Consider the following 50,746-nt stretch of genomic DNA (forward strand, 5'->3'; position numbering starts at 1 on the left):
GGCCATTTTCCAGCTACCAATGAGTTGAGCTGCAAGAGGAAGTGCTTCCTGGATCCCTCTTCCTGCTTAACTATTGTTCTAGATGCCCCACCTCCACCCCTCTTGCATACGCCACCAGTAGTGTGTGCAGAGGTGGTGACACTGCTGCCCTGCAGCCAAAAGCCTGTCACCTTCTGAATTTCAAGAGGTGAGAAGCTGCTAGCACCCATTTTGTGGCTTTTAGAACTGCACCAACAAGCCAGATGCTGTGCCTCGTACAAAGCTTGTGTATGTCCAAAAACTGAGCAAAATCCTAGTAGTGCCTCCTGCACTCGCTGTGCATGTGGGGCTGCCGCCCAAGAGGAGGAAGCACACAGGACCAGAAATGTTGCAATATTTCATACTGAAACTAGGAAGCAACTCTTGCCATTTCCTGTTACATATGTGTGTGTGACACGGGACCACTTTAGCCACCTGCTTGTTTTTCTATCAGCATCTTTCTGCAAAGGTGTCTACTTGTTTGGCCCAAAGAACCATTCTGAGATAGCACCGCTCACAAATAAGACCTCCATCTTTCTTAATTGTAGAAAGATATTTCTCACCATTATGTGACAAGCTGCAGCTGCATAGCTGGAGATACACGCTGCCCTCAAAACAAAGGGAAACAGCCATTCTCTCCCCACCCCATTGGTTTTAGGGTAGTATGTGCAATTGAAAACATGTAGCAGAGGCAATCTTTCTTATCCTACTGGAAGAGATATACCTGCAAAGCTCTTCCTTTATTTGATCAACTTACTAAAAGTACAGAAGCACTTTACAGTAACTCCCCTGTATCAGCATATTGGAGAAGTGCAAGATTTGAGATCTTAAATAAATGTTGAGTTTGCCTGTGAAGCCTTGCTCATAATTCTATTTCAACAGGTTAAGGCTTTTCTCACGTGGGAATAGAAATTCTTCTGTCTCTAACATCAGAAAAGTGGAAGCAAAACTGCCAAGAGGCATACCCGCCCCTATCGGTTTCCACAAAGACACCAGTACCACTCAAAAGGATAAAATACTTTTTTATTTATAGTCTTATAGTAAAGGGAAGCCTTAACTTGCAAGACAATTCTTGGGCAGTATGTACAACATACTTCAGTTCATGGAATAGACTCACACCTGGACAGAGACCAAGCTACACTTGTATACACTAAATTCAGAAAACGTCACAAACAAGAGTGGGAAGAAGACAAAAATATAAGGTCACACACACCGACACACACACACACACGCACGCATATGCACACTCATGCACATGTGCGTGCACATGCACACATACACACAGTGGCCTTTGCTCACTCACAGCCTGTGCCCATTTAAGTCGTTATGGGGTAACTGGCCCATTTGCCAGAGGGCAGGAGGTCCACGCTTTGATGCAGTTATTAGTACCAAGTAACAAAGCTTGTGGTGTGTATTTACATTATAAAAGCTGGCTCTAATTCTGAGAAATTCATTAAGAGGGAAGAACTGATCATGGTATGAATCTGTAGCTTCACGTCACCAATGTCCGCAGCAAGAGGAGGAATCTGATCAGATTGAGTTTCCATAGTAGGAAATAAATACCAATTAATCACTTGCCAAAGTACAAAAAGGAAATCCATCTCCCTGCTTCACCCTGAATCCTGCACCATCCCTTCAGGAAACTAGGGACATGCACTCACATGGATCTGCATGATTCCCTTCCCCCACCAGGATCGTTCAGGGGACATTTGGCTTTGTTGTCATAAATAAACATATTTTGATGAGACAGTGACTGGTACGGCTCTAGTGAAAGGATGGAGGGGTCATTGTCACCACAGAGTCCAGGCAACCATAGACTCATGAGTTCATCGAATGGCCTGGGCATTCCTGACACTAGAACTTGCAGCCATGAGGCAGGACAAGACAAAACTACATCCTGCTCCAAGCTATGGCCGGTGTCTTCCAGAAGGTAAGCTGCCAAGCCAAGGGGTTGGGTTAACTCAAAAGGGGCCACATAGGGGCAAGGAACAGGGGAAGCTGCAGTCCGAGAGCCTCTACTAAAGAAAAAAAAGGAAAGTCCTTAAGCAGCCAGCGAGTGTCTAATGGCAGCGGGAACAGGGGCCTCTTCTAGCTGGCCTCCATACGAAGCTTCTTCCGGCTCTGTGGCTCTTCCAGCTCAGACTCTGAACTGGAGTCGGAGCCTCCATCAAAGGCGGAGATGGTACTGCCCTTGGGATTGGTGTAGAGGCTGTTGTCTGAAGAGGAATAGTTGGCCTGCAGCTGAGCACTTGACCTTGCCTTCTCCAGGGCACGAACTAAAAGGCAAGAACAAGCATATGGAAATAGGCTGGGGAAAAGTGGGCGTTGCACATAACATGAACATGCTCTCATGTTGGTGATCTTAACACTTAGCTGACAGAATGTTATTGATTGGCATACTCTGCTTTTAAAAAACTAAATGTAGTTAAGGTAGTATAAACACAATTTTAAAAATCAAAATTAAAAAGAAAGATTCCCAAATAACTTTCAGTTCTGTAACTAAGATTGGTACCTCTAAAGATGTTAAGGCCCAAACTGGGGGAAGATTGAGAAAGTTTTGGAAATATACCATTTTTTTCCTAATGTCTGATTAAAAAAAACAGTCATAAGTTTGGGGAATATTATGTGAAATAAATTATATTTTTTCAGAAAGATTAGTGAAAGTATGTTAATTGCATTATGAGGAAATTCATTTGTGTTCTTCCTCTCTTTTCTGTTTGTATCATAGGACTGAACCCAACTAAGTTCTACTCAGAGTAAATCCACTGAAATTAATGGATCTAAGTTAGCCATGTATAGTAATTCCAGTTTTTGCCATACTGTTGACAGCTCAGCCCATGGCCCATATGTGTGTCCTAGTCAGGACATTCTGGCACTTTAAGTCATCAATGCACAAGAGAGAGCCTTCTGGTTACACACAGAATGTAGATCTCTCTGTCTTGGGAAGTTTGGTTCCATTTTTAAAATTATTCTGCTGCCCATCAAAAACATTCATTTTTTTAGCAAGCTTTCAACTTGCCTGCAAATTAGCAATGGCTGTTGGTTCACCGGCTCTTTAATTGTTTGTCTGTTGCTCTTTTACTCAACTGTTTCCATAACTGAATTTTGATTGTATATTTAGTTTTAGTTATGTAAGCTGCCTTGTGTTTCCATTTGGAACAGGAGGTGGAGTTAAAAAAAATCTAACAAATGCCTGCTGCACTCCGAAATGAACCAGTGTAGTTCAGTGCTAGACTATTAATCTTCCATCAATACACCTTTGCAATTAACTATTATTGGGTTGTTTTATGCCCCCTGTTTCCGGTGTCAGAAGCAGAGGTGCAGTGAAGTTGGACTTTAAGGTTTGATAAATCCTGTGTGTGTGTATGTGTGTGTGCGCACGCACACACCCACACACCCGGCACTGTGAAACTTGCTACTTATACTTCTGCCTAGTGGCAACCATTAGTCCTCCCTTGTGAGCAGCAACTTACCAGCTTTAAATATGTCGTAATTATTCAGCTTGAGAAAACTTTGTATGCTTCAAAACAGGAACATGCCACTCACTTACACTGTTCCATCAAACAATCCCACCATAATCACCATCCTGGCATAAACTGTACATCTTAGGCAAGGGAGAAAGACTACTCAGAGCAAACCCCAATCCTTGGGCTGTTTTGAATGACTGTATTCAATGGCTTCATTGCCAATGTGCAAAACTTTGGATCTTCTCACTCCAACCACAGCCTTACTTCATGGGTTCCTGATCACTGGACACCTTACAGCCGTCTCTCCCAACTTGGTTTCCTTCAGGCTTCTTGGACTAACTCCCATCAGCCCCAGCCAGCAAAGATATGACGGCTGGGAGTTGTAGACCAAGACATATTGAAGGCACCAGGTTGGGGGAGCTTCCCTGGCAGAGAAACACGGATAGCAGAGGGTTTTGTTGAGAGGTGGCACAGTATCCTTACCCATAAGATGGCATATGGAGTGCCCTAACGCAGCCTCACTCACCTTGCTGCTCCAGCAGGGCGTTCTGGCGCTTTAAGTCATCAATGTCCTGCTGGTGTGTGTGGTTTTTCCGACGCATGTACTGGATGTACTCTGTGGCTTTATCTAGGATTTGGGCCCGGGATGCCTGTTGCAATAGTAGGAAAAAACACACACCAGATAAAGTCCTAGTTCACGAAGGTAGCAAGTCTGATATTCCCTTCTGCAGGGAGGCTAGAAAACTGATTCCTCAACCCAGTCCATATTTGACTTAGGTTCAATCTTGAAGTCCATGTAATAATTGCAAAAAGTTCAGCACTAGAGAAAGCAACTTTGAGACTCAGAATATGTTAACTGTTTTCCAATCCCACTATACTGAGCTCCTGAATCAATTGTACTAATGACACCTGTTCCCAGTACTAAAGCAACAGCAGATGGAGCAATCAATGAAACTCCTACAGGGAGCTATAGACTTGGATCATTCCCCATGCCAGCAATTCCGCAAACAAATCCTTCTGCTCACAAGAACTCTTTCAGCAAAGTAGAGTCTTCCAACTGCTATTCAGTATCCACAGAACAATCTGCTGTTCTCCTCCATAGAGATAAAGCAACATGCAAATTATTCCCACATTATTGGCATTTGAGCATAATGTTCCCTGACCATCAAAACAGACACTCAGATCACTTAACAGCAAAATTCAACACTGTGCTACCAAATCTTTGCTCACATTGTGGGACCCCTTTTCCTCCATCCTCTGAATGGATCTAGAGGGTCCTCCCCCAGCCCCCAAAGATTTTGGGGCATGTAGGTGGAAGGAGAGGAACAGGAACGGGAAGGCCCATTGCATGAGCAAAAGTCCTCTCTACTCTTGTATGGACACCACTGGATACCATCCTAAAACAATAATGCAGTGCTCTGCTGCACCTATACTTCTCCTGGCTTACGTTTTCACTCAGCAACTGGGACTGCAAAATGCTGGCCATCTAACTCAGCAGCAGCCTGAAGCGATACAAGGCAATTGCTTACCTGCTCTCATAAGAACTCAGGTTCATAAAATGTTCTTGGAAAGTTTTTCAAAGCTGCTTGTAGACTATATATGCATGTATATTTTTAATGCAGTACTCATATTTATACTGAAGTTACTGATTAGAAGACTCAAGTGGGATGAGAAATAAGAAAAAGGGCTGCTGATGGCTTCAACTGCAGACTGGAAAGAAAAGGAAGGAAGGAGAACCTAGTCTGAAGGCATTTTTGAGGGAAGGCTCTCTCCATTACTGGATGCTGCTGGATCAGACAAACCTGCTCTATGGAAGGTCAAGGAGGCAGGCTGTACTGTCCAAAGGACTGGTTGGAACTGCTTTGTTTTGACGGGCTTCGATTTCCCCTTGTAAGCAGGACTAAAATTATATCATGTGCGCTTTATCTGAAGATGTTTTATGAAAGACATCATGGCTCTCATTAAAATATGTGAAGCTCAAACCTGAATAAGCAGCTATGACAGATTTTAGAGGGCCAGGGTCCCTTGCACAGAAAGTTGCATCTATTTTACGAGATTTGTATACTGCTTAATCGTAATAACCTCTAAGTGGTCTACAGATCTGGACAGCAATACTTGAGCTCGGTTACGTATTCAGTAGCTTCACACTGTTCCTAAATGGAAGCAGCAAGGCTGGCAAAGCACACCCCCATCACCTGTAAAAAACTGTTTATTAAAGAAAGAAAACACAAAGCAGGCCTATTTTAAAGCATCATTGTTAGCTAAACAGCTGCATAACACAAAAACAATGCTGATATGCAGTTAAGTTTTAGTTTCATTTTCAAATTTCAAACATTTAAAGAAGGAGGATATTTATGGTGGTGCAATAAGATGGCAGACAAGAGGCAATAATACACATATTTATATTTAATTTTTGAATAGTCACATTTGTATTTGCCAACAGATATTCCTGTTTTTAACATTTTCTTCTGGTTTTTATAACAGGAACACACAGCTCTAAGCTAAAGAATAATGCAATCACAGAGAAACAGAGTTAGGCAGGCATAAGCTCTGTGGTTGTTGTTTTTTTTATAAAAAGGTTTCGTTTCTGATGTGGTAACAATGCCAACATCCTTTCTCAGTTTTAAAAAGGATCTGTTCTAAAAGGTTGAAAGTATTCTACATTGCCATCGTGGCTGGACAGTGTTGTATGCCAAAACAAAAACCACTAGTTCTATACTGTCCACATAACTTTGTTGTCAATTTAGCTATAGTCTACTTTTCAGAATTAAACCTGGTACTTGCCACTGTCAAACTATTTCCCCTCTGGGACTTTCATCGTGTGAGTTCTGTGAACAACCCTGCTTATATGTAGATCTTGCCCAGCTTCACTATGTTCTCATCCTGCCACTAAATGTACTGTCCCTCTCTACCAGTGCTCCAGGAACATTTGGTCGTACATGAATGTATCATAAAATGTGCAGCATATATAGACCCACATCTATCATTTTCTTTCTTAATATTTCCTGACACTGTGTATAACCTGGCAAAAGTTATGTCCCACTGAGTTTGGTGGACAAGTTAAGTGTGTCCTTAACCCTCTCGTTAAAGTTAATGGGACTTGGAAATACCTTTTTTTACTGGAATTTGCCCATTTCTTCTTCTATTGATGGCTGCAGCATTTCTTCAGAATGCAATTAAGGTTGGGCAAGACAGTCTCTACAATTAGCAAATGAGAAACAGCAGCAAATATGTCACTTTTAGTAATTAATCCAAGTGACTCTACTTCCCCCAGCACCTGCATGCATCAACTTGGTACTTTATGGTTCATGGTCCCAGTATAATGAAACATTTCTTCATTGTCCAGCCTGCCCTACTAAGTTAATTTTGCTTGCAAAAAAGCCAGTCAGAAGATCTTGGTTTGACTTTCACTATGTGGCTCTGTCTCATCCCCTGTATTGCAGAGGTGGGGTTGGGTGGTGGGGGACATACCAACTGTTGTAAATATGAAATTTTGATAATGCATATGAAGTGTTTTAAACACTTGAAAGCAATATGTAAATGTTATTTATTATTATTGCTACACAGTACAAATTTTAATGCAATTTGCTTTTTAATTCTCAACATTGGGGGGGGGACACTGCATGTGCCATTTTCTCATTTCTTTCTAATGAACTCCAGTTGTCAACATGAAAAGCATATTCTGCTATTGGTGTTTATGAATTCTAACCTGGGAGACAATAAGCTCCCATTATTGTTTATTTGATTGCTCTTAGCGTTTTGGAGGCAATTTACCACAAGCTTATACAGCAGTGGCATATTTTCACTAAGTTCATAGCTGGTTTTCAGCTAACCTGGTTGCTGAATCTCCTGTTTGCTTCCAGATTGTCCATTAAACTTGAATTGCTTACATCTTCTACAGTAATCTGCTTTTTTGCTTTCTAAAAAATAAATGAATAGAAGTGTAATACAGATTTTCATCAAACTGCATTTCAGTGAAGTATCCTCCCACTGGAGTAAAGCGGGAATAAAGAAAGATTTAAACACAGACAGGCTACCCTTTCAGATCCCAGTCACAGAATATGGATTTGAGGGTTATTTATTTTAATGCAAAGTTTCAGAGCCTTGCCTTATTAGCAGCAAGAGCTTTTCTGCTCTTGAAAACAGAAGCTTGCCAAAAGCTAGGCTTCAGGTTCAACATAGTAGGCTGTCCTCAGCTAGAGATAGTCAACTCCTCTGCTCCTTCTTTGATCGGTGGTGGGACCTTTTTTAATTATATCTGTGTGTCAAGTTGAAACAGCAAAGGTGCAGACAGAAATCCATAATGTTAAACCCTGAACAGTTTATCAAAAGCAATGTAGGACCTCAAGCTAGACTTACTTTTAGAGGTTGGGTTAAGCTGGCAGGCAGACCATTAGCCCTTACTGAAATCTAACCAGGCCTTAAAATGATTATTTATGCCCAACTAGTTACACTAGACACCCACAGGGCTCCTTTGTTTCCCCCCTTCCCACACTGGAAATAGGCTTGAAAGAAGAATCCTACTGTGGTCAACAGTATAGGTTCCAACATATGTACAGTGTGAGAGATATTCCCTTCAACAGTTTATAGAATTTGCAAATAAACTCAAACCCCAAATGTTTAGTAGGCTTTGTACAAGAATGTGGATGTGCATTAGAAAATGCAGTCAGATGTTCATCAAATAAATTGTAACTAAAGTGTTTAAATGGTAAAATACCAGTGCTAGGGTTCAACAATAGGTTTACGTCATTTTTATGTATTAAACAGAAACTGGTGTTGACCCCATGCTGTCACTGCATCCCAGATACGCAGAACAATATAAGCATAATGGCTTTCAAATATTTTGAACTCCAATGGAGTTGACATCACCATAAAGAAACCCTGCCAATCAATCTCCCCAAACAGGGCATAAAATTCCAGGCGCTTTACTCAGAAGCTTGCACTAACCTCAAAGGAGAATTCAAAAAGCAGAAAAGCAGGCCACATATTTTAACTAACATTCATTTATTTATTATTTAGAAACATTTATAGGCCACCTTTATGAGTCAATGTCACAACAATTTAGGCTGTATACATGTCATACATTTGAAGCACATGACTTTGAATCCCCAAAGAATGCTGGCAACTGTAGTTTGTTAAGGGTGCTGGGAATTGTAACTCTGGGGGGGGGGGGGTGTAAACTGCAGTTCCCAGCAATTGGGCGGGGAACCCTGTACTTTAAATTTACAGTGTGTACATAGCCTTATAGAGTAACACATTAAATACAGAAATGTATCCAACATTAGTCATACTTAAGAGTAAACCCACTGAAATTCACGAACATGACCAATAGGGCTGAGAGATGTCTGATTAAGCATTGCTATACACCGTGGGTAGATAAACTAAGGCCCGGGGTCCGGATCTGGCCCAATCGCCTTCTAAATCCAGCCTGTGGATGGTCCGGGAATCAGCATGCTTTTACATGAGTAGAATGTGCCCTTTAATTTAAAATGCATCTCTGGGTTATTTGTGGGGCCTGACTGGTGTTTTTACATGAGTAGAATGCATGCTTTTATTTAAAATGCATCTCTGGGTTATTTGTGGGGCATAGGAATTAGTTCATTTCCCCCCAAAAAATATAGTCCGGCCCCCCACAAGGTCTGAGGGAAGGTCTGCTGAAAATGATTGCTGACCCCTGTGATACCCAGATATATCACAATGTCTGAAATAAGGATGGAACTATGTAGAAGCGAATGGGGTAGTGTCCTGGGAACTGCTACTAACGGATACATTTAGTTACCTTTAACATACTGTTGCAACTGTTATTTTATAGTACAAAGCAACAAGGGGCGGCAGACCTCATAAGAGAAGCAATGACAGGCTTCACAATTTCCCCCACATCACAATTTTTTACATAGCACGCACATGCATCGTGATTTGTGATATATCGCCAAGTCCAATATTATGAAACTTTTAACATAATGTGGACTTCCAACCAATTTTGGACAATGTATCGATAAATCGCCCAGCCCTAACAACCAATGTAGACCAATTAATTTCAGTGGGTCTCCTCCAAGTAAAAGTTAAGTTGGATACTACAGTAAAATAATAAAATACCATAAAAACAGACTATACCACAGCATTAATAAAAACCTGAGTTCTGGCAGCTTTGCCTACATGACCTGAGTACTAAGTGGGTGTGTCTTGACAATGTCTAGGACAGTGTCATCAGAGGTGACTGCACATAAAAAATGTTGCCTATCAAGCTCAGTACCTTGTACTGAGCTTCTGCAGAAAACCCTGTAGGTATTGTAACCACTGGTGATTAACAGAGCACAATTTCCTCATTCCTTTTTAGAACAGCCACTTTAGCACTAAGGAAAGCTAAAAGTTACCTGCTAGCGTTATTTATTCATTACCTGCAAGTATAGAGAAGGCAGGCAAGGAAGTCAACCTTCACACATTCTCTGCACACCTAGGGCTAATTCACACAAAAACTCTACTCATGGCTGTTTGCTCCTTCTCAAGACTGAAGGATACCAGTCTCAACTGTTTGCCACAAGCCTAAACTGAAATTCTACATGCCAATATTTCTAAGTGCAAATTGAGGGGCGGTCATGTGCTCATGGCAAATAACTGAAAACACCCCTACAACAAAAGCAAATTTTCAATGTGGGTAAAGCAAACACAGATGACTAATCACAAGCTGAGATCCAATGAAATGTTCCTATATCACCCTCATTAAGGAAGAGCTGGATGGATCAGGAAGAAGCGCCATCTCTCTTCAGGCCTGTGAAGCCACGTGGTAAAAGACTTTCCATTATTTAGAAATGCTTGATGGAAGGGTGAGTTACTTCTCACAACAATATTTCATCTTCATTTTACTGTTAGCTTTCTGAAGCAGCAGAAGCATTTCTATATGCAAACTCTTTGGGACCTTCGCAGAAGTACCTTCTAAGCTGTATTGGCACTGGCTCCTTCCTGCTCAGAAACTTAAGGCAAAATGGGACTGGGATGCAATTCCTTTGTGATTAACAGACAGAACCCAGGGGAAGATCATCACTTCTCTCAATAAACTCACCTTCTCTCCCTGAAGTGATGGCACAGAGTCCCGCAGGCTGTGGAAACTGTCCTTTATGTGGTCCCTACGTTTGCGCTCCAGTGCATTGTGGTGAGCACGTTTGTCAGCCTAAGACAGACAAAACAGAGAACAAGTATTAGAATCATCACTGTCCCACTGGGCCGCTGAACACCAGCCCCCTAGATTACTGTGCACAGAACAAAAAGGAATGCTCTTTTGAATCAAAACTCTGCTAAGAGAGGGAAAGAAACAAAGGGTCAGCAAAAGAAGCATTCAAGGCTGTTCAAGTCCAGAGCAAGCACACAAAACAAGTATGATTAGTAAAGAGGAGGGTGGGCTTTTGCCCTGCAGCAAGTTCCTTGATCAAACTCATCTGCACATGATTGTTCAGAAAGACTTTTGTGACGCCTCCTGGACTAGAGATTATCTGTCTCCAAAGAGAGCACTAAGATTTCAAAATATGCTCCATGATTTGCTAAGGGCGGGAGTCAGAAGACCGTTCCCAGTAACAAGAATTTCTGGGGACTGCACTACAGAGAGACTTCAAGTGCAATTGCCAAAGCACTGCAGGAAACATGGAATATCACCTTATCTGTTCATAGTAAAAAAGAAAAGATAGGACTACTTTGTTTCACTATAGCACCGCAGCTGAACATTTAAAATTCAATGCCATTCAAAATCCAAAGCTAGGTCCTTGATTGAAGAAACTGACTTCAACACCTGGATTATTTTTATGTAGGAGCTCCATGGTGATAGAATGCCATTCAAATTTCATAGTAGAAGCAGCCGAAGGATGTGAACACAGCTGCAACTCTATCAAAGACTGCTCAGAGGATTTATGGGAGAAAATATATTTCCAGAGTAGCACCACCATCTACTGACACATGCAAGATCAGCTACCCTAGTCCTCAACTCCCACCATGTACCTAGGACTCACTTATTACAACCCAGATCCAATAATTCCCAATAGCCATTCTCTACCATAAAATAGATCATTGTCATTAGGCCCTTTGAAGTGAACTGTTTGTCAAAAAAACACCCCCAAACCCCACCCTTCTTTCCTATCCCTCACCAGAATGGACACCACACCACTAATGGTCTATGCCATTTAAAGTCAAATATAGTGCAACAGAAGATACTGCTTTAAGTGTCACACCTGAATTTATCATTAAAATCTCACACGTTTAAGTCATTTTTTTCCTTCAGGAAAAAGACTCATTTCTGTTTAATTTAATCCCTCTCTAATTATGAAGACCGATCACAGAAAAATATGGTGTGTCGGGAAATGCAGTGTTTTCACAGTGTGCTTTTCGGATAGCTTTTTGAAGCAGCTTTAAAATACATTTAAATTATTTCTGAAGCACATCACATTTACACCATCTCTGGCTTCCTCTTCCTCTTTTCTGGACTGACTGATACCCTTTTGTTCTCATTGCCTTTTAAAGGCAATTCCGGTGGCACACTGAACTCAAACTATGATTAATGGAACCCCACCTTTCAAATGTCAAGGCAGTCTCCAGTCACACAGGTTTGGCAATGATCCCACACCCAGCTCCAGACGCAGAAATTGTCTGCCAGATGTAAACAGGCACTCTGGGTGTGGCTGGACCCCAAATCCAAAGCACAAAGAACTTATTTCTGTCTGTCACAGTTCCCTTTAGGTCACCTTGTTAGAGGAAGAGCTTGACTAACAAGGAGTGGTCCAATCTTTTCCTCTGACACAGGTCACTACAAGGTTCAGAACTTTGTGGTGGCAAAGTAGGAGACACACAGGTCACTTGGATCTGCCAGACAGTTACTACTTTAAAAAGGAAAGGAAAGGAAAAACAAGTTCGAGGGATACCGATGATATTTGTTGTCAGCCCATCTACAGTTATTAAGCTGTGTGCACCAAGAGTGCATGTGGCAAGCTAGCTATGGTGAAAAGGCAGACTAAATTCCAAGTTCACATACACTATCTTCAGAGATCTCAAGCCAAGAACTGGCCAGCAGCAAAATGCTTCAAGGTTAGCCAAAGAAGAAAGTGACTCAAATCATACCAACACGTAGAAAGAAAGAAAAATAATCATCCTGAAAAAGGACTAGGACCCAAACTCACTAGTGTCCTATGGTGTTACTTAAGGCCACGCCAGAAAAGAAAATGTGCAATTTAGTTAAGGTATTGAGTAATGTGAAAAAAACACCAAATTGTTATAAATGTAAGTCCCTATGTTAATAATGTGCCAAATGATGCAATTTAAGGAGATGATCTTCCATAGCTTCTAGCTTTGTAGGCATTTGAAAAGTTGATGCAAAGCAGTTGCATATGTATAAAGTGCTGCCCAAATGACTTTAAGGAGATCAGGAAAGTAGAGGAAACTAGAAGAGCCTCAAATCTGCTCACACTAGTTGCCAAGTGGCTGCACTGGTCTCTAAGATTACATAAGAAGCCATGAATATGACCATGGTAAAAATAGGGTAAAGAAAAATATACTGGTGATATTATCTGTATCCAGAGAAATAAAATAGAGAAGGTATAACTCTACCTGACACACTGCACTGTAGTCAAGTTACCACAGAATGACCAAAGTGCTAGTTGCAGACACTTTTCCATACAGGAGTTAATTTTGAGGTAGTGTGATCATGATTACTGGTTGCATCTATAACACCACTTTCTTACAACCAGTTCAGCAAATAGCCACAGAATCTTCCCATGGACCACAGTAGTTGTAACTATTTCCAGTTACCCTTTAATACTTGGCCATGTGTGTGCTTATAAGAAGAATCTACTTCAGTGTAAAAACTAGGATTCTATTTATTTTAAAGAATTTTATAGAAGCCTAAACGAATAGACATAAAAAAGGTTGCAAAATAGCTGGAGTGCCCAACAAATATGTCATAAACAAATATGATAGAAGGCCACTGCCTAATTGTCCACAGTTCATGGGGTAGTACTGCTAAAATTATTAGTGCCACTAACAAATGTTAATGCCAGTCACAGCAGCGCCGAGATATTCTAAAATTTATGTTATCACATGTCCATTCAGGCAATTTTATTGCATGCTGAGCAGTGTTAGAAATTAGGCAGGTGCATTTTGCTACTGGTGCAGGTCCAATTGTGACCATGTGGAGATCTCCAGATGCCAGGTTGGTGACTGACATCTGCATCTGGTTGGCCTCTCCAGCTTTCTCAAGCAGGTAAGCAAAAGAGCTTATTTATTGCATTTACATCCCACCTTTTTCTCCAAGGAGTACATGATTCACCCCTCTCATCAATTCATCCCTACAACAACCCTGTGAGAATCATAGAATTGTAGAGTTGGAAGCGATCCTGAGAATCATCTAGTCCAACCCCCTGCAATGCAGGAATAAACAGCTGCCCCATATGGGGATCAAACCTGCAACTCTGGTATTATCAGCAGCATCCTCTAACCAACTGGTGAGGTAGGTTAGGAGGCTGTGACTGGTCCAAGGTTACATAGTGAGCTTTACGACTGAGTGGCGATTTGAACCCTGATCTCCCAGGTCCTAGTCCGACATTCCAACCATTACACCTAGGGTACTTCTACTATGGGGCAGCTATATAAATTAAGTAGGTAAATAAATATGCAAAAAGCAAAATGTCACTTAGAGGAGGATCCAAAATATTTTTCTTGAAGCTTGAATTTGTTTTATTCTGGATTGTTGTATTTGATGTTTTAGTGTGCTGTAAACTGCTTTGAGGTTTTTTCTTTAAAATATAAAGTGGTATAGAAATGAAATGAAGAAGAAGAAATTCCGGGGGGGGGGGGGGGGGAAATGGTGCCTAGACATTGAGTTGTGGCGACTGTAACCTAAGTTTAATGTGCCATCTGGCTTATATATGTGAGTTTCTAACACTGATGCTGATCTCAAAAGCCAGTTCAACTAGCTAATTTCACCAAGCAGGTATGTATTGCCATATTTAGGAGTGTTATAATAATTTAAAGGCAAACTATAAAAACATTGACCATTGAAAATATAACCCGTTTCATAGCTGGTACATTTCATTGTTAGTTCTAGGGAATTCTAAGGAACCTAGAAAACCAAGGTAATGCAGGTGAGCTATGCTTTTTCTATTAAGAGAAGCCCAATATCACAACTACGGCCAAGGTGACACAGATACCATTGGTTGTGGTATGCTAAACATCACGTTTCCTCAAATCGCTTCATAACAACGGGCCCAGTTAACAGTGGATATAGCACCTGGCCCTACTGTAACGTATTACTGGCAATAATTCAAAGCAAGTGAATTGCATTTAGGAAAGACTGCCAAATCTAATCCAATGAGTTCTGGTTGGCACATGCCAGACTAAATGCCGAATAAGGATAAGCAAGAAAACACTAGCCTCCATTCATCAGAGTACGGTGGCCCACTGCCATGCCACTCTCCATTACTACCTCATCAGCTACTTTCAAAACCACTGGACTGTCCAGGAAAATATCAGCTCCTGGCAAGGAAAGAGGGCTGAGAAGAGGGAGGAAACCAATATCCTTCTGTCTTAATAGAGTCTGACAGTTAGAACTGTGTGTAATGTACATGAACTCATGGATATGAACCCATTCAGACCAGAAAAGAAACAGTGGAATTTAGCTCTGAAAACCCAATCTTGGTTTTATAACTTGCCAGGAGTCGGGCAGCTGAATATAAAGGAGGGATCTTAGTCTTTTATTCAGGTAGGTATGTTAAGACATATCATGAGTTTGACAGCAACTAGGCCTACATTGAACCAAATGCTGGGGAACGTCCTTTGAAATCTAGCCCTAATGCTGCACATTGAAGGCTCCGTCTTTGGCAGCTGAAAATATGTATTTATCATATCACAATGGGCATTTGGTAGCCTCGCAACATTCTGCTTTATCTCAACCTGAAGAGACAGTTCTCAAAAGAAGCAACTCTTACAGCATCCACAGCAGCACAATAGGCTTTGAACCACATGTGACAATTGTGGCACACAGTAATTTTACCCTAGTCTTCTAAGTACACAAGACTCAAACCGTGGGTAGGCAAACTAAGGCCCGGGGGCCGGATCCGGCCCAATCGCCTTCTAAATCCGGCCCGCAGACAGTCCGGGGATCAGCGTGTTTTTACATGAGTAGAATGTGTCCTTGTATTTAAAATTCAGCTCTGGGTTATTTGTGAGGCATAGGAATTCATTCATATATTTTTTTCAAAATATAGTCCGGCTCCCCACAAGGTCTGAGGGACAGTGGACCGGCCTCCTGCTGAAAAAGTTTGTTGGCCCCTGCATCAAACAGTCACCCATCCAAAAACTTACAGATTAACATAGCAAGCTGGATGTGACTTCAGTTTGTATTCCATATTGCCCTAAAACAGAACTCTTTGGTCTTTACAACAGGGTGGGCTAGCCTATGGCCTTTGAGATGTTAAGTCCAACCCACATCAGGCAGAGCAAGCGTAACCAATGCTCAGGAATGATGGGAGAGGAGATACTGTGCAACAACAGTGGAGGTCTACTTCTGCTTTCTAGTGCCCCAATTACCCCCATAAAATACAAAATGCTAGAGGCAATATAGGTAGCCACTAGGGCTGGGCGATGTATCAATACATGGTCCAAAATCAGTTCAAAGTACTCAGATAATGCAGGCAAAGCTGCAAGAACTCAGGTTTTTATGAATGCTGTGGTACAGTCAGTTTTTTATGGTATTTTATTATTTCACTGTTGCATCCAACTTAACTTTTACTTAGAGTAGCCCCACTGAAATTAATTGGCCTAAGTTGATCACTAGGGCTAGGCGATGCATCAATAAATTGTCCAAAATTGGTTGGAAGTCCACATTGTGGTAACAGTTTCATAATATTCGGCATGGTGATATATCACGAATTATGATGTGTGCATGTGCTCCTGCAGGAAGCTCCTGCAGCCAATCAGAAGCAGCGTAAGCCCTGCCAGTTGTCCGGGTTCCAAAAGAACGTTTGCAAACCGGAACAATCACTTTCAGGTTTGCGGCGCTTGGGAGCCAAAATGCCTGAGTCCCAGGGTGTTTGGGATCCAAGGTACAACTGTACTATAAAATAACAGTTGTAACAATATGTTAAAAGTAAATAAAAATGTATCTGTTTTAGACTCCTGAGTAGTAGCAGTTGCCAGAGCATTAACCCATTCACCTCTACAATAGTTCAATCCTTATTTCAGACATCGCTCAGCCCTACTAGCTACTGAAAGCATGATGTTTCTCAGAAACATGACTTTTTGGGACAATATTCCCAAATTTCTATATGGAATGGCAGCCACAAGGCTATGCTCATCTCACGCAATTGGCAAATATTTAGTACTCTCCTTCACATACTGGCATTCACCAATACAACAGAGAAGTGCCTTTGAATTTGTAGTAATCACAAATTAAATTATGTAGCTATGTTACAAAACTCAAATAAAAGTTGTTTTCCTAAAATATAATGAGTAATCCAAGTACACTGAGTGAATTCTATCATGGTGCTCACCCACCATAAGAATCAAAAGGAGGTTCAGTATCTCACAGGAACATTGCTGCCATATACCAAGTTAGACCATTGTTCCATCTAACTCAATATTGTCTATACTGACTGGCAGTGGCTCCCCAGTATTTCAGAGAGTGGTCTATACCATTCCTACATGGTGATGCTGGGGATTGAACCTGGAACACTCTGCATGTAAAGTACATTCTCTACTCCTAAGCTACAGCCTCTTTCCCCTCAAAAAATGCGCCACAGTTAGAAAGTCAATTTGCAAAAATGGGAGGACTTGAAACAAAACAATCCAACTACAGGTAGCCGGAAGGGTTCCAGCACACACACCACACCATAAACGCAACCCACATCATTGAGGTATATGAAGTGCTTTTAATGCGAGTGAAGTGCTACCTGTTAGTTGCTCCCCCCCCCAACACAACTGGTTTCTCAACACCTGCAACTGCACATTGCGAACATGAATTTGCCAGAATAAAACAAAATAGACATTTTCATCAATGATCAATAAATTTAATGTAACTATTCACACAAAATTTGGAAAACATAATGCTGATTTTTCTCACCTATTCAGCTTTAGTCAACTTCCTAGCAGCTCTCTGTGAAACATCACCCACTGGCCTTCAACCCGGTCATATTTTAAAGAAAATGTCAATAGCTTAAAATTCTTCTGGAGACCTACTGTTCCTAGGAATACCCACCAGAAAGTAAGTAGAAATAATTTTGCTTCTTTTTTTAGCTATATGAATTTCAGTGGTTGCATATTTCACCATGGAAACAGAATTCTTTTTCTAAGGTTTTCCTGTTTAGCACAACAAGGAGGAAAAGCGTCTTACACCTTGATTTGTTAAACTGAGTAGATATTAAGCTGGACCTCTGTACATTCTCTAAAGCCAGGCAATTTGAACTGGACAGGCATGTACAACAGCAACTAAGTTAGTTTTTCTCAAGGTGAATCAGTATTCATTATTAAAAACCAGATTTTATATAAGATCCTTTAAAATGGAATCCTAATTTAATACAAATGTTAAGCTCTACACTTACAATCTCTTAAAACTAAATCATGGCAATCTCTTAAACACATTTACTGTTAAAAAGAATGCTTTTCTATTTAAAGATGCATAGAAGAATACATATAAGGGGAAATATGTATTTTGGCAAAAAACAAAGAAACCTGGTACCAATCAATATAAATACATGACTTTTTTGTGGCATCCTAAGGGGCACAGGTTTGTATGGTTCCAGCATAGGAGTTACTCCTGTTTGTGGAAGGAACTGAGATTTACTGGATGCTCCTGCTGGAAGGTGGGGTCACAAAGCCCCGTCCCACTCTGGAGGAGCTTTTCAGGGGAACAGAGGAAGTTGCAGGAAGTAAGAGCCTCCCCATCCTTCTTCTAATGGGAGTTTTCAAATTATTGATATTTTTGACAATCAGCATGGACATTCACTTTTTAGTGAAGTCTCCTTTTCCCCCAATAACTAATGTTTAATGGAGCAGGTGCAAATTTGCAGCCAACCTACACTGCATGGCTGAAGGTTTTGGATTATACTGCTGGTTTGTATAAAAGCTGTGTTTAGCTGCAAGTCAATATGCTTTGCTATAGAAACTAGTCAGTATGTATGTATGTATGTGCAGTAGACATGTGGTTTTCAAATAGGAAACTTGACTTAAGTTTGACATTTTTTCTTTACGCTTTAATTAGAAATCAATCCACCCTTTTTCTAAAATGCTGACTATACATTAAACACTACTCTCCATTGCACTTTTATCCACACTCAACAAGCAAAGTTACTTAATTAAATTCTTATAGAGGCTGTAGTATACCAGCATCCACAAGTTTCTAGTGGTACAATACACTACAAGAAACTTTCCAACAAGCAAAGGCAATGCAGAAAAACCCTATTACTGGCTGTTCTGCATGGTCACAAACAAAGCTGTGCACCATAGTGTAGATTTCAAGAATAAGAAGGCTTTAAACCTGAAATTCGCTTTTACTATAAATTGCTAGGGATGCTAGAAAGCACATCCAAGTAGCATACACACACACACATATAAAAATTAAATATTCAACAACTGAGTCAGAGTAAGCTGCTTTGTGGAAGTTTTCTGTAGAGGCCAGCATTTCCACTATAATCCACTAAGGAGATTAAACACCAAAATAAGAGAATTCCCAGCTTCTCGCTCATTAAATCCCCTGGCAGCAGCAGCAGCAAGAGGGGGGCTCTTCCACAACCCTCTTGGAACCTTCAGCATGCAGCATCCTGCAAGCAGAAAACCCTTCGAAGCCCCAAAGAGGCCTTTCAAAGACAGTGCACTTTGCTGCCCTGAAAGATAAGGCTACAGACCAGGGATATACATTTTAAAACACCCACCCCCGATTATTTGTGGATGTCTTTTCTCTAAAGCCTCTGTTCCTCCAGACAGCGTGTCTTCGTCTCTTCCAGACTCCCAAGGAAATAAATAGTGCTATATGGTTTCTGCCAATGTAGGCAATTCCCCTCTGCAGTATATGATTCCATCACATGCCCGGCCTGAGGGGCGCGATGCAGCTCAAGGGTGAAACTGCCAGGGCTCCCATCACAGCCAACCCTCCTCACCCCACTGCAAAATTGTGGCTTCGGCCTTTGCTGCGAACCATCTATATTCAACACGACAATGGCTGCTCCCTGCCCCAGATTTTCGACTCTCCACTCTTGGCCTTCAGCCCACAGTCGCCCCCCCCCCCACAAAAACCTCTGAGCACCTCGTCCTTTGCTTCCCCCTCTAATCCCTTCGCCTCCCCCCACCTCCAACCACCATCACTACCCAGCCAAGCTGCACGAGGCCTAGATAAAAGTCTCCTCCCCTGGAGCCCAGCCCGGGAGCAGCTCCAGCCTCGCCACCGCCACAATCTCTCCCAAACAGGTGTCTGTCTGTCTCTCCGACCCCAGACGCAGCCGCCCCCCGCCCCTCTTCCTCCCCCTTCAGGCGAGACTGCGGGCCAGGACGAGGCGCCTGCCAACAACACACACAAACACCGCTGCTGCTCCTCCCCCTCCCCGCCAACCCGGGCAGGGGCTCCGGCCGCCGGGCCTCTCTCTCTGCCCGAGGAGCCGGGTGGGGAGAAAGGCCGCGGGTGGGGGCCGGGAAGCGAGGCCTGTGAAGAGATAAGCACCGGGGGCTGAGATCTCGGGAGACCCGCGCGGGTGTCCCTGTCGGCGCACCGACTGGCCGAGCGAGCAAAGGCCGGGAAGGGGAGCGGGGAGGAAGCGCCACGAGAGACTCACGTCGCTCTCCACCTCGATGTCATCGTTGTCGCTCATGCTGCCGATGGTGCTGCCGTCGCCCGGCCGAGCGGCTCGGGGGCTTCCCTGGCGCGCGCTGCGGGCCCAGCCGCGGAGAGCGACGAAAACAGCCCCCGCGCAGCGCAGCCAGAGCAACAGCGGCGGAAACAGCGGCGGCGGCAGCAGCAGCGGCAGCCTCCGCCTCCACCGTCGTCGTCTTCTTCGTCGTCGTCGTCGTCTCCGTCTCCTCCTCCTCTAGCATCAACGGCACACGCACCTCGTACTGCACGTGACTGGCTGACCCCGCGCCGTCGGCTCGCCCTCACGGCGTCGCCTCCTCCCCGCAAAGCATGCTGGGGGATGGAGTCCGCCGCGACGTACTGCGCCGCAGACGCCGAGCAGCTCCGAACTATACTTCCCGGAAGCCTCTAGGCAGCGGAGGGCCTTTGAGGTCACATCATGCGCTTGCGCAGTGCCTACCGAAGTGCATTGTGGAGGTCGTAGTCCTCAGCAAAAGAGGAAGGACTCTGCTTCCCGGCAGCCTAAGGAGGGGACACGTGGATGGGAGGAAAGCGAGCACGGTCTATTTAAGCATCATCTGTCTCCTCCCTCCCCCCCGCCTCCTATTGACTTTTTTTTTTTTTTTTTTACTTTAAAGAGCGAATAGCGTTATTCTTAGGAAGAGGAAACACAGCAGAAGGCCGCTTCTGGCAGTTATCTACATAAGCCAAACTGGGTTATTTCAATGCAAGATAGCAGGCAATACATGGAAGGAAACGAACCAAACGTTAAAAAAATGATGACACTCAGAAACCACCGAGGGAGAATTTTGGTCTCCCTGGATATTCTGTAACAAACTGGAAAGTTGTCTTACTTCAAAAAGGAGATTCTAACAGAATGGCTGAGTTTGAATTCATTTGTAGATCTGACACTCCGGTCCAATCGTCTAAGAATGGCCATTTCATTGCCGAAAGTGTCTGCTGTTTCTAAGTGTTTATGATTTTTGTTTTCAGTTGTGTGTTTTGGTTTTTTTTTCATATTGTTTAGGAAGGCTCTTCTACTCCATTACATTTGTGTAGCTGAGATTACTACATTGGCAGGATCTGGGCTGCCCAGATGTAGAATGTTACCTGTAGTACTAGAAACCTCACACAAAACATAGTAGACAAATGTACACTCAGACATTGGTTGGCAAACCCTAAACCACCATACTGTGATAAGAATTTTGAGGTCTTAGATATAGGTTAAATGTTCATAAGTGTACCAACCAAGCACTTACATAGATCAGCATAGGAAGACAGACCTGGAACCATTTTTGATCCCAAACTCTCCCAAACTGACCAAATGTTTTCTCTGCAAGGTCAAAGGAAAGTGGAAAAGTCTCCCCATTGTCTTTTCCTTCACAAATCCTGTCTTAAGGGTATGTCTGTGTTTGAATAGGGTGAGCCTGTGACCTGACTTAGGAACTAAGTATTTATCATTACAAAAGACTGGCCAGGCTCCCCAGGGTATCTAATCAAGTAAGCAGGCAATCCAATCAAGTGACCCTTAAACAGGTAACCTGTCAGAGGAGATAAACAAGTCATTCAGATTTCTGTTTCAGACCACCTTTTCTGTGATGTAGGTACGTGGGGGGTGGTCTTGGGTTACACCCCTTCTGTGATGTATGTATGATGTATGGAGGGGTGGTCTTGAGCTCCAGGGCAGGGAATTTAAAATGTCTATATAAACGCCTTGCGCGCCATTGTTCTGGGTTCCTCCTCCTTTCCTGTGTGTGAGGGGAGCACCCTGTTGCAACAGTTAATAAAGATCAGGCTTACTAGCTGCTTTGCTTCTCAATATTCTCTGGCTGGCCTCTGCTATTTTCTCCTACCAATAGGAAACCTACGTAAGGACTCTATATGGGCTCTTGGATACCCCATAAGGGGAAAAGGGCAGATTTTGTTTACACAATACAAAAGTGTTTCATACAGTTAGTCTTCATAACCAGACTTCCCAATTGTTGTAGAAAATTTAGGGTTGGCTTTTGCACAAAAATATGAGTCACATTGCTCCACTCCACTCTGACCCTTAACTACCATTGCCATGCAACACCCTTCAGGGAGATGTGGCCTCTGTGCTGAAAAAGATCCCCTACAACAATTTTAAGGTTTGTTCCCACATGGTATCAGTACAAGTGAAGGCTGGTCTATAAATATTTTAAATAATAAACAAGCACATAGATAAATTGCTGCTGAGCTGCCTTTATAATTGTGAGGCCTGAGATTATGATGCAGCATCCTCAGCTGTTGCCATTGGCTACAGACTATATGTGACATCACAAAAGAACATGGCAACCTAGTGAATATAAATGTGGGCCTTTTACTCTTTCCCAACAGAACGCAGAAAGCAACAGATGTGACATTCAGCATTGCCTGGTCTTTTTCCACATGGAGGATGTGAATTGGCAGATGGACAAATGTGATCATCTGGCTGTGGGATGCTATGGAGTGATAAGGCAGATATTGGTGGATGTAAGCTGGTGGAGTTCACATTCGGAAACCCATGGGTGTCAGAAGGCTGAAGGAGGCTGATATTTGGGAATGTAAGTTGGTTGAAATTCACCTTCAGAAGCTGGTCAACTGAAGCTGGTGGATGTTTGTGGATTAAAGGCAGGGCATGAACGTGAATGAATGCAGAGTGAAATATGAGTGAATGTGTCTGCTGGAATTATTAATGGATGTTGGTTAGCTTATGCCTGTGTGTGTGTGTGTGTGTGTGTGTGTGTGTGTGTAAGGTTTCAAATATGGTCATGTGAGTGTATGCACGTGAAAGGAAACTGGTGGATATTCATGAACAGATGAAACCTGTGGAAGTTAGCAGGTAAATATTGTTCTATATACCTCAACCTGTAGTGTCTCTTCTATCTTTTTATTCAAAGACAGATAATAGAAGATCAAATACCTGAGTTTATTATGAGACCTGCCTCACCCATATCAGCAAACATGAAGGGTGGGCTGTAAATATTTCTAATAGTTGAAAAAAATTACTGCTGAGGTGTCCCCAGAATTTTCAGGCTCAGGGAGGCTGTGCTGATGCTGTTATCTATGGACTGCCTCTGATGTCACAAAAGGACAAGGGGCAGTTAATAGGGGAGCAGAGGGAAGAACTCCAAGAGAATGCGGCTGAAGGAAAGCTGGGGTAGGACCAGCTGGAGACACAGAAATGAGGGTTGGCTCCTTCCTGTCTACTTGAGTTGCCAACTTTTTGGTCTCTCGGGATTCCCATGCCTGTCACACCTACACAGATGTAAAACATAGATGTGCCTTTCAATGAGAATTCCTCAATCCCAAATAATTTTATAAGGATCCCTAGGTTTGGAAAAGTTCTCTTTTCATTGAAATATATTTGCTGCATCTCTTAAGGCGTTTGCTTCAAGTGAACCTTTATTAATGTATTTTATTTAAAATCATTTAGAAACAGTTCCACCATTTAAAAATATATACAGTGTTGAATTATACAATGTAGAAACACTATAAACAACTAAACAAAAAACAAATAAACAAAAATACAAAACCAGTAAAACAGTAGTATAAAGGCATATTAAAAATGATAAAAACAGGTTTTGAGGGAACTGGAGCATATAAAAATAGGGTCCGATCTTAAGGATCAGAGAAAGTGGGGGAGGGGATCCTTTACAATCAAGAATATTCCTGGTGCTCCCAGTGGCTCACTGTCTGAGGCACGATGAGCAATGAAGATTTGCATTTGAACCTCACCTCTGCACACATACCCAACTCAAGAGATTGCCTTGGGGAGGATGTTCTTTCCACAGTGCCCCTACTTCTTCCCTGCCCCAAATATGTACAGTATTGCCTGATTTCCTTTCAGCTGCCAGTGTTATGCCGAGGATTAAACTTGGGTCCTTGCACCAAGAAGGCAGGACATTGTCTTGCATCCCTTCAGGCCACTGGACTACCTAGCTCAGTGTTGCCTTCATCCGGCTTTGCCAACATGGTCCCTGCAGATGCCATGGTGCCTACAATGCCCTGCCAAGCTCCCCTCTGCCCCCCAGTTCAGGATTCAAAGTCTAAGCTTGAGGAAGCTAACCAAGATTCTCTCCTTACTAGGGTTGTCAAACCCACAAGGCAACCTGAAATCTCCAGATGACTGACACCTGTCAAAGCCTCCTTGCACATCACTTCTCAGGCACCTGGCAGCCAGTCAGTGATGTGCAAAGTGCTTCCCATGTCCTGCACTCAGCACTTCCCAAGCACTGCACACAGAGCTGGAAAAGCTGCCCTCTGCAGCGAGTGACTGTATAAGTTCCTTATGGAGAACCCAAGTCATACAGCCAATCATGTTGCATCTTTACCTGCCCTGCAGCTGACATCAGGTGTGGGGCAGGTGAGTGTAGTTTGGGGAAAATTGACCTCATGGGCAGAATTGGGCCCTGGCTTACAACCAAAGAGCAATCACTGCATAGTGCTCAGGAACTGTGCAGTTGGATGTTCCTGCTGAGTAAGACAGCTGACACACAGCTGCCGCCAGTCAACTTTTATGCTGAGTACAAGTTATCAACAGTTGAAGACAAGGTTCTTTATTGGTTTATCATGTGAGCACTGGGTGTCAAATGAGCAGGATCAATTTTGTTGCAAGGTCTTTAGTGGATAAACTTGCATATTATCAGAGAGAGAGAGAGAATACCCACCAGCAATAGGGCCAACTGTGATAGGTCACAGAAACTCCTTCAGGAGCCAACCTACACAGTAAAAGAACTTTTTAAAATGTACCAAGACTTTACTGCCATTTGTTTCTAAAGACTAAGAAAAGTTTGACATAATCCCCCTTCTCCCAACCTCCAGGGGCTTACGCATCTAAAGCGTTGACATTTCGTACCTTGTACTTATTTCTCACAATCCACCTAAACATTTCCACGCGGAGATGCCTGGATATATTGTACCACCCACAGTCTGAAGTTGGAGATTACGAATCCTGCCACATATTAGGCAGGGGAGGCGTGAAGAACTTTTGTCAGGAAGTGTGCCTTTGAAACTTCATTCTCTTCCAACTGTAGCTGAAGTGTCAGGAGCGAGGTAAGGAAATGGCACAAACACAGCCTGTGGTCCCAACAAAGTTGAAACATGGCAGAAAGAGGATTCAAGCGATGGAGAGAGGCTGATGCCAAAGGCACCTGAGAGTCATGTCCCAACCCAGACAGGTGAGAAAAGGGCAGGCACTAACCCACATTCTCTCCCCCTTCCCCTCCCAAGGCCTGCTCATAGGAACATCTGTTCCTTCGGCGAGGTCGATCACGGAGGCCACTGGGTTCCTCCCCTTCTGCCTCTTCCTCAGAGGAGTCGCTCTCCTTATCCTCTTCCTTCTCAGAGCCAGTCTCGTCAGAGTTGTCATCGTCCATGTAGCGGTAGCCCCGCACCTTGTGACGGGGCTTGGGAATTTTGGGGAGGCGATGAGGGATCATCTGGGCTACTTTACGCTCCATCCACAGGTAAGATATTACTGCAGCTACCAGAGTAGCGAGCACGATGGATAACTTGGCCTAGAAGGAAGAGAGACTCCATCAGTTAACACAAAGGTCAGTTCTTGCAAATATGACCTAGGCAAAGGAGAACTGTCGCCTAGGCTCCTAGGCGCCATTCCATTAACCCTTTCTGCTCATTCCTTCAAGTTCCTTCACAATATTACTGGCTTTAGATTTATTCTCTTATTATCGCCAGGCCAGAGGAACTTTCCTCCTTTCAAAGTCATCTTCATACGCCACCAAGAGCCAGAGAGGTCAAAGAATTCATGCAATGCCAGACTTCCCACTCACCTTCATGGGCAGTCCAGACCAGAGATAAACAACGAAGATGGCTATGGCTTGCCACCAGTGATATATGGTGAAGACGAAGTCCTGACGCTCCTTGTCTTCATAAAGTATCCCCAGGAGTGCTGTAGGGAAAGGGCGGGGGACAGGGATACAGCAAATAGATTCAGAGACTATTAGCTTTCATTGCCTATCTTATTCTTCACAATCATCCTTCACCCATATGTTTGTGTGTGTGTGTGTGTGTGTGTATGTATGCATGCGTGCGTGCATGCGCGCGCACACACGGACCTGATAACCCTTCATGATTCTGAAGAAGTAGACTGTAATCCAAGAAATCTTATGCCATAATAAATGTGTGAAGCCTTCTAAGGTGCTACAAGACACCGATGCATTATTTCCGCTGTTCTCAGTATAGACTAGTATAAAAGGTTTGGAAAATAATGCATCTTATAAAATGCTCCCCTCCAAAATGTGTAACAAACCATGGAAAAATATCTTGGGGGCAGTTACTAGGGGTGCTCACACATGACCAGTCTATAATGCATGTAAACAAAGGAGCTGTACACTCACACAGTTGTGGACATGTATTGTTCAGCTGTGTACACAATAGATAAACAAGCATACAATGTTTCACATAGACACTTGTACAGATGGAGAAACCACTTGCATCTGTGTTGAGTGCCATGTGTGAACAAGCCCATTATTTTGCTTTACTAGTGATCAATGACGCCGTCAAGGGAGACTGAAGTTCACGGAAGACACTACCTGCCATTCAAGCAGTTAGAATTGAGCCTCTTCCAGGTAACCAGCATCTATCACACCATTTCAGAGAGTTGTTGTTACCATGGTATTGTCCAGCTTAGCTTGCTGTACCTCCTAGTCAAGAGGAAGCCAAGGTGATGTCCTCCAGATGTTGTTGGACTCCCAACTATCATCCCTAGCAATTGACCATGCTAGCTGGGGATGATGGGAGTTAAGAGTCCAAAAGCAGGACACAGCATTGGCTGTTCCTGTCCTAGTCTATGGAAGGTACAACAGCTACTACACCAAGTGCAGGCACTGTTTGCAGCCTCTGCTTCGCATCCAGAAGGTCCCAGGTTCAATCCCAAGCATCTCCAGGTAGGATGGGAGAGAACTGTGGCTGAAAGTCTTGGGAGTTGCTGCCAGTCACGGTAGACCAGGGTTTCCCAAACTTGGGTCTCCAGCTATTTTTGGACTACAACTCCCATCATCCCTAGCTAGCAGGACCAGTGGTCAGGGATGGTGGGAATTGCAGTTTTTTAAAAAAGCAGCTGGTGACCCAAGTTTGGGAAACACTGCCATAGACAATAGTGAGCTAGACAGACTAATGATCTGACTTGGTATAAGGCTCTGACACCAAAGGGGTATTGTTTTACTCACAGCTGAGGCCTGTCTTGTTGAGGGCACTGCCAAGACCCCAGAGTGCAGCTACCAGGTAGAGCAGGGCTTCTTCGCCTAAGCTACGGGCCTGAGGTGCCCAGCAGAAGAGGCCGATCAAGAGGATGGCATGGACCGATGCTCCGGCAAGCAGGGGAACTTGGCGAGGCAGACACAGCATAGAGAGACCCAGGGTGGAGCAGACAGCAGAGGAGAGTCCATAAGCAGTGAGGATGTACGCCATGCGCTCCAGGCCGATGGAGCAGACACCATAGTTCTGGGAAGTGGAGAGGAAGGACCTTTTGGTTAGCACGGAGGTACTTGGGTGCCCAGCCCTTCCTGTCTCCAAACCTGGGAGGACTTCGCATTACCAGGGTGAAGCCAGTGCAGAAGAAGACCACCTCAAATCCACTGTAGATGAAGAAAACAATGAGGTGGCGCAGGCGGTAGTCCCGCATGTGCTTGAAAGGCAGCTGGAAGATGTTGCCCCAGCCAATGCTGCGCAAATCTATCTCCTCTGTGGGGCGATAGGCTGAGCCACACAGAAGCAACACCTGTGGAAACAGAAAGGTGTGGCACTGAGATATCAGAAGCTGGGCAAAAATGACCAGGGCTCTCCCTGTACTCTCCTTGTTGAAAGGAGGAATGGGGGCAGAACTCAGCCCCAGCCAGCATGGCCAATGGTCAGGGATGATGGAAGCTACAGTCCACAAATTATAAGGAGGGCCACAGATTCCCCATCTCTGCTGGGAATGTTTAAGCATAATTTCCTGCATTGTCCCATCATCTCCCCTGCCAAACATACACATTGGCGGCAGCCAATGATGTGAGGCAGAGAAATATGAAACAAGATGACATCAGAAGTGTGTCTAAGTATTACAGATGGGGCAAAGAGAACTCGTCATGGGGCTGCTCTTTTCAATGGCAACCCAGTATCCATATTAATTCTGCCCCTTGCACGGTAAAATAAAGAAATGGATCACATTTACATAGACCAGAGATTTTGTTCATTCATCTCATTTAACCTCCACCTATGTTAAGGGACAGTTTTGATATGGCTGTATCTTTGAGTAGTACCACTTGAAAGCTCTTACCTGGGTCCACAATCCATGTGGCAACAGCAGCAGCAGCAACAACTCTTACCCTATGCTCCAGCCCATACAGGTGGAGCACCCATACCCAGCTAGGTAAAGACAGAGGCAATCCTAGTGTGTGGCTGCTGCAGATATACAGGTCAATGCACTGATCCATAGTTATGTTTCCAGCTGGGACGTATCCCTCAACTTGCCTAGAATGCAGCCACACAACCTTTACTGTCAAGAGACAATATCCTTCTGAATACCAGGTGCTAGAAACAGCAGGAGGGGACCGTGCTGTTATGTCCATGTCCTGCTTGCAGGCTTTCCATAAGCATCTGGGTAGCCTATGTGAGAACAGGATGCTGGACTAGATGGGCCACTGGCCTGATCCAGCAGGCTCTTCGTATGTACGTAGGGGGTTCAAGAGGATTGCACTATCATGTGCACAATGAAAACATTTGCTTTGTATGTGATTTACCTGCCAACTGTGTTACACATTTTAGGGGCAGAGGAATCTGGGTTGCAGAATGTATTGGTTTTACTACTGATTTCATGATGACCACAAGCATGGTGAGTTAATCCATGCCTTTGCCCTTGTGCTTTTTTGTCCCTAGCTTCATACCAGGAGCATGGAGAGGAAGGCCACTCCCATGAGCACACTCTCCACCGTGATGAGCTCATTGCTGCGTGGCAGCTTCTGCAGAACTGTGGTGTTGAACCCTGTGAGAATCCCATGGCTCTTGGTCCCTGCAAGGAAAAAACACATCACTTTCAGAGACCACAGGCCTAGTTGGGAAAGGGTCCCAAAAGATTAGGATCATGGGTATAAAGGGCAGGGGTGGGAACACTTATTGCCCAGAGGTGGCCATGTATGGACAGTAGGAAGTTGCATGCCAATGGATAAGGCTGGAGCCAGCAGTTGGGAAGGCCTAGACCATTCACTGACTCACTTGCTCCAAGACACTCCCGAAGAAATTTCTCCAAATCCCTCCATCCCCCTATTTTCCCCAATCATTTTTTTCGTTAACTGCACAGGTGATTTTGTTTGGTAACCCAACCTCCTCCCAATACATAGACAGGTAACTTTACAACAAATTCCTCCTTCAATCTGCCCCACCCCCAAGATCTCAGAGAGGCAACTTACATTAAGCTCCATTTGCTCAAGGAATGGGGGGTGGGGGTGGAGGTAAATGGCTACCTTACAGCAAGTCAGCCAGCAAAACGCCTCTTCTGCATGCAAGACAGATGCTCTACCCACTGAGCTACAGCCCCTCAGCCAGGATACTCACCGCAGTGCTGTACGCTGAAGAGAGTGTGGTTCAAATCAGAGAGGTGCCCCTTTATGAAGAAAAACATGGGAAACTGGGCACAGACAAAGCTCAGCTGGAAAACAGGGCGAGAGAGAATGCAAGATAAACCAACTGTGGGCAGGAGAGAGATAGAAACCCAACATGTGCAGAGAGTGACAGGGTGTCCCCTCACTGAACTACATCACCGATGGCTGCCATTTCCCAACAGACATGGAGAGACAATGGGGAATACATACCCATCCCACTCCACCCCAAAGGTGCATGAAAAAAAACCCCTTTTAATAGAGCTCTCACATAGAAGATGGCATAAAAGACAGTCTGGAAGCCAACAATGTAGGAGTTGTAGGCCCCACGTGGTGCCCTTTGCTGCTCCTGGACATGTTCCAACTTGTAGTTCGCATATTCATAGTACTTCTGTGCCATCCTGTTGAGGCAAGTCAAACATATCAGATGACCAGGTGAGTGCAACCAGCTGCCCACCTGCTCTCTCCAGGACACACTCTGGGACAGGGTAGAGTGCCTGTGGCACTCCAGATTTATGTGTTTTATTCATTTATTTTTTAAAAAATGTATACACTGCTACATCACAAAAATGCATCAAAGCACGACTAAATGAAAACCATACAATAAAAGCATAAGTCAAAAATGAAGGTCAGTACAGTCGTACTTCAGAAGTCAAATGGAATATGTTCCGGAAATCCGTTCGACTTTCAAAACGTTTGGGAATCAAGGCACGGCTTCCAACTGGATGCAGCAAATCGGAAGCTGCAGAAACCACAATGGACATTCGGGTTCCAAAGAACATTCGCAAACTGGAACAATCACTTCCGGGTTTGCAGCACTGGGGAGCCAAAACATTTGTCTCGCAAGGCGTTCAACTTCTGAGGTACGACTGTATGTTTATTTATGCTGTGAGATGCTCCCACCACCCCTATGTTGGCTGTGGATGATGGGAGCAAGAGTCTAAGGACATCTGGAGGGCCACATGCTCCTTATACCTGCTCTAACATTCCTCCTCCCATAGAAGCTGCCAATAAATGCTTCTGCAGGTTGGTGCAACCAGAACACCCAAAACCCATTTACCACACTGACAATGGAACATCTCAATGCCAACACTGGTCGGGAATTCACAATTTTGTTAAAGAGAGTCGCTAAGTGACCAGTATGGTACTTATGTATGGTAAGGACCATGCAAAGACACTCGGGGAGGTCTTTCAATCTAGTGTCTTTCCCTTCTGCAACAGGCTCACCGGGTGACATAATTGCCCATGGAGGCCCAGAGAGGTATAATGGCAGCCCCGATGGCCACGGCTGATGGTACCAAGGTATAGTAGCGTTCCCAGTAGTTGGTGGAGACAAAGAGTGTGTAGACACCCACGGCCAAGAACAGCATCCATTTGGTGCCAAAGAATCTGGAAAGACAGAAAAAAATAGGTCTGTGTTCTGGGCAGGGCGAAATGTTTTAACAGTTGTGAGATTACTTGTGTTCTAGCTACCTCAGGACACAGGATTCAGTTTTTTTCACCCCTTCCAAAAGAATGGTGCGTCCACACTGAGGGTTTTTAGCACTGCCCACTGATTGTTCTCCCACTATAAGCTACATAACCTTCCATGCTTCAGAAGGTGCATTCCCCCCATCTCTTGTCATTTTTTCACTCACTTTTGGCAGGGTAAAGTGTGAGAAGTCTACGAGAAAACCCCTAGCATGGGCGCACCCAAAATTTGTATTCCAGGCACAGCTCCACCCCCCAACAAAAAAAGTATGAATAGCATGAAAAGTATTCAGAGGGGGTGATCAAGAAGTCAGAGCAGAGGAATACCTGATGAGCATCGGAGTGTAGAACAGGGCAACAATAGGTGTGACATTGATGCCCATCAGCATCTTGCTGTCAATGTTTTGTAGTTCCAGGTTGCTGTATTTCACCTCTCGGTACGTCTCGTCATAGTGCAGGATGAGCTGCATCTGCAGCAAGCCTAGGGGAGATGACGGGGGCACATAAGAGTTGGCACAACCTTGTTCAGTACAGATACCACACTGCTAAACTAGCTCCCTGCCCACCCAAGGGGAAAAAAGCTAACAGTGGCTGATGAAGGCTCTTTTCTCCAAGTGGCAGGGAATATTCAGAGATTGCACCAGGGCTGCAAGATACAGTCATGTTCAGAAACAGAGCTGACTTGTCCAGGATCCCTCTGCTTGCTTCCTCAGTGAGTTCAACACCACACTGAGACCCACACCATCCAACAAGACCAAGTGGGTGAAATCGTTAAAAAGACACCCGTTTTAATATACTCTTGGAAGCTGAGGCAGAGGCCCAGGTTTCATCAGGATGTCAAGCATCATAAGCTGCTTCTCCTCCCTGCCACTGGATCTGCTCCTTCTAGATTGGCAGGATGATGCCATTCTGTTATTCTGCTGCAGAGGAATAGTAGGATGCAACTTGCACATCCTGCTCCTTCACAACAAGGTAAGGTCCAAAACCTTTTGATCTGAATCAAATGTGCAAAATGAAAATGAAAATAGATAGTGCTCCCTCTGGGACTTTGCCACCAGAATGCCCTTGTGAGGAAGGCAGCATATTTTTAGTGCTCCCACATAAAGATACTCCTAAACAGTGTTGCCTCCATTAATTACCATGTACAAGGACCATGGAAGTGAAGAGAGGTTTCAAAACAGTGTTGTTTGGTAGATTGAGCCCCTAAAACCCAAGCAAATCAACACCTTTAATCCCAAAGGTTCTTTATGAACTACAAAGTAGCACTTTCCTCCATTTTATGAAGTAACGGGTGTGCTACATGCAACGAATCACTAGAGATTTAAGTTTGCAACAGGTCACCACTTCGGATTTAATTTTATCACAGCAAACCAACACTTTTCTGTTGGGTTGCAACTTCAGCTTCAATTGAAAGAGGAAATAAAGGTTTCACCCAAGCAGATGTTGCAATCCTGGCTTAGAGACCAGAAATATTGCAATTGTAACGATTGTGGCACTATGTAAGGAACCCATGTCCTGGGCTGGAATAAAATAGCTGTGGTCAGAACCACAGGAAAAGCACTGAGCTGTCACAGGACTGGATCAGCCGCTGAAAACAATGATAGGGAACTGAACCACAAGAAACAGACAGGCAAGAACACAAAAAGAGCTCATCCGTATCAGACCAAAGGCTCATCTAGTCCAGCATCCCCTTTCCTGTAGCGGCCTCTGGGAAGGCCATGAGCAGAACATGAGCACAACAACACTTCTCTACTCACCCTCCCAGAAACGCTATTCAGAAACATGCTGCCTCTAGTCCTGGCCACATATACATTTATCCTCCATTCATGTGTTTAATCTCCTTTGAAAGCAATCCAACATGGTGGCCATCACTACATCTTGCAGTAGCAAATTCCAGAGTTTAATTATACACAGTATGAGGAAGTACTTCCTTTTGTCTTCCAATATTCAACTTCATTGGATGGCTCCAGCTTCTAGTATTGAGAGATGCAGAAACATCTGTCCATTCCAAATGGTTGTCAACCTGTATCTGCTCTACATCTCAGCAGGCTATACCTCCCTATGCTGGTGGAGTCCTGCTAATCATCCACTTTAGCCAACAGATCCTGGAGTTTCCCATCCAGCTGCCTGGTCCTTCCATGCCTCACTATACCACTAAATTTGGAAGCTGCAAGTTGCCTTGAGACATCATTATTTCAACCATTTATATACCACTTAATTTCAATGACTTCTAAGTGATGTACAAAAAGCGCAATATAATGCAAACATAAATCTTGTTAAAATGATAAAACCAGAATTCAGCTAAAATGCCTGATGCAATATATTTTTGAAAAAGTCTTCAGTCGGCATAGGAAGTTCAAAAGGGCGGGATCCTGCCTGATCTCAACTCTGCAAAATTAGGTCCACAATGTTGGATGCACAGTTCCTAATGGATACAAGCCATGTATCTGAACCATAGGGGATTACTAACAGTTACTCCCCTTGAAGATCATAGAATAATAAAATTGTAGAGTTGGAAGGGTTACCAACGGTCATCTAGACCAACCCCCTGCAATGCAGGAATCCCAGCTAAATCATCCATGACAGATAACCATCCAACCTCTGCTTAAAAACCTCCAATGAAACAGAGTCTACAACCTCCCAAAGCAGTCCATTCCACGTCAGTGATCAGGTGATCAGGTAGGGATTTCAGGGATCAAATTATTTCAAAAATAAATATCAAATAGCTAGTGGGAAAGTCTTTTCGGAAGGCAGCCCTGGGAACTGCAGTTTTCACAACACCCACTTTTACACTTTGCCCCAGAATCTTGGCAATGGATCAATATGACCAGAAAAAAGTTAGCCACACCTGACCTAGAGGTACGGCTGGACTTGCAGGTAGATGAACATCTGATGGAGACTAGGCTATGGGTAGCAGCAGGAGATGAAGAAAATGAAAGTGTAGCATACCTAGAAAGACCCCGTAGGTCAGCATTCCCCCCAGGCTGGCCGCCAAGAGGTTCTTGATCACACCAAAGCGCTTGCGGCGGAAGTACTTGCTCTCCTCCTTCTCTTCGTCGTACTCGGCGTGAGCCCCCACAAAGTCATCCAGCTAAAGACAGAAGCATCACATGGGGGTTAAGAGAAACACCCTGGTAAACTCGCCCCCCCCCCATGGCAGAGAGCCAGCATGCCACATATCTCAGAGAGAGAGAGAGAAAGAAATAAGGGCCACTGTGAGGTAGTGGATAGAGTGCCAGACAAAGGGCTGGGAGACCAGGTTTCAAAGCCCCACTTGGCCATGAAGCTCACTGGGTGACCTTGAGTTAGTCTCTGCCTCTGAGCCTCACCAATCTTGCAGGGTTCTTATGGGGATTAAATGAGGAGGCAGGCAACCATGTTCACCACCTTGAGCTCCCTGGACAAGAAGGCAAAGGTAAAGGGACCCTGACCATTAGGTCCAGTCGTGACCGACTCTGGGGTTGCAGCGCTCATCTCGCTTTACTGGCCGAGGGAGCCGATGTACAGCTTCCAGGTCATGTGGCCAGCAGGACTAAGCCGCTTCTGGCGAACCAGAGCAGCACATGGATACACTGTTTACTTTCCCGCTGGAGCAGTACCTATTTATCTACTTGCACTTTGATGTGCTTTTGAACTGCTGGGAGCAGGACTGAGCAGCGGGAGCTCACACCATCGCGGGGATTCGAACCGCTGACCTTCTGATCGGCAAGTCCTAGGCTCTGTGGTTTCACCCACAGCGTAACCCGCGTCCCTAACCTGAGGTACCACTATTAATATTAGGCTGCTGAGAATAAGTGGTATGCACGTGTTCTTGCACGCATGTTGAAGAGCCAGCATACATGCCCGAAATAAATTTTTGAGCATGTTGATGTGGAGGGGCTTTCCCTCTTCCACATCAAAGAAAGCAAGCCCCTGTTATCCTCATCTTATCCTCACAACAACCCTGGGAGGTAGGCTAGGCTGAGTGAGCGAGCTCCATGACCCACTGAGGATGTGAAACCTGGTCCTAATCTGACACTCTCTAACCACTGTGCAGAACTGATTGCATTCTTAAACGCACTAAAATACAATTTCCATCCCTTATGAATACTTTGCTGGGGAGTGGGAGGGGCCTCTTACCTGAACCTCTGGGCCATTCAGGATAGGGCCGTTTATAACGTCGATCCCCTGGCCGTCGGGGGGCGGCCCGTGGCCCGGCGCCTCTTCGTACACATTGCCACCTGCAGGGAACACGCGGCGAGGAGGAAACGAAAGCTGAGCACTCCGCGCCTCCCTCTCCCTTCCCCCGGGGCTGCAAACTCCGCCGCAGACTCGGGGGTCCCGGAGCAGTTACACCAGCAGCACCCCTTTTTAAAAAAGAGACCCCCCCCCACGTCTAGACCACGTCAGGTTTTCTGCTTGCACCGTTTTACGGCTTACCGGGCAAAGAGAAATACACGAATATACAAACGGAAGTAATAAATAACGAAATCTTTCCTTCATCAGCACTGACACCGATTTCGCGCCGGGACAGGTGGCGGTTACGCTCGCTCCACTTTGGGAGAAAGGATGCTAAGATAAGGAACGTCAGAAAGTTGTGCTAGGATAAAACGGGGTTCTAGGAAAGAGAGGGCGCTTCTAAAAGCACACGAAGGGGAAGCGGCGCAAATTCCCGGGTTGTTTCCCCCACCCCCACCCATCCCGGATCCTGATCCAGCTTCCCCTCCCACGCAAGGGTCAATTACAGTATACCTGGTTCCATGGCAGCTCCAGAGGCGTCACTGCTTCTTAGAAAGTGGAGGGTTCGCTGCGCTTTTCCGGCTCCACTGGGGTGGGCGGGGTGGAGAAAGGGAGGGGGCGAGCTCTTAAAGAGGTAGGAGTATCAGAAAGGCAAGCTAGGGGGGTGGATCCTATACGTATGTCATATTATACACAGTAAGCGTGTGTGCGTGTGTGCAAAGCGGTTTCTGTGCTTGCTCTACTTAAACGGCTGCATTAAAACATTGAAATAGTTCGCCCAAAATACTCTTGATAAATCGGGGAGCAGATTACTACTACTACTTCTACTTTTAATACAGGTACTTACAACAACCGATTTTAAAAAGGCACCTACTCTTCTTTCCCATCCATTTCTGCAGCCTAGATGTGCCTTGCGAATATAGATATATAGATACATGATATAGATATGGTTAGAACGGTCATAAAATTAAAACAATAACAACGCAGGAGGCATGGGATGGAGGAAGAATGGGAGGAGAGTAAGATGTTGCAGTGGAGTCAGTTGCTGCACCCTAGAGCTGTGCGTCTCTCTCTCTCTCTTTTATCACAGTACCTGGACTACTGCAGCAACTCAGCCCCACTAGTCTTCGGGAACAGTGTAACCCAGCCTTTCTCAACCTAGGGTTGTGGGACTACAACTTCCATCATCCCTGACCTCTGGTCCTGCTAGCGAGGGATGATGGGAGTTGTATTCCAACAACACCTGGGGACTCAAAGGCTGGGTTCTAACCCATTCTCTTCCCCTGTTCCAGGGTCCCTGCTCACAGTCCAACATCCCTACTTTCTTCTGCAGTAGGCAAAGCAGTGTGGACAGCTCCCAGGGCAGGATAATTCCAACCCCAACCTATATCAAACAGTTTACTGTGGAGATGAGCACATATTAAAGCAGGACATCTAACTGGCCGGCAGCTTTCAGCTCCCATCTGCACCAGCCAGTATGGCCAATGGCCAGGGATGATGGGATCTGGAGTCCAGCAATATCAGAAAGGCACAACATTTGATTTCTCTTTAATAGAGAGATGTATGCTGCAAGGCTCAACCATTTTTCTCAAAGTGAGACTCAGCAATAAAGCTTTGTTTTCTCCTTCATCTCTCAATTCCTACCCCCTTCACCCCCCCCAAAAAAGCCAAATGTCTCATTCCTTGTAAACATGTAATGCAGGAGCCCAAGTAATCGGGACGTATTCTGCTAAATTCATTTCCTGTCCTTCAGGCAAATCTAATTTAACGTCATCACTGGGGTTCCTAGAAGAGTTATTGTAGCTTTAACAAGTAAAAATCCAACAGGCTAAATTCTCTCCACTGTTGCTTTATACCAAAGGAAAGTTTTGCCTATAGAGTATCTTGCTATCATATTCAAGCATGGGAGTCCATGCCAGAAAACAAAGGCACCCGCTAATCTGGCATGCTCACTTCTTCACTTGGCCTGTGACACATAAGGATTGTTGCCACAGAGAAAGGCTGTAGCTTCCTCTTCTTCCCTAAACCTTTGCTTCTGCCTTCTGCTCCATGTGCACCTGATCACGGCCCCTTCCTTCCCCTTTTCCTTTGCTGGGCATGCAAATAGGTCTGAAAGGGGACAGGGGTGCTGATGCAATGGCTGCTGATGACATGGTCTATTATCTTCCCCAATCTTTCTGTTTTCAAAAGAAAGCAGCAAAAGACGAAGAAGAGGAGGTAGAGAAAAAGACCTGCAGAGATGTGAGGCATTCTTTAAGATGCTGCAGTATTATTATTTCAGTTGTGGGGTGAGTGGGTCCAGTAAGGTCTAGCAGCAGGCCTCCCTACTTGGCCCCTGAGCCATTTCAGTCAAGCCACACCCACCTGACCTACATCAGACATCATATATGATATAAAGACATGGCTCCATGCTGAAAAGGGAGGTGTCCAGGCACCACTGATCATCTGATTGTTGGTATTGGCAAAGCCCTGTCAACAATCAGGTGATAAGTGCTTGCAAAACCCTGTGCCTTTGCTAGAGTGGTTTGATTTCAAGTCACACAGGCAAAGGGAAACATCATGGGGATGTCAGGTGGTTGATAAATGGGCATCCCTGCCCACCTGTCAAAAGTGGCCAGTGGGGGTTGGGGGACCTAAGCGTCTAGCCCACTGTGTGTTCCCCACCCAGTAAAGACAGTACAGAGAGAGGATTCTTCTTCGACACAAAGGATTCAACTAAAGTTTCTTCTCCATTCCGTCTGCCCTACATTCAGCTATCATAAATCCCAGGATAATATGAATGAAATGTGATTTTTTTTAACAAGGGAAAGAGAACGGCTATCTGATGAATGTATCTCACAGGGATCCTGAGTGAGTTCACAACAGTGAATAATGACACTTCTGCACATGTGGAGCTCAGCTTTTTGCGGACTCTTCAGCCACCTGCAAGGGTGAGTAGGTGGAAATGGCTCATATAGGTTTCATTTTCTCCAAGTTCCATTTCTCCTGTGTGTGCTGCACACTCCCCAAGTTCCCTTTTAACTTCTGCTTTTAAGCACAGTCATTCTCAAACTTTCGTTTTCAGTTCTGTATACTTTGTAGGCAATGTGATAAAAGGCCTTTGTGCACATTTTATTTCAACACATTTTTTTTTTATTTGTAAGTTGCACTTCCTCTGAAAGATACCAGGGTGATGTACACCAAACATATGAACAAAATACAATAGAATAGTGCTAAGCACACAAACATAAACAAGTTGCAGATCATTTAAAACAGCATTTCATATACTGTACATATTGCAGATGAGGAGCACACCTCTTATCTATCAACTTGTGAAACCTTGGACAAATAAGCACTATTATGGTTGGTGTCTGAAACCCAACAGACAGACATACCATGGTGCCCTGAATGAGGTTGCCATGGGCAACACTGGCCTCTGTCCCTCTTTTCTTTCCTCCTTGCATCTCTGCCTCCCAAAGGCTTGCGCAGCTGTTTGTTGCAGCAGTCCTGGCTACAAGCTCCTCTGGCAAATGGTGCCTCTGGGGCTGGCCAGGGGGTGCTTCCCAGGCCCCTGTGGGGCAGTGTGAGGAGGCACCTCTATTGGGGGCAGGAGGGGGCAGCTCAGAGACGGGGGGGCAGCAGTGGCTGCCCCTATAACTCCCAAGGAGACGGGAGAGGAGGCTGAGAGAACACTCCACAAGGGAAGGTGTTTGAAAAGGGGTGAGGGGCTCCTGGCTCTGCAGCAAACAGGATGACATAACTGGGTTCCTGAGCCCCACAGGGGTGCCGCAGAAAGAATGTAGCTGGTCAAGGGAGTCAGGGACTGAAATAGGTTGAAAACCTCTGCTCCAAGGGGAAACCATGGAGAAGAACCTTCTATGCATCCTCTCACCTCAAATCCTGATGGGACCATGAGCAGAGTTTCCATCTTGCCTGCTGATCTTGAGATCAAATTGGCTGGTTTTTGGAGGAGGTACTCTGCAGGTATTTAGGACCCAAGGTTTGTAAACCATCACGAATCCTCAGCAGCCAATGCAAAGCTGTGAGAAAAAGTGTTGTACCCCTGTTAATAACCTGGCACCTGCATTCTGCCCTAGCTGAAGCCTCTAACCATTTTCAAGGGCAGTCCCACATAGACAAGCATATTGCAAAATTCCAACCAATAGATCACCAGAACTTGAGTTATTGACAGCAGGCTATCCCAGTCCAGGACATAGCTGGAAATAGGCACTGAGCCTCCAGTGACAATTGTGGATAAAGGAGTACCTCCAAGCTGCAAATCTGCTCCATCCAGGGAATGCTACCCCATCCAAAATGGGCTGTTTCTCCAATTCCTTGATGAAGGAACTGCCTATTCACAGTACCTCTGTTTTATTCCAATTCAGCTGGGATTTTGCCAGCTCACCTGCCCAGGTCTTCATTAAGTGCCTAGTTAAACTTATGGAACTATGAGTCTCTGCTTTCATATGTAACCAGAACAGTATAGAGCAGGACACATGGAAGTGGCTCCCCCAGTGCAAAACTTAAAATTTAATCCTTCCTTTAAAAGGAATCCTAATTTTGCAAATTTGTTTAGAAGTAGGCTTCTTTAGGCTTAATTTCCTGTTTAAAACTAGTGCATCAATGTAAGATAAGGGAGATAGGCTGACAATTCATTAATTGACAAGTGGAGCAACTCTATTATATACTGGTGCAACAAGACACAGGAAAATAATCACCCAAACATATTACCGGAAACCATTGATCAGGCTATAGGCTAATATAATTTGCTTCTCCTAAATTAAAATAATTAAAATGAACTTAGCATTTCACAACTGTTGTGCTTCCTCCACCCCTAGCTTTGGTAACAGCATGCTTGAGATTCCACAGGCACAATGTGCAAAAGGTAGCAACTCGAGCAGTTGTAGCAGTTAGCAGGATTAGTGCAACCGTTGAGGAGACCTAGTATAGTACTACAGAAATTCATATGTAAATCAGCCACTAGAGGGAGTAGGTGTGCCACATAAATTTTAGCCTTGTTTATGCATGCTCTTAGAAAGGACATGTGATGAGTCCTAGCTTCTAGCGCAGTACAGTGGTACCTTGGGTTAAGAACTCAATTCTTTCTGGAGGTCTGCTCTTAACCTGAAACTGAGGTACCACTTTAGCTAATGGGGCCTCCCGCTGCTGCTGCGCCGCCGCCACACGATTTCTGTTCTCATCCTGAAGCAAAGTTCTTAACCCGAGGTACTATTTCTGGGTTAGCAAAGTCTGTAACCTGAAGCGTCTGTAACCTGAGATATCACTGTATATCTCCCCCTCCACCTAAATCTAGCATAAGGGTTTACCTGAGGCACCTGCCAAAACCTGTATCCCAGTAGAGACCCCACTGTCAATCCTGGGAGCCTCCTGGTCTGCAGCTTCTCCTCCATGCTGTTGCCTAGTTCACCTGGTCTATCTGAGCAGGTAAGCAGTGTGGGGAAGGAGTAATAACCTCTATGCCCCTTGCCCCTTTCCTCTGGCAGGGGATTTGGACTGGGCCCAGAGGAAGATGCAAGCGGATCAGCAAAGACCACAGTGACAAGATGCGGTCTCACTCAGGGCTCCCTGAAAATGTGGAAACAATTACAGGCTCTGCTCCATAGTAAGTGTCCAATCTATATTTCTGAACCTTTACAGGCTACATTTAGGGCTTAAAGGCAGCTGTAGAGTAGGAAGAACATTTTGTGCTTTCAGGAGAGTTTCGCTTCTGATTGCCTCAGAACTTGTCTGAAGGCTCTTCAGAGGATTATCTTATATTGAACCCTGGAGAATAGAGCAGATTAAAGAAAAAAAATCTGATGATCAAAACATTTTTGCTTCCATAAATACGCCTATGTCCCTACACCCCGAAGCTTTCCTAAGTACTTTGCAAAAAGGATGAACAATTGTCTTGGCATTAAAAACCACATTGGCAATATAGCAGAGGGAGGGCCGCCTGCTGCAAAGTCTGCACTTTTGACTTCCACGTCAAAAAACAAACTGCGTGAATGTGAGGATTGCCAGGTCACTACCGGTGGGTGTTCTTGGTTCATTTCTTCTGTGCTGCTGTTTGTGAATTTACTGTACCTGCCTTAAAGGGGCAGTTTATAGGATCCTTTGTCGTTCGTCATCACTTAAACACGGGCACAGCGTAAACATATGGCTAAGCTTTATGATTATGCTTTAGCAATTAAGGTGTTAAGACCTGCTCCAGAGAGATGTGGGTTCTAAGGTAATGTGCAAAATATGCACCTTGTTGTGTGCATCCCTAATCTCTGAGCAGTGCGAAATTAAAGATGTTTCACGTGCTTAGCCAGGGTTCAGTTTGTATTTCCTCTTGGAATGAAGGACAGTGGAGACTGTGGTGTCTTTAGGATATATGGTTTATTCATGCATATCTGCAACCTGAGCCTTCTGTGATGCAGGGGTTCACAGCATTCACTCTCCAAAAGGATCTTGTTTCTCCCACGGATTCAAACAAAATCAAACATTGCTCTCAAAAGTTGTTCTGACTGACTCACCAGTTTGCTGCTTTACCTCCAGGTCTTATTACTGCCACTTTCAACTCTAAACTCAGGCTATGTCCTTCTAAGTATCTCAGAGTTGAGGGAGGGGCCCCCAGTCATTTGTCTTCTCACACAGTCCTTTTTGTCCCCTTTTCCATTAATGGTTTATATTTAAACACTGGGTTCAAGGGTGAGAAGGATCTTTCACACATCCTACTTCCTCCCCCATAAACTCAAAACAATATGCATGGCATTCACTGACAAATAAAGTTGTAGGATTGGAAATATTTGCTCGCTGACATTTAGTAGACTCAGGGTAGGAAACCTCAGGCCTGGGGGTCAAATGTAACCCTCCAAGTCTCTCCCCCTTGGGATTATCCCCAGGTAATGCCCCCTCCTTAGCCACACCTCTCTCCTTGGACCCCCCAACAGTCTTCCTTGAATGTTTTTGCCTGGCTGCAATTTGTCCGTGAACTCTAACCATGCCTCTTGCTTCCCTGAATGGAGGAGAGGTGTGTGTGTGTAGAAACTAGCCTACTATATCATTGGGATGCATTGTTCCGCCCCCTTTTGTCTCTGCCCACCCCTGGCATGTGGTCCCTCGACAGCTGCCCAAAGGGCGTGAAGCCCTTGGCCTGGAAAGGGTTCCCCATTCCTGCAGCAGAGGACAGATCCATTGTCCCCTTTAATGTGGCAATCCCTTGCCCTGTGGAACTCCCTACCAGTGGAGGTTCAGAAGGAACCATCCTTCCCACCTTCCAGGTGTCTTTTGAAAACAAATACCGTTTAAACAGCACTTTTCAATATGAATTTTCTCTTTTTAACCAGTCAGTACTCCATGATGGGTTCACATTTTTTTTTAAGCTCTAATGAAAATTCATCAGTGTGAGTTTCTCTTAGTATTTTTGTATGCAACATTTTTGTATGCACCTTTGCCCTATACACACATATTTTGCAAAGCAATTTCCTCATATAGAATGCATTTTTGTCTGCTACTATTATATGTGTTTTATTCACCTTTTACCCTTGCAAATACACACACACATATACATACACACACATATATGCATTTATACAGACACACCATATTTTTCCGTGTATAAGATGCCCCCATGTATAAGACATTTTTGGGAACTCTAAATTAAAAAAGCACCCCTCAGCACTACCTGTGTATGAGATGAGCCCCAATTTTAAACCTATTTTTTTGGTAAAAAAAACTAGTCTTATACATGGAAAGATACGGTGTTGGAGAACTGCACTGCAAAATTAGAAGCATTGTGAATTTTGTAAAATGGCCGTATTTCAGTTCCAGTATTATTTATGATAGTGCAAATTGGAGAGGCTCACTTTTAAATGCGAACTGAACTGAATTTCTCACTCACACAGTTCCCTGAAAAGAGAGAACGCTGGTGTGCTTAGTGCTTTGTCATAGCTCCTGTGACTAGCAGGTTCGCCAACAAGCTCTATAGGGATGCGGCTGGCACTATGGTCTAAACCACTCAGCCTCTGCGGCTTTCCAGTCAGAAGGTCGGCATTTTGAATCCACATGATGGTGGTGAGCTCCTGTTGCTCTGTCCCAGCTTCTGCCAACCTAGCAGTTTGAAAGCACACCAGTGCAAATAGATAAATAGGTACCGCTCCAGCGGGAAGGTAAACGGCATTTCCATGCACTCTGACTTCAGTCACGGCATCCCATTGAACCAGAAGCGGTTTAGTCATGCTGGCCACATGACTCGGAAAGCTGTCTGTGGACAAATGCTGGCTCCTTTGGCCTGAAAGCGAGATGAGTGCTGCAACCTCATAGTCACCTTTGACTTGACTTAACCATCCAGGGGTCCTTTACCTTTACCTTGGGACAGATTACGTAGCCTTCTTTTGATCTTCATCTACCTCTACTGTGTTTGTTTGAGCATGTATATTGTACTCTGAGAAGACAGGAGTGCCTGGCGTGCTCTGGTCCATTGGGTCATGAAGAGTCAGACACGACTAAACGACTAAACAACAACAACAACAACAATCGTACTCTGAAGTATTGCAAAGTGTTTATTGTTCCATTGAAGTTTCTTAAAGAATGTAGCCTGCAATTTTATTTATTAAATGGATAAATCAGCAATGGTGGGTGTCATTTATCAGAGATTTGTGTCAAAGCTTCCTTTGGAACAAAGAGGTTTTGTTGGAGCTCATTATCAAGCCTTGTGATAATTTTCAGGCATAACAAAAATAAGTTTGGAAAGGATTTGCATCTACAATATAGTTAATATTATTTTCTTCGACCAAAGCCTCAGCCATGGGCTTTAAATGAGGATGTACCACCTTGGCAAGTAGGAGGCTGAAGAGGAAATTAAGTCCTGACTTTAATAGTGTTTCAAAATGTGCTGCTATTTAGAGGGGAAGGGTTATTGCATTGTATTTTCTCAGTTTCATTGTTTCTTATGTAATTGTTATTTTGTAAACTGCTTAGAAACTGTATTAAATGGTATATAACTGTAGTAATAAGAACACAATCCTAGAACTGCCAGGATGAGTATAGTTATGATCCAGCAGATCTCTGACTGAGCCAGATTACATCCTGATCCTGAAATACATCAAGCCCAGCAGATCTGGCCCGACTGCACTGGCTGCCAATTAGTTTATGGCCCCAATTCAAAGTGCTGGTTTTGACCTATAAAGCCCTGAATGGCCCACAACTGCAATAACTAAAGGGCCACTTCTCCCCATATGAACCAGCCCAGCCCCTGTGATCATCATCTAAGGCCCTTCTTTCAGTGCCTCCTCCATGAGAGGTTCAGAGGGTGGCAACACAATAACAGGCCTTTTCTGTGGTGGCTCCCTGTTTGTGGAATGCTCTCCCCAGGGAGGCTCACCTGACGCCCTTGTTACATATCTTTAGGAGCCCTGCAAAAACATTGTTCTTCATCCAGGCCTTTGGATAATTGAACAATTTATGACCTTTGAAACTGGGCTGGGTGAGTGTTGTTATTTTGTTTGTTACTATGTTGTGTATTTTTGTGTTTATATATTGTAAACCACCCTACAATCCTTGGATGAAGGCTATTATAGAAATTGAATGAATAAAAAAAATACATCTTGTATTGGCAAGTGCAAATTCCTGGAATATGTGGAAATGGTACAATTGACTAACAGACTAAGAGGTAATACTAGGCAATCATTTATTCAAAAATGGGATATGTATAAGAGATATCTACAGAATAGCAACAGTGGTACAATATCTATGGCAGCGTTTGAATGACGCTTGTCTAAAACAAGCAAAAAGGTACGAATTGTTGTAAGAAAGTATTAGAAAATACAGAAAGCATAAGGTAATAATTATAAGTACATTTATCACCACAAAGGTTACATGCATTGGGAAATGATAGGAAGTTTATTCCATGTTAGCAAAAAGATAGGGAAAAAGAGATTGCATAAATTTAATTTAAATTCAATTTAAACTGGGGGGGGGAGAGAATTAAAAAAATACATCTTATTTATTTACTTTTTATGGTTAGTCTGAAAACCCCAGACTTGGTAGCAGAAGTGGTCTGTTGATGGCTCAGTGTTCAGACTGACCTCTTCTAAGTTTTCCAGGTGGTGGAATGGTAGGAATTTTTAAGGCGCTAATAGAACTTCTCTGGTCATGACTCATACAATTGCCGGAATTAGCAACCCAATAATAGTGCCCTGTAAGTGCAGAATTATGGTAATGTCTTCAGGTGGGTGTAGATTAACATGCTTCAGTCTATGACTACTACATATTAATGTTTATTATAATTGGCAGCCAGCACCTACTCAGCTATTTGAAACAGAAGCTGTTGTTCATTTCCACTGCTACTGAATGTGAAAGTTTTTTAGGATAGGTTAGGTGCCAGGTGGAAGGACTGCTGAAAAGCTACAAACCAACAGAAATTCATATGATGGCAATTTTTACTCAGTTCTACGATAACAATGGTGATGACAACAACAGTGGTTAATGGCTGAAACGTAGCTGTTTCAGCTCTCCTGTAAGGCCCCTACCATGGACTGAATAGCTGTGATGTCATGGAATACTTATCAACACATGATGCATGTGTCATCTACAGAATGTTAGATTTGAAATAATGAAGATCCTGTGAACTACAAGAAGAAGAAGAAGAGTTTGGATTTGATAACCTGCTTTATCACTATTTGAAGGAGTCTCAAAGCGGCTAACAATCTCCTTTCCCTTCCTCCCCCACAACAAACACTCTGTGAGGTGAGTGGGGCTGAGAGACTTCAGAGAAGTGTGACTAGCCCAAGGTCACCCAGCAGCTACATGTGGAGGAGCGGGGAAACGAACCTGGTTCACCAGATTACGAGTCCACCGCTCTTAACCACTACACCACACTGGCTCCCAAGAGAACAAAGGGAATAGGATAACAAGAAAGTAGCATGGAAGTAAATTTCAACATATTTTATTCCAGGATCAGACATCACAGAAACTGAAACATAAAACTATTAGAGCTCAGATTTGAATTTAGCATTGCCCCCCCCAAGTAAAAGTAGATATGTGCGTACTGTACTGTGGTTAAAGGGACTACATAGTTGTACCTTTGGTTCTAAAATCAGTATTTTTATATTTGAAAATAAATAACAAGCAAATAAAAAAGCAGGGGATGGAGGAATGCAGGAAAATGTTATTTTAAACAATAGAACAGGTTTGTGCAGAGTGAGCAGTGGGAAACACTGAAGTGGGGAGTGGCAGTTTAAAACAAGATTTGTGTACAGTAAGACGAGAGTTTGGAAAGGCTGTGTGATGTTAGCCTTTTGATGTTAGCTTCTGCACTGTATCCACCTCTGCTATTTCTCCCTGTTAAAACTGGTTTGTTTGTTTTTTAACAACAACAACAACTCGGTGTTCCTCCATCCCTGCTTTTTTCAAAGCTCTGTCATTTTTAAAAACCACAGTTTTCATTTAAGTGCTCCTCCATCCCTGCTTTACTCAAACTTCTGCTGTTATTTGATTACAATGAGAAGGGAGTGATACTGAAAGGAAACAATTGGCTGTTTTAAACTTCTGCCTCTCCCATTCCTCAATTGCCTCATGTGCGAGAGGTAAAGCATGCCAAGACCCCAAATATTCTATAATACCATCCCACAATCATGTATTTCACTCCTGGTACCATATGTTGTCTTCAACATGAAGGTCCAGACTCAATGTAGTACTTCAGAAAATATACTTTAACAAGTGAACACTCAAGTACGTACAACATCCCTCAACTGAACTAAACATTCTCTAACTCAATAAGTTGACAGGCTTGCTCCTTAAGATTCTATTCAACTTTAAGATACAGTAGGATATATCAGCATGGTGTGTTTGTGCAGAGGGGGGCTGCAGAATAGGAGAGAGGTGGAATAAAATGGGGGGTGGTCTGTGTGCAAGGAAAAGTTGAGAAAAATGAGGAGCATGGAGGAAAAGGGGGCCCTACCAATTTAGATCAAGTGAGTTTGCTGCCCCAGGCAGCAGATTCTGAGTGTTCTGAAAGGACAATGAATCATTATTTACTTTTCATTATTATAACAAATAGAAAATATATGAAAGAGGTGCCAAATGGAATGGAAAAGCAAACATAGCAGAGCTTTTTAAAGGATCTTCAAGAGCACTCAGATAACTGAACTTGGGATATCTAAGAAAGAGAAATATTTGCCTCAGAATGGAATGATGGTCAAGGGCCCATATGTCACTTAAACTGTAGCAAGCTCCATGACGTCGGTAAGACGTCCACAGCGAGAATAAGGACTAAGCATTAAATATAAAGACTTAATTATTCACAACTAGGACAAAGGAGAGCATCAGAATAACTTGCATTAATCATCACATGAGTAGTGCATCATCTGCTCAGAGAATGTGGTGTAGCCAGCTGACAAATTTTAGCAAAGGGATGTGGTATGTTAAACTGCACAGGATCTCATTGAGTTTCTCTGCTTTCCAGCACCCAGAACTTCCTTCTCACTCCCTGGCCCCTGTGGGACCCAACTCTCTGGATATTTATTTGCATCTTCATTTCACCAAAGCACAAAAAGTGGGGGGGGGGGGCAGTTTGTGCCACACACAGAGCTCTCATTCATTGATCACCCCTACCTAACCAAATATCCTCACGTAGCCTACACAGATACATTATTGCAACCGAGGCAAATTTAATTCGAGCCAGACCATGCCACAGTTTAGCCCTGGATACAGGAATCACTACCGAGGGTAAGGGTGAAGGATATGTAAATTCAAATTCATTCAGGGTGGTTTTTTTTTTTTTGCAATCTTAAATCCAGTTCTTCACATTTCTGACGTTTTTGCATTTTTTTAAAAACCCTCATGAAAATTCATCATAATTTTAGTGTGAAATTATCCTAATAAATACATTTTTATATGCAGTTTTGACATTATGTGCGCAGGTTGGTAAGCAATTTCCCCTAGCATAATGCATTCTTGCAAGCAATGTTCATGGTAAAATTATTTTTTATGCAAACTCTCTCATAATATATGCATTTTTGAAAATTCAGATAAAGTTAAATTTCAAAGGGTGCCTGTGTTTCAGTTTCCATACTATTTTGAATTTGATAGATTTGACTTTAAATGCAATCTGAACTGAATTTCTCCCCTATCCTTACTGAGGGAGCAGAGATTCTTCCATTATCAAGGGGCCGCTTCTGGAATTCCAGCTGTCAAACAGGAATACAAATGTTCTACATCTCGTCTACTTAAGTTCTGACGGAGCAGCCATATCTATTTTGTCCCTCCCCCCATTTTTTGCCTCCATATATTTTCATGCTAGCCTGGGCACCAGAAACAGGGTTCAATGCTGGTCTAGTATCTTGTGAAGAAACAAGGAAGAGAGCATATTTCTTTACCCACTGATAGTGCCTCCAGTCTGTCACCATTCTGTGGGGTAGATTCAAGTGCAGAGTGCACATTTAGGTTTGTGCAATAAAGCAGTGTGGCTGGGGGGGGTGTACATTGGGCGCCACTCACCCAGGGGGGAGGCACTTACCACAGGGCCTGAAGTGCACCTAAGCCATGCGTCTCTCCTGGGAGTGACACAGTGGTTCGGGCGCCTGTAGCCACCGCACTGCCTTTTCGGGCAGTGTGGGGTTCGTGTCAGCCCACTGCCTCCCTCTCAGCTGGAGGGTGGCTGAGAGGGGGAGGCGGTGGGTGGACTCTATGCAGGCTCTGCCCAGAGTGCCCTGCCCGGCTCTCCCTGCCCCCATAGACAGCTTGCCCCGCCCCCGGGTGCCTGAGCAGCTAGCTACGCCACTGGTGCAATAGAAGTGAATTAAAACACTCTTTCACCTTAGCACAGCAAATCCTTCTTTTCTGGGGGGGGGGAAAAGAAGACTTTTTGCAGTTGGGGTGGAAAATATGGGTGAATGAATGAATAGTGGGAAGATGTATCAAGCAAACAAAATAAAAACAGAACCACTGCTCAAGAGAATAAGGATGAATTCAGAATGAATGTTCATTGTCATATTATCTGCCCACAAAGAAATCAAAACAAAAGCTCAATGAAGACCGGACATAACCATAAGTTTTGTGACACAAAGTCAGGAAGAATGCTGAATAAACAGATGGCCCTTAGTTGGGGTGTCTGATTTTCACAGAAATAACACCCTTTAGGGAAAGGGAAGTGCCTCTTCCCACATGCAAGCTCTCACAGATGTCAGTTTCTTCCCACACTGCACTGGATTACAAAAGCAGGGGGGAGCAAGAACAAAGATTGATGCCAATGAGTTTCACATACAGCAGGGGTCACCCACCTCAAACCAGAGAAAATGTCATGGGCATCCCCACCCCAGATGTTTCCTCCCAACCTGAAATTGCTCCTGTGCCACAATTAGGCTTGAGATTATATATATATATATATATATATATATATATATATATATATATATATATATATATATATATTGTCCCTGTGGGTTTCAGGGAAGGCATCTGTGGGCACATGTGCACCCGCACTGGCCACCTATGATGTACAGGGTGCAAAACAAGAATAATAATGGCCTTGTTGTTGTGAGGTTGGAAGCGATAAGAGTCAGAAAACACTTTGAACAATTCAAAGCTAGCCAATGATTAATGGATTAATGATTTTAATCCATGGGTAGAGGCTAAACCCAAGTTTACGCTAAGCCAAACACCAGTAGCTTCTTTCTTTCAGGTGACTTAGCTTTCTCAGGTTATGTACTGAGTCATGCTCAATAGCATCTATATGGTCATGGTCATGAACAATCCTTTAAGAGATGCTGTGTGGGGCCATTGGCTCTCACCATGGCCTCAGCAATTACCTAAACCAAAATTGGGGTGAGACCTCATGAGTCAGCTGCTGCTCCTTTTTTTAATATAGGTATGTATATCTTAAATGTTTTAGACCACACCTTCATCCACACATGGATTTCATGGTAGCATCCACAAAAATAGCCACACAATATTAAAACAAATAATCAAAACCAAAGCAACACAGTAAAAGCAAAAGTAATATAGCAGAAGCTAAAACAACACAGCACATTTATCTAGTTGCTCTAACTAAGGGTAGTATAGATCCTTCCCACCCATCCAAAAAGAGGTGTTACACAAGTCATCTCTAAAATTATCAATGCTGTGGTATTCATAGAAAAAGAAACTTGTCACTCATTTGTACATGTTAACAGTAGGGAAATGCTTGAGTTTTCCACAAC

At 43.9% G+C, this 50,746-nt stretch overlaps 2 protein-coding genes and 1 long non-coding RNA gene across 5 annotated transcripts; 1 reads left to right on the forward strand and 2 right to left on the reverse strand.

The window, feature by feature from the left end:
- Positions 1-1,024: 1,024 nt before the first annotated feature.
- On the reverse strand, positions 1,025-20,670 carry MAX (MYC associated factor X). Of its 2 annotated transcripts, none has more exons than XM_083591673.1 (4): positions 20,279-20,670; positions 10,546-10,653; positions 4,012-4,135; positions 1,025-2,294 (listed from the first exon to the last, which is right to left on the reverse strand). In XM_083591673.1, exons 1-4 carry the CDS (start codon positions 20,312-20,314, stop codon positions 2,107-2,109), a joined length of 456 nt encoding a protein of 151 aa, XP_083447799.1. In that variant the 5' UTR covers positions 20,315-20,670; the 3' UTR covers positions 1,025-2,106. The 2 variants fall into 2 exon arrangements, with proteins under 2 accessions (XP_083447799.1, XP_083447798.1); XM_083591672.1 differs by having other exon boundaries at positions 4,012-4,141; positions 20,279-20,570.
- A 3,012-nt stretch (positions 20,671-23,682) lies between these two features.
- UNC93B1 (unc-93 homolog B1, TLR signaling regulator) lies at positions 23,683-36,179 on the reverse strand. Of its 2 annotated transcripts, XR_014542706.1 has the most exons (13): positions 36,096-36,178; positions 35,484-35,584; positions 34,314-34,455; positions 31,692-31,845; positions 31,122-31,283; positions 30,166-30,295; positions 29,851-29,944; positions 29,184-29,308; positions 27,854-28,036; positions 27,486-27,759; positions 26,088-26,206; positions 24,408-25,814; positions 23,683-24,373 (listed from the first exon to the last, which is right to left on the reverse strand). XR_014542706.1 is itself a non-coding variant. In XM_083591699.1 (12 exons), the coding sequence occupies exons 1-12, from the start codon at positions 36,103-36,105 to the stop codon at positions 25,494-25,496; spliced, it is 1,815 nt and encodes a 604-aa protein (XP_083447825.1). In that variant the 5' UTR covers positions 36,106-36,179; the 3' UTR covers positions 23,683-25,493. The 2 variants fall into 2 exon arrangements, 1 of the variants encoding a protein (XP_083447825.1); XM_083591699.1 differs by having other exon boundaries at positions 23,683-25,814; positions 36,096-36,179.
- On the forward strand, positions 25,354-26,463 carry LOC310751963. Its single transcript, XR_014542730.1, has 2 exons — positions 25,354-25,475; positions 25,993-26,463. It is a non-coding gene; the product is annotated as an uncharacterized lncRNA (long non-coding RNA).
- Positions 36,180-50,746: the final 14,567 nt, after the last annotated feature.

The sequence above is a fragment of the Podarcis filfolensis genome, assembly GCF_964270895.1.
Source record: "Podarcis filfolensis genome assembly, chromosome: 1".
Taxonomy (NCBI): domain Eukaryota; kingdom Metazoa; phylum Chordata; class Lepidosauria; order Squamata; family Lacertidae; genus Podarcis; species Podarcis filfolensis.

Excerpts from the sequence above, each read along its gene's own strand:
- MAX (XM_083591672.1), bottom strand. The coding sequence starts at position 20,314 with ATGAGCGACAACGATGACATCGAGGTGGAGAGCGAC. Across the intron at positions 10,654-20,278 it reads ACATCGAGGTGGAGAGCGAC|GCTGACAAACGTGCTCACCA; the intron begins GTGAGTCTCTCG and ends TGTCTGTCTTAG. Across the intron at positions 2,295-4,011 it reads CGCCCTGCTGGAGCAGCAAG|TTCGTGCCCTGGAGAAGGCA; the intron begins GTGAGTGAGGCT and ends CTTGCCTTTTAG.
- UNC93B1 (XM_083591699.1), bottom strand. Across the intron at positions 34,456-35,483 it reads TGAATGGCCCAGAGGTTCAG|CTGGATGACTTTGTGGGGGC; the intron begins GTAAGAGGCCCC and ends TTCTGTCTTTAG. Across the intron at positions 28,037-29,183 it reads CCTTCCTCTCCATGCTCCTG|GTGTTGCTTCTGTGTGGCTC; the intron begins GTATGAAGCTAG and ends CTGTTTCCACAG.